The 72,089-nt window shown below is 48.9% G+C and overlaps 1 protein-coding gene across 1 annotated transcript; it reads left to right on the plus strand.

The window, feature by feature from the left end:
• Positions 1–13,490: 13,490 nt before the first annotated feature.
• Positions 13,491–55,515, plus strand: ALPK1 (alpha kinase 1; the record flags this gene model as incomplete). The annotated part of the gene is given in 19 exon segments (XM_081076478.1): positions 13,491–13,564; positions 14,950–15,077; positions 15,137–15,282; positions 35,149–35,347; positions 42,932–42,991; positions 44,255–44,264; positions 44,266–44,377; positions 46,059–46,103; positions 46,106–46,165; positions 46,846–46,926; positions 46,929–47,004; positions 47,100–47,432; positions 48,893–48,942; positions 48,944–49,047; positions 52,715–52,728; positions 52,731–52,876; positions 54,030–54,205; positions 54,207–54,214; positions 55,316–55,515. Coding segments are annotated over 19 exon segments (2,022 nt in total).
• Between the last annotated feature and the right edge of the window lie 16,574 nt (positions 55,516–72,089).

The raw sequence follows: 72,089 nt of genomic DNA on the forward strand, positions 1-72,089 counted from the left end.
GTTTATTTACGTAAAATTTTTAATCATTTTGTGAGTTACACACACGCACAGAGCTGTTGAGATTTTGCTTGGTATTGCATTAAAGATAGAGATTAATTTGGTGAAAATTGATACCTTAATAATATTGACTTTTCCAGACCATTAACATGGGAAATCTCCTCATGTATTTAGATTTTCGTTATTATCTTTCGATCAAGTTTTATAATTTCTCTCTAAAAGTCTTGCATATTTATTATTAGAATAATTCTTAGGTGCTTGACATATATATATATATATATACACATATACTTTTATTATAATGTATTTTATGCCATTGTAAATGATATATTTTTATTATTTTTTTCTAGCCATTTCTTGCTGATTTAAAGGTATTTTTTATAAGTTTGGATTTATTGGCTTAACTATTTGGTAAAAATTTTGCTGGTAAACTATATGTTCTGATTTTTTGGTAGGAAGATTTTTCAACTGCTGATTGAATTTCTTTAAAATTATAGGACCATACAGGTTTTCTATTTTTTTTATTTAAATTTTATTTTTAGAGGAATTTTATCTAAGCTTTCAAATTTATTGGTATAAAATGTTTTCAATATTCTCTTATTAGCTTAAAAAAAAAATCTCTGTAGCATCTGTAATGCCCTCTTCCAAGTTTTCATTCCTTTATTTTTCTGTATTTCTTAATCAAGTTTGCCAGTAGTTTGTCAATTTCATTGGTCTTTTGAAATAATTTTATTTTGTTGATCCTCCTACTGAATATTTGTTTGTTATTTCATTAATTTCTGCTCTTATCTTTGTTTCCTGTCTTCTACTTCCCTTTGGTTTATTTTTTCTATTCGTTTACTTTTGATTACAAGAGGTTAACTCAAGAATTTTCCATAATTCTTTTTTCTCTATTGTAAGGATTGAGTCTATAAATTACCTGCATTCCACTTCGACTGAATTCCACACATTTTGATATGTAGCATTTATCATCCCATTACAATATTTTTGAACTTCTATAGTGACTTCTTTGATCTGCAAGTTATTTTGGAGAGTATTTCTTAATTTTTTTGGATTACAAATTTTTTTCTTTTACTTTCTACCAGTTTCAAAGTTATATGTTTTATTTCAGTTTTTTAAGGATTAGCTTAATATTTTTATCACAGTCTAAAGTTAATGTTTCCCTTCCTTCATATCAGTCCAAAGTCTCACAACCTTTAATGTCAATCACTTTCTTCTTGACATATATGCTGTTTGTGTTTTAGTATTTTTTTTCTATTTTTTCAATCTCACGAGACATTATTATAGCTTTACATAATCAATGTTTGTTTATATTTAGCCAATAACTTATCATTTTTGTTGCTTTGCATTTCTCCTTGAATATTAGGCCCTTCCTCTATGATCACTTTCCTTCTATCTAAAGTATATGCTTTAGGGCCGGCCTGGTGGCTCAGGCGGTTGGAGCTCCGTGCTCCTAACTCGGAAGGCTGCCGGTTGGATTTCCCATATGGGCCAGTGGGGTCTCAACCACAAGGTTGCCGGTTCAACTCCTCAAGTCCCGCAAGGGATGGTGGGCTGCGCCCCCTGCAACTAGCAACGGCAACTGGACCTGGAGCTGAGCTGCGCCCTCCACAACTAAGACTGAAAGGACAACTTGAAGCTGAACGGCACCCTCCACAACTAAGATTGAAAGGAAAACAACTTAAAAAAAAATAAAGTATATACTTTAGAGATTTATAAAGTAAGGAATGAATAGATGCTTCTTTTTAGATACGTATTTTTATTTTACAGAGTCTGTCCCCCAACATATTGGAGATATCCTTTCACTCTAGTTTCCATCATTGTTTTTAAGTAGCCAGCTATAAATCCACTGTTTCTTTGATGGTAATCTGTCCTTTCTCTGGCTATTGTAAAGATCTATGCTATGTCTCTGGTGTTCCCTATTTTTGCTGTGATATTTTAAGGTATAGATTTTATTTATTCATTCATTCATTCATTCATTCATTCATTCTACTTGATGTTATTTTGATTATTGTCTTTCTCTTGTTCTAAAGGTTTTTAGCCATTATCTCTCCAAACACTCCTTCTGCTTCCTTCTCTTCTTCCCATCTAGGACTCTGATTAGATATATGTTCGACCTTTTTCATCAATCATTCCTGTTTTTTAACTTTCTTTTGTATTTTCTATCCTTTTTCTGTTTCATTTTAGGTGATATGTTCTGACTTATCATCCAGTTCAAAAATTCTATCTTTAGCCAGAGCTAGTATTTTATCAAATATATCCAATTCTTTGAATTTACAGTATTTAATTATTATATTTTTATTTGTAGAAATTTTGTTTGACTCTTTTTCAATCTATTTATAACTTTTTTGGTTCTTTGCTCTTTATTCATACACTCAACATGCTCTTTCAGTTCTTCAAATATGTGTATTTTGTAGTTTATACCTGGTAATTCTATTGTCTGAATTATTTATGGGCCTGATTTTAGTAGGTGTTACTGCTTTCATTCGTTGTTTCTTCTTACCTCATGCTTTTTGTGAGGTTGACCAGGAGCTCATATTTTTTGGCATTTTATAGCTGGGAATTCTTTGAGGCTTGGATTGAAGTCAGATTCCTTTAGAGAAGATTATGCTTCATTCCACCAGTTGCCTGAGAAAACTACCAATCTAGGGTCGCTTCTAAATAACTTATTTTAAAATAATTATCAGCTAGAGGATTTTGTGGACCTGACGGTTTCAAACTCTCATGAAGCAGTGTGTTTTGCCACAGGCATTTTTCCTTAAAGTTTGGGGGAGAAAAAGGGACGTTATTTTTAGCTCAGCCTTACCCTAAATGTGTAACATTATAGGATCTCCGGTTTACACAGGGGGGCAGTCTCCTCTTTTACGTCCCACCTGGGTAGGCCTTTGGTTTTATATCCTACCCTCCCACACTCCAGAATGGTGAAAACCAAGGTTTCAGCTCGCAGTGTTGGGCAAACCCTCTCAAGGCCAACGCCAGCTTCTGGGCTGGTTCACTTCCTGGGCTCCAGCTCTTACTTGGTCTTGTCTTCCTGTCCTGGCATCTCACTGATACTTTTTAGAGATTTTAAAATGCTTTTCCAGCATTAGCTGTTTTCAGCAGGAGTGTTGTTCAGGACATATAGTCTTCCATACTGCTGGAAACAGAAGTCTACTCTTTAGGTTTCTTGTAGCTTAGAAACTTCCTCTCCTTCTCCCATTTTATGCAGTTTTAAGATGCTAACAAATGGCTGTTACCCAAACTATCTGTCCAAGCCCCATAGTTGTATGCTTTCCAGTCAGATTTCTCTTTCACCTTTTGTTTCCCCACCTGCACCACCAATCAGTAAAAGAGGCGATGTAGTCAGGGTCTGTGTGGAGGTGGCAGAGAGGAGGGTGGAGGGGTGGCCAAGGCTGGGCTGTGACTGACTGGAGAAATGTATTCTTAATGTTCTACAGTGGAGACCAGAATACATTTTCTCAAAAAGCAACACAGTAAATGATTTTGAATGTAGATGAAAAGTATTTTTACTATAATTATTCATGTATTAGTTTGGTGAAAAAGTAATTGTGGTTTCTGCAATTATTTTTAACCTCTTAAACTGCAATTATTTTTGCACCAACCTAATACATATGAATTAAATGAGCTCTGCAAACTTACATATGATTTAACCAAGAATTAACTGAATTGCAACAAAGATAATTTAAACTGAGCTTTTGGAATGTAATTGTGTGTAATAGCCTCATAGAGTTCATTTTTACATATTTATGTCTTATTCCCCTAATTATATTGTAAACTTCTGAACAGAACAGACCATCTGTTATACTTATTGATAGCTGAGGGATTCTGAGCGATTGGCTGGTGGATTATTACAGAGGTGGCAGCCAGGAGACTGTGGAATACGTTTGGAATTCTCTTACTTTCCCTGATTCATCCACTAATACTGGTACTATTTGTCCAACAGAAAAGACTCACATATAAATGCCAAAAGAAATGGAGCTTTGAAAAATACACTGATTTGCGAATTTTTAATGATGGCTGATTTGTCAGTTATCCTATAACTCAACCACTCAGCTTAATTCTAGGTCATTAATGAAGACTAATGCAGGCATGTGTCAAAATCAAACACAGAACGTATGAAATGTGACCGTTGGCTATGGGGGTACAACATACTGTGCCTTAGCGTGAATGATTCTTTCTTGGGTATCAGTGTTATTATAGAGTTATCTGTTGTATGTTTGATTGCTTTTTCTGGCAATTTCTATTTGACTTTTAAGAAAAAATATATGGGGGGGGGCAAGAAAATAGAAAAAATAATCCAGAGATTACAAAAAATATTGGGAAACTTTCATTATTCAATTCCGAAACCATTCAGTTTAGAGTGCCACAGTTCCGGAGGACAAAAACTGATACATGTTGAAATAAAAAATGATTCTTTTATAAACAAAGCTGACCAAAATTTTCAGCAGGACTGCTGCCTGAAGGGAAAATGTCCTGGGCTCCAGCCTCTTTCAGGTCTAACAAGTCTGCACAGATGGGTGGATTCCGGACTGTTTCTCATGTTACAGTATTTTCTTCCTATTTTCTCTCCTGACTTTTACAAAGAAAGGGAAGTGCTGTAACTCAAAAGGTACAAAGAATATCTTTGGTACATTTTGGGAAGTCAAAAGTACTAAACGTAATGTTGGAAATGTCTTCTTCTTTCTTGGAAATGCTTTCTTGGTTAAAATCTGATCGCTTATTTTGGACAGTCTGACTTACCTTCCTTACTATCTTTATGGGTAGAAATACCAAACAGATGATGCACTTATGTCTTTTCCTGGAAGCTCTCTTCTGTGTCCTCTGTCTCAAGTACGGTGACATCACCCATTCTGTTCTGAGCTCTGATGGGCGGCACTTTGCCCCTCATCCTTAGAACCATTCACACCTACCAACAGCAGCACCCAGCTGCTTCCTGAGCACCTCTCACATCTCTCCAGTTGTCTCCATTGCCAACACCACCAACCTGCTCCATGGTCCTGAAAGATCTCACCTACGTTACTGCAATAAGTACCTACCTGACCTCTTCCTCCCCATCCCCAATACACACAACAGAATGACCTTCTCCAGATGCAGGTTTGGTCATGGCCCAACTGCTACCAGTAGTTCCCTATCAGTCTTGGGGTCGACACAAGGTTACTTAGCCGTCATGCCAGGCCCTGCATGGCCCCTGCTCACCTCTCTGGCCTCGCCCCAATTACCCTTCTCCTTGTACCTCTACTCGGCCAACCTGGCCTTCTTCCATTCCCTCTGTGTCTCCTTCCATGTGAGGGCTGTTCCCCACCGTTTTAACTTCATTAAGCATTGTGCCTCCTTTTAGAGCTGAATTCAGGCATCACACCCTCAGGGAGGCCCCCCTTGACCTGCCCAAATGATTAGGTCAAGTCCTGTTGTTTGCCCTCATAGTACCACATATCTTATCTCTCTTGTACAGCACTTAGACAAAAGGAGAAGATTTATGATCTGTGTACCAGGAATTGGTGTTTCAAGTGAGGAAACAAAAGCAACAACATATATTTATCTAGTAATCAGCCTCTAAGACTCAAGCCGACATTTCTAAAGCACAGAGAAAAGTATACATAAAAATATTATACTTAGGGGTTACCAAAAGAGCCAGAAATTCTTCAATAAATAAATATCAGACATTGTTCACCAATAGACAAACTGGTTTATCTAAATTGCCGCTGATTATGTAATTTAAGATCTGGAAGGATCTTAACGATTATTCCAACCAACACCCTCAAAATACAGATGAGAAAAGTGAACCTCAAAAGTGAATCTCAGAGGTGTCATAATTAATGCCACAGAAGGAATTAGTCAACAAATGTCTATGGAGCACCATTACGTGTTTTATATTACTATTTCTAGGTTCTCTTTTCATTAGTACATGCTGTCTCTGCTTAAAACATTGACAGAAACAGAGCAATTAAAATTTATTTTAATTTGCCAGTATAATAGAAGACTACTTCCTACCTTAAGCAGATGACAGCACACCAATAAAACACAAGTATAAGACTTTACATGATGGGGTGATGTGCTATTAAAATTATATTATAGTACAGTTCTATTTCTTTGTGCATGAATTCATATTTCCTTTTTACACCTCTCTTTCTTTATGAAGCCCTAAAGAGGGTCCTAAGAAAGAGAACCCCACTTTCCTAGGACCCTTCCTTGCTGTGATTTAGGACTTGGAGAATAGTGAATGTCCTATTTGCCCATAGAACAGACCAAGCAAACTTGGAGGTTTGTTCTTAACCTTCTTGACCTCCTGCTTTATTTCTCAGTCTCCATGCTAAACTCCTGTTACAGCCACCGGCTTCCCTTTTCAGGGACTGGTGGGGATGGAATGTCATGGCTAATGGCGTTTTGCTCACTCCGGTCCACTAATTAGCTCTCTGACCAGCCATAACCACTCGGTTCTTTTCATCAAAAGTCAGGCTAATGGCCAGCTTGTACCACAAAACACTGACTTATAAACACTTGGGCTTAAAGGGCCACTGAAAACCATTTAGTCTAATAACTCAATGCATGCAGGAACACTTTCTGAAACATCCTAAACAGAAGAGATTCAATTTATACTCGTGCTTAAATGCTTCCATTGCCTGCCTCATGCCTCACGCCCTCACTTATGGGAATGCTCTTTCAAATGTCAGTATATTGTATTCAGGGTCTCTGCTTGTGTGCTTCCCCAAGAAATACACGATTCGTTTAATGAAACAAGTGTGTGTGTGTGGTGAGTTTGACGTACACCACTCAGGTTAGAATGGAAAAAGCAAAATTTAGATTGCAGTTAGTTCATCCTTCACTTTCTGCTCCTATTAAGCCACAGAAAAGAAAAAAAAGAAAAATGCTTGTTTTCTATTTCAAATTTAAATCCAGCTTCTTAAAGTGAGGTCACTGGCTAGTAGACCACATTTCATCCCAAAGCAACACAGTAATTCCGTGCTTTATGTTTTCAGTGGTTCCCTCACTGCCTGGATGAGCTGGGAGACCGGGCCCAGCACCCACACAGCTCTCACTCTTCCCTTCCAGATGCTGTGCTTCCTGATGAGGCTCTGGTGCCCTGCGAGGTGTCTCAAGCAGAGAGCAGCTCCACTCTAGCCTGGCAAACTCAGAAAGGGAGTAACTTCTTTGGTTTTGGTTACAATGCACATTCTTTCATAAAGGGAAGACAGACAAGAAGATTAGTTAATCAAACTTTTTGGTATTTACTTGTCAGGCATTATTGTACTGTCAGGAAGTTTTTGTTCTTGAAATTTCCTTGACTGCAGTAGCTCATTACACTACAGTCATGTTTACATAAGAAATCCCTCAATTCTGTATGTTACATTGCAATAGAAGTAGACCCATCCATCCATACGGTAGAGCCAGGAAATTGGGTTTTCTGAGACAGCATTTCCCCCACTTCATTTGGCAGTGTGCCTGGCTACGAAGAGTTTTAAACTTGGCGTCTGTCATCGCCTGTCGGTCCCCACTATATGATGCTAAATGCTGGGAAGACCACGGCACGTGGAAATCGGCCTTGGTTGCCTGACCGCTAACCTTTGTCCCGGCCCGCTTGTGTCTGAAGATTAGGGCTGTTTGACGATCAGGCAGGTAGAGTTTGGTGCCGCCTGCATCCAGGGGCGCTGATGGCACGTGCGTGGAAGACACAAATGGGGTGGCTCAGGTCGCTGGGCTCCGTGGGCTTCCTGGGGCTTCCCCGTGGGGGCCGCGGTTTTCACCGCTGCTGCCGTGGCCCTCGGGAGCCGCCGGCCGGTGGAGACCAGGCCCTAACGCCGTGCTGGGCCGTCCTGTCCTGCGGAGGGATGGCCCTGTTCTCTTTCCCTGCTTGAGTCCTACGGAGAATTGACATGCTTCAGTTAATCATCCGTCCCCCTCTTTTGTTCACCAGGTACCTTGGCCTTGGGGGGCCTCTTTGATGGAGAACCGATGTCTTCTGCTGGGTTGAGCCGGACACGCGGGGCTGCTCGCGGAGGAGGGTCCGTCACGGCCAGGGGGACGCGCCGCAGGGCCGGGGCGCAGGTGAGGGCGGGGAGCAGCCCCGGGAGGCCGTGCTGGGCCGGCCTGCGCGTCCCTGTCCTCCGTCCGCCCTGCTTCCTCCTCCTGGCAGGTGACCGCCGGGGACCAGCGGCTTCTGGGCCATGAATGGGACGGGGCTGCGGGCCGGCGGGCGGGCACGACCCACTTTGTCGCAGTGAATTGCTGTCAGTTCTAATTTTAGGCTTCGGCGAACATGAGGCTGCAAGAAACAGTTCAGTTCAAGAAGAACAAAGGCTCCGAGTGGGCGGGTGCACGCGCGTTTCAGTTTTTAAAACGGAAGCATCTCCCGGATGGCGGCGCACGCTTGATTCACACCCGGCCTTGGAGCCCCCGCCGTCCCCATCCACGCCTCCGCTTTCCACGAACGCGTCCCGCCTCCGCAGCGGCTCGCGCCGTGTCCACACGCCCCGGTCACGCCACGGCTCTCGCGGTGCGCACGCATCGCGTGGTCCTCGCGGGTTGAGAACTCGGCCTTCGCTCGTTTCACGGCTGGTGCGGTCGTGGGTGGAGCCGCCTCGTCGCGTGGGCCGTGCCGCCGCCGAGTCCAGACAGTGGGAGCCCGTTTCTTCAGCCAGTTTCACAGACGCGCTCTGCCAGCTCTCAGAATACGTCCCTCCGTTTCCTTCAGCGGTTCCTTCATGTGCTTTGCATGCTGTTCTTTGTAGTTTAGTGGTTCTGTGCCACCGCACTGCACACGCCCCAGCTCTTGCTGCTGCTGCTGACACGCGGGAGAAGCTGCGGGAGGGAGCGCGTTGTCCCCACGGCCCCGCGGAGGCGCACGCCTTCCCACAGGGGCGCTTTTGGGGCCTGCAGCAGCCTGACATTTCGTTGCCTGTCGCGTGTGCTCCTTCGCAGAGGAAACACCGCGTGTCCAGTCGTTTCGCACCGAGGCGCAGGCGTTCCTGCACCGGCCACACACGCCCAGGCCGCACGCGCGGGCCATCTCCGCAGGGCCATCTCCGCAGTGGGCCATCTCTGCAGGGCCATCTCTGCAGGGCCATCTCCGCAGGGCCATCTCCGCAGTGGGCCATCTCCGCAGCGGGCCATCTCCGCAGGGCCATCTCCGCAGTGGGCCATCTCCGCAGCGGGCCATCTCCGCAGGGCCATCTCCGCAGCGGGCCATCTCCGCAGCGGGCCATCTCTGCAGGGCCATCTCTGCAGGGCCATCTCCGCAGGGCCATCTCCGCAGTGGGCCATCTCCGCAGCGGGCCATCTCCGCAGGGCCATCTCCGCAGTGGGCCATCTCCGCAGCGGGCCATCTCCGCAGGGCCATCTCCGCAGCGGGCCATCTCCGCAGCGGGCCATCTCCGCAGCGGGCCATCTCCGCAGCGGGCCATCTCTGCAGGGCCATCTCCGCAGTGGGCCATCTCCGCAGGGCCATCTCCGCAGTGGGCCATCTCCGCAGGGCCATCTCCGCAGTGGGCCATCTCCGCAGGGCCATCTCCGCAGTGGGCCATCTCTGCAGGGCCATCTCCGCAGGGCCATCTCCGCAGTGGGCCATCTCCGCAGGGCCATCTCCGCAGTGGGCCATCTCTGCAGGGCCATCTCCGCAGGGCCATCTCCGCAGTGGGCCATCTCTGCAGGGCCATCTCCGCAGGGCCATCTCCGCAGTGGGCCATCTCCGCAGGGCCATCTCCGCAGTGGGCCATCTCCGCAGGGCCATCTCCGCAGTGGGCCATCTCCGCAGGGCCATCTCCGCAGTGGGCCATCTCTGCAGGGCCATCTCCGCAGGGCCATCTCCGCAGTGGGCCATCTCCGCAGGGCCATCTCCGCAGTGGGCCATCTCTGCAGGGCCATCTCCGCAGGGCCATCTCCGCAGTGGGCCATCTCCGCAGGGCCATCTCCGCAGTGGGCCATCTCCGCAGGGCCATCTCCGCAGTGGGCCATCTCCGCAGGGCCATCTCCGCAGTGGGCCATCTCTGCAGGGCCATCTCCGCAGGGCCATCTCCGCAGTGGGCCATCTCCGCAGGGCCATCTCCGCAGTGGGCCATCTCTGCAGGGCCATCTCCGCAGGGCCATCTCCGCAGTGGGCCATCTCCGCAGGGCCATCTCCGCAGTGGGCCATCTCCGCAGGGCCATCTCCGCAGTGGGCCATCTCTGCAGGGCCATCTCCGCAGCGGGCCATCTCCGCAGCGGGCCATCTCCGCAGCGGGCCATCTCCGCAGTGGGCCATCTCCGCAGGGCCATCTCCGCAGTGGGCCATCTCTGCAGGGCCATCTCCGCAGGGCCATCTCCGCAGTGGGCCATCTCTGCAGGGCCATCTCCGCAGGGCCATCTCCGCAGTGGGCCATCTCCGCAGGGCCATCTCCGCAGTGGGCCATCTCTGCAGGGCCATCTCCGCAGGGCCATCTCCGCAGTGGGCCATCTCTGCAGGGCCATCTCCGCAGGGCCATCTCCGCAGTGGGCCATCTCCGCAGGGCCATCTCCGCAGTGGGCCATCTCCGCAGCGGGCCATCTCCGCAGGGCCATCTCCGCAGCGGGCCATCTCCGCAGCGGGCCATCTCCGCAGCGGGCCATCTCCGCAGCGGGCCATCTCTGCAGGGCCATCTCCGCAGTGGGCCATCTCCGCAGGGCCATCTCCGCAGTGGGCCATCTCCGCAGGGCCATCTCCGCAGTGGGCCATCTCCGCAGGGCCATCTCCGCAGTGGGCCATCTCTGCAGGGCCATCTCCGCAGGGCCATCTCCGCAGTGGGCCATCTCCGCAGGGCCATCTCCGCAGTGGGCCATCTCTGCAGGGCCATCTCCGCAGGGCCATCTCCGCAGTGGGCCATCTCTGCAGGGCCATCTCCGCAGGGCCATCTCCGCAGTGGGCCATCTCCGCAGGGCCATCTCCGCAGTGGGCCATCTCCGCAGGGCCATCTCCGCAGTGGGCCATCTCCGCAGGGCCATCTCCGCAGTGGGCCATCTCTGCAGGGCCATCTCCGCAGGGCCATCTCCGCAGTGGGCCATCTCCGCAGGGCCATCTCCGCAGTGGGCCATCTCTGCAGGGCCATCTCCGCAGGGCCATCTCCGCAGTGGGCCATCTCCGCAGGGCCATCTCCGCAGTGGGCCATCTCCGCAGGGCCATCTCCGCAGTGGGCCATCTCTGCAGGGCCATCTCCGCAGGGCCATCTCCGCAGTGGGCCATCTCCGCAGGGCCATCTCCGCAGTGGGCCATCTCTGCAGGGCCATCTCCGCAGGGCCATCTCCGCAGTGGGCCATCTCTGCAGGGCCATCTCCGCAGGGCCATCTCCGCAGTGGGCCATCTCCGCAGGGCCATCTCCGCAGTGGGCCATCTCCGCAGGGCCATCTCCGCAGTGGGCCATCTCCGCAGGGCCATCTCCGCAGTGGGCCATCTCTGCAGGGCCATCTCCGCAGGGCCATCTCCGCAGTGGGCCATCTCCGCAGGGCCATCTCCGCAGTGGGCCATCTCTGCAGGGCCATCTCCGCAGGGCCATCTCCGCAGTGGGCCATCTCCGCAGGGCCATCTCCGCAGTGGGCCATCTCCGCAGGGCCATCTCCGCAGTGGGCCATCTCCGCAGGGCCATCTCCGCAGTGGGCCATCTCTGCAGGGCCATCTCCGCAGGGCCATCTCCGCAGTGGGCCATCTCCGCAGGGCCATCTCCGCAGTGGGCCATCTCTGCAGGGCCATCTCCGCAGGGCCATCTCCGCAGTGGGCCATCTCCGCAGGGCCATCTCCGCAGTGGGCCATCTCCGCAGGGCCATCTCCGCAGTGGGCCATCTCTGCAGGGCCATCTCCGCAGCGGGCCATCTCCGCAGCGGGCCATCTCCGCAGCGGGCCATCTCCGCAGTGGGCCATCTCTGCAGGGCCATCTCCGCAGTGGGCCATCTCCGCAGGGCCATCTCCGCAGTGGGCCATCTCCGCAGGGCCATCTCCGCAGTGGGCCATCTCCGCAGGGCCATCTCCGCAGTGGGCCATCTCTGCAGGGCCATCTCCGCAGGGCCATCTCCGCAGGGCCATCTCCGCAGGGCCATCTCCGCAGCGGGCCATCTCCGCAGCGGGCCATCTCCGCAGTGGGCCATCTCTGCAGGGCCATCTCCGCAGTGGGCCATCTCCGCAGGGCCATCTCCGCAGGGCCATCTCCGCAGTGGGCCATCTCCGCAGTGGGCCATCTCCGCAGCGGGCCATCTCCGCAGGGCCATCTCCGCAGGGCCATCTCCGCTCCGGCCCATCTCCGCGGCGGGCCATCTCCGCAGGGCCATCTCCGCAGCGGGCCAGGGCCGGCAGGCCTCGACACCCCCGGGCCGCGCGCCAGGGCGGGCGCTCTGCTCCCCAGGCAGGTGCTCGGCCCTGCGCTGAAGCCTTCTGTCTTCAGCCCAAATCCCTTTAGCTTTTGGGGGGCTGAGCCCCCAGTGGGGGAGCACTTTCTTCTTCCTCTTGCCAAGTACCACAGGACAGGGGCGTCAGGTCAGCTCCAGGTGAGGCAGGTCACTCACGGAGCCGCAGCCTCCAGCCAGCTGCTTGGGGACAAGGTCTGACAGGCCGAGGAGAGCGTGCTGAGCTGCTGAGACTCAGCACCCACCAACTCCTTGGCGATGTGTACTGGAGTCGGACCCACAGTCCTTCCCTGACACGTCGTTTCTGAGCAGCTCTGAGGGGCACGTCGTGGTGCCACCACAGTGTCACCTGCAGCTGCTCCAGGACAAGGTATTAGGAGAGGCTTTGTGGTGACAGGCGAGCCAGTAGACTCAACACTGTGGCTCTTACTCTTCCTTCCTCCTCGCCACCCTGTCCTTTCCCTCAGAAGGTGTCCTTGTCAGCGTGGGAGATGCCAGCAACTTCCCCCAAGATGGGCAGGGAGCTGGAACCCATGCACACATATATTTAAAAACATATTTTATTTCAGTGTGCCCCACTGGACTGTCCTCGTCTGGACGGCATGACTTGTAGGGAAAAGGTGGTATGGAGGAGTCAGAAGTGAATTGTAAAGAATTGATTTTCTCCTTATCATGAGGAAATTTGGAAATGTTTGAACTTTCCAGTACAGAGTATGGTGAAATTCTTTGAATCCAGAAGTCACATTTCTGGTGTCATTGGACTAGTCACCTTGCTCCCGAGCTTTCTGCTCAAGGCCAGGATGTGCACACAGTTTGTCAGGCTAACGTCCCAAGGAACCGCATCAGGAAGTACACTCGGGCCGCAGGCCCACCCTGAGCCAACAGGGCAGAGTGGCCGCCTGATTCCTGAGGGTTCAGACACATCACTCAGGAAGCTTGCTCCACATGCATATTGGGGATATTCGGAGGCTGAAATCACGTCAGCAGTGGTTAGAGGGCCGGGATTCCCAGCAGACGGCGACCATTCTGCCCCGTCCTGTGGACGCTTGTCGAAGGAGTGCCTCCACACACAGGTGCTTCAGCTCTCAGAGCTGACTGGGGGGACTTCAGTGTGACACGTGTGAGACACTCTCAGGCATCAATGCAGAGCGCTCATGGGCATGGCCCATACCATGTCTCCTCCATGTTGGTTGGTGCAGGACGCAAAAGGCACCGTGCCCAAGGCAGGGTTAGGCCCCCTTCCTTCTACCTTTTTGTTTTTCACTCTCTCTGTCATGGCTCCTTTCTCCTATTTAGCATGTGTCCTATAGACAGAAGATTAATCCTTCTTTCAACCTCAGGGTATGATTTACCAAAGTGACAAGAGGTGACGCCTGCCTTCAGGAAGTTTGCAGTCCAGTGAGAGGACAGGTGTGGCACAAAGCAGTGACATGAATACTGAAGGGCATAGGTGCCTGTGGGTTTGGGAGCCCTGAGTGGGGGGTGGGGGACATCTCAGGGCCGCTGGGCGGTCTAGCAGGCCGAATGCTGGTCAGGGGACCTGAGCTTGACCGCACAGGGATTGGGAGAGGCAGTCCAAGCCCAACAGCAGAAGTTAAGGCAGCCAGCGGTCAGGTCTGCCTTGTTTGCAGACTGACAAACACTATGGACAATATGAAGACGGGGCGAGATGGGAGGAGGGACGCAGGCGAGAATCATGCATGAAGAGGACGGAAGGGATCTGGGGATCCACGGGATCTGATAAACAGTTTGAGTCAGAGAGGAAGGGAGAGCCTGGCATCTGGGTGTCAGGCCAGGGTGGCCCAGGGACTGCTGGGAGCATTCGTGACAACAGAGAGGAAAGGGGGAATCACAGATCTAGGAAAGGAGAGGGCTCAGTGTGAGATGTGCTGAGGCTGGAGGTGTATGGCTGGCAGTTGTGTGTCACCGTCCTCTGCCCTTTGACCAGAACCCTGGAAGTCAGGTGCACCTCAGAACTTTTCAAATGTTAGGAAGGTGGCAGGGTCCATGGACCATCTGTTACCTTCGTACCCCAGTGGCAGCTGGGGCGGCATCTCTAGGCAAACATCAAAAGTTTTGCAGCAAAACTTTTGACCAAGCTCACTAGGTAGGATAAACACAGCTACAAACAACCTCTAGTCATTTCAAGTCGGTTTTGGGTGTCAAACTTCAGAAAAAACTTTCCAGTTTCCGGAGGCTTTGGGGTGTGTCAGATTTGGGCTTGGTGTGCAAGCAGGTTTGGTGCCCATTAAGAACCTAAACATATCTAGTACTGTGAAACAAGGCCATTTCACAGTAAACTGAAAACATTTCAATGTCATTTGGGTTTTTCATATTCATTTTTTATATTCAAATGTAGCCCACAGTGAAAGGGTGAGGTGAGGTGAGGTCTTGGAGAAGAAAAGCGGGCACACACACTGACACTGCATTTCCACTTCCCAGCTGTCATAAGCCCCAGACACCATCCGGAGGTGTCAGTTGCCTTCTCATCTTACAGGGAAAATAATATTTCCTTCTTGCTTTTGTCTGGCTCTGCACACAGACGTGCCGCAGGAACGCTTCACTTCCTGCTGGAAGCCCTCTGACCGCCCGACTGCCCCAGCTTACCTGCAGGGCACAGGGCGGTCACCCTGACGGACAGCCCCTGGTTGCTGTCCTGCGAGCCACAGCGGCAGCGCAGCCCAGCCAGCAAGAGGCAGGAGGGGGCTTTGTGGGCACCAAGGCGCTTCATCATGACACTGGTAACTCAACCGCCTTTTCTTTGCCTGCAATTTCCTTAATTGAACTCTGACCTTTTCAGCTCCACTCCCCAGCGAGTTAAGGACCCTCATCCAGGAAATGAAGTGGCCCTTCGTGCCTGAGAAGTGGCAACACAAACAAGCTGCGGGCCCCGAGGACAAAACTAACCTGCAGGACGTGATTGGTGCCGCTCTGCAGCAGCTACTGGTAGGAAGAGTCACCCCACCTGTGCCCCGACATCCCAAGTGAGGTATCAACCTCTAAGTGGTCTCAGATCAAGTTTCTCTGAAGCACAGGACAGCCCCCACCCTTGTAGTCACCTCTGCCAGGCTGACTGATGTGGGGGAGGTTGCTTTCAGAAGTGTGCACGCTCGCCTGCCTGTGGGACCTGTACTGAAGGGCAGACCAAGCGAGGGTGTGCTTGGGTCTCACGCCCTGGGACGGTTACATGTCGCGGGGTGGGGGGGGGGGGCACAAGCAGTCGTTAAGATCCCACCGTGCCTCGCAGCACTGCTGTTTTGAAATATTACTTCCTAAAAGTTGGGTAGCTTCAAAAAACAAAACCACCACTATCGCATCAGTGTGACTTGCAGCCTGAGCTGGACGGGTGGCACTTACCTTCCCAGGCCTGGGATCCCGGTTCAGGCTGGGCAGGACGCATGGCGTCAAGGACAGCCACACACTTCCTCCCCGAATCACTTTGTGGGTATTAAGCCACCTGGAGCCTTCGCCCTGGAATGTCAGGCCTTGGCCAGCTTCTGGCTCAGGGTCTGACGAGCTGCAGGAGTGCAGCTTGCCTGCTGGGAAGCCCTCCTTCACCCACATTCCCTTAGACGCATGCCAGAGAAGACAGCCTACTCGCATACACGCATTTTTTTCTCATATAAAATTATGCTCATCTGGACCAGGAGTTACAAGTGATGACAATACCCTAAAATTGTTATTTTATAAGTTTACCTGGGAATGTGTTTTTAAGTCATTTCCACATAAATTTGTAGATTTTGCCCTCAGAGCAAAAGTCTAGGAAAGAGCCCCAATCTGTGTACACAGAACAGTATCTTTGGAGATTTAATAGGAGCAGTAAAACCCCCATCTTTCCCACCCTCCAAAAAACAAACACACAGACTGGGTTAAGCAGGCAAAGGAAAGTGGACAGATGGAAGGTGCCATGGTGGGCCAGGGGCTTTAAATGAGTGTGGCTGGTGTTTGCGGAGAAGAGGGATGGGAAAAGAACTATATTTACATGTCGCTGTGGTGCTTACAAAGGGCTTGCCCTGCGTCTTCCCACTGGCTTCTTGACATAACCCTGCAGTGACTATTACCATCCTCCTCCTACTTGCAGATGAGGAGACTGGGGTGCAGGGGCCCCGGGAGCAGCCAGCAGTGTGGAGCTGTGACTCACAGCCCTTCCCCGTCCCACTGCAGCTGTCCCTCAGAGGACCGTGCAGAGCCCAAGAGCGCAGGCCGACACTGCAACGAGGGACCTGCCTGCATGACTGTCTCCCCGCGTGCTAGGCCCTCGAAACATGGCGAGTACTGCTGCAGGACTAACGTTTTTAGTTTTATGTAACCGTTTGTCAGTTCCTACATAAATAGCCACATGTGCCTAAGACAACCGTTGCACGAGACAGTGCAGCCTGGAGGCCTTCCAACAGCGACGAGCAGCACCTGCAATGCAGTGGCAATCACTGCTGGGCCCCCCATGCCCTCTCCCCAGTTTGAGTGCACCTAAGACCCCACCAGTCAGCCTCAGATGAGGCCCCCAGGGACTAGGATGCCAGGGTCCTACAGAGAAGGGTGGGGGTGAAGGTCTGGACAGGGAGGGACATGAGCGGAGAGGGGCACTGAGGGAAGGCAGCCTCGCTCGTGTAGAGGTCACAGGAGACCAGTCAGAAGGGAAATCTCTTTCCCCTCAATTTAGGAACTATCGTTCTGGAAGAGAGGGAAAGCTGTGTGATTCGGCGGGGTGGTGGCACACAGGAATCTCAAGTCTTCCCAGGAAGTGCTAGCAGGCCAGTCTCCCAGGGGGGAGGTCTGCTTTAACCTTGGGCCCAGGAAGATCCTCTGAATTTAACCGACTGAGACCCAACAGGCTGCACGAGGCAGCACCAGGGTTTTCTCCTGCCCCACCTTGCCATCGCCAGACCCCTGAGTGCATTCAAAGCTGGACGTGAAATTAGCAAAAAACTGGATATGCTGTTTTAAAAACTTCAAGTCACCTGCTTTTAGGGTTCCTGTCTGCTGGAAGACACGCTGCTCAGCATGGTTATGTGCTGTTTTAAGATTCCATTCATCACCCCTCCTGCCTCTCTTCCCTTTGTCGCACCGATGTCACAACTGGGGAGACCGAGGCACACAGAATTTAAGATGCTTGTGCCCAGCTCACAGGCTTCCTCAGTGGCAACTGTAGGAAGCTGTCCACTGGTATTCTCCAGCCTCTCCTCTGTTTGACAGGGGCGGCCTGAACTCAGAGTTTCTCTTCCTCAGCTTACCCTACAAGCTGCAAATGGAGCGCCCACACCTGCTAAGACCCTCAGGACATTCTCCTACTGTGTGAGAGCCCAGGCACAGTGGCCAACTCTGTTTTGTAAACACAGAGAACTCTAGCACCATGTGAACTCAGCTACTTTGATACCCCAGCTAGTTACAGTAACTGGAGTGCATTCCATGTTCTGTGTGTCTCCCTGAGCCATCAGTTTCAATAGCAGACTTTACCGAAGCTGGACGGCCAGTCTTAATAATCAATTCATTGTGGGATTCTGTTCTCACATAAAAAAATAGCGAAAGGCTGCTGAGTTTGTCTTTCCAGTTATCTTTTCTTAGTTTGTTTTCGTAAATCTAAGCTTTCCACGATTTTTCCCCTAGAATGAATCCTTCCCATAAAATATTTTCCCTCCATGTTTAAAATTATCATTACACTTAGAATGGAAACACTGTGTCTTTAAGTTAATTCCACAAATAACAGATTAAAGTTAAGCATAGAATGCTTAAGAAGAAAGCAAGTTATAAACTATTTTCCATAGGTCTGAGTTTGTGAAATCTAGGCTCACTTACAATGTTACTGTCTTAGGCGGAACTCAGTCAAGAAAAAGTACATGTTCTGGGCTTTGCTCTCTGTCCTGCACGGCCCCACCCCCACCCCCACCCCACCCCCAGCCTTTGGTGTGTGGTCACAGACAGAAATTTATGGCCGGGGCCAGACTCCCTCACACGCCACACAAAGCTGGCTGACTTGAGAGAGTCTGTTCGCTCTCCCAGAGAAAGCACCTGTGGAACGCGCCCCGAGAAGCCAGGGTGATCGGAGATTAATGGGACTGTAATAGGCGGGCAGACTCTCGGTATCGTGCCCTCTCCCCATGTAAGTGGGTCCTTTCCGAGATGGTACCCGTTCTTTATTGCTGAAACATCTGTTGATAACTGCAGCTGCCCTCGTGACACAAAGCATATGACGGGGTCACAGGCAGTAGGGACTGAAAATCCCACCTCACGCTAGTTTCAGACTATTCAGCAACGCCCCGAAGCCCATGGGTCACCGACATCCTCAGTGTCTCGTCGTGCCACAGAAATGCCCGATGGGCTTTGAAGTGTTATTTCATCTTGTGGGTGATTTACACTCCAGTGCCATTGTGCTGTGGGAAAAAGGGGGACCTTTTTTGTTTTCTATTTAATTGTATATCGCCTGACACTTTGACCTGTATTATTAGTATTAGTCAGAACAAGGATTTTCTCCCTCTCTTATTTAAAAATAAAATTTCAAGGGAAAGTAAGCTCTCCTTCAGCTCTTTTCACTCAAAACAATGTTTACACTCTGAGAAGGAAAGATGAAAAGCACGAGCAGTTTTTTTCAAGTGTGGGAGAAGGGCATTTCAGTTTTGAAAGAGAACAGTGAGGCTCTTATAAATATCATTCAGCAGAACCTTTGATGGATTTCTGAGTATTGAAGGCATTTAGCTTCTGTTCAGCCGGGTTTCAGGCCGCCCTGCAGCAGGCCCAACGGGGGACGCCCTGCAGCTCCAGGGCTGCAGGCGGCAGGCCCAATGCGCATGTCTCCGATTGTTTCAGACACTTTCACTTCTCCAGAAAGAACAATTTCTAGACAATTCAAAGAAAATATGAAAATGAAGCTTTTAGAAGGGAGAGAAAGGGCAAGTTTGGACTTGCGTGTCTGTGGCAGTTGGGAGCACACTGAACTGCGAGGCCGAGAATCGTTTGCTAGACCCTGTTGTGAGCTCTCGCTGCAGCCCTGGGTCCTGGGGCCGGGTCCTGGGCCACCCCCGGCCACCTCTGTAGAGGCTTCGTCCTCCAGGACACAAAGGGCTACTTTTGTAGGTTGGCCGAAGTGCAGTCCAAGGAGATGAAGCTCAAATGGGGGTCCTTTTCCCATTTTCTTTTCAACTTTACAACCATGGACATGGGTAATCTGACAGCCGCTACGCCACACACGTTTCTGGAAATGTCTGCACTTCCTTGCAGTTTTTGGCAGACAGACAAAAAAACAACAACAAAAAAACAAAAACAGAAAACTGTTTAGTGTTTCCTCAAGCTATCATGGGTAAAAAATCTTTGTGGATGAATAAAGTTAGATACTTTTAGTTTTCAGAATAGTTTTTTCTAATATGTCTCTTCAGGTAATATCAATGCCTTTAACGTGTTGATGTTTTTATTTTTGAACTACTTAAAATATTAAAGAACCAAGAATTAAAATAAATAAACATGAGTGAATATAAGAGTTGGTCATTACAAGACTGCAGGAAAATGTTTTAAAAATGTGTACTGTGAGTTTAGCAAAAGATAACTGAAGTACGAATTTATTAGGAAGTGAAATGTCAAGTTGGAGAAAGATACATGGTGTGACGACCAGGTAAAGGGTCAAATGCTCTCAGTGGAAACAATGGAATTCCCTCGATGAATAAGCCCTGGGTTAAAAGATGCTCTTAAAACTAAATAAGAAGCCACATATCCCAGGCTCCAGTTTTCATACTAATAATAGAGGATTCAAAAGTGGTGGTCGTGTCATTTAGATTATGAATTCTTTCAGCCACTGAGTTTCTCAAATCAGGTTTTCATCTTCAGCTTCATCCTCTGGGGTTTTAAAGGCTTAGGTGTTTTTCATTAGGGGGCTAAAAGAGAAGTGCATGCAGACTGCATATTCACTCCTTCATTCAGTGAAACTTCACTGAGCGTTAGCATGTTCTGGATGTTGGACAGAGCTCTGAGAGAAATGAGAAAGAAACAGAAGGCTCAGACTTGCAAAGGTCTGCTTGTGCGGCAGCCTCCATTTCCTGACCACCTAACCTGTGGCAGGTGCTCCAGATGTATGCCAAGTCCTCCCAGCCTTGGTCATGTGACCTGCTTAAGCAATTAAATTTGATTAGAAGTCACACATGCTAGTCCCATGCAGTTACAAGTTGTTGTGTTGTTCAGCGTGGGGACTTTTCCTCTGCCTCATGGACGAGTAGCGCCACTCCCTCAGCGGGATGTGGAAAGAGCAAGATCCATGGAGCCAAAAGCAGCCAGTGGGAAATATGGACGCTCGTTATTTAAGAATATTACAGTGAAGCATGACGACTGTTGTGACATGAAAACCACTTCTTAAGTTTGCACTTCATAGTTTATTTGTCTGGGACTTTTTTAGCAGGTTTCATTACAGCAAGGTTAACCCTTATTGATTAAACATTTATTTCTGCTGTGTTTATGAGTGTGATTCTCGTGCATTGGAAAACTGTAAAGTGACAAATCAGTTCCATTGGTTTCTCTAAGTATGCACAGCTGTTAAAATGGCCACAGGTACAATTAAGCTCTTAATCCTTTCAGTGATTATTAAATTACTTTAAGAATAAGTGAAAAAGCCATAGGGACAATGATGTCCAAACAGTTCTCCTAGAACGATATATTTGCCACTAAACTGGCATGTGGTGTTGGTGACAAAGACCATCACAATAGAACTCAGGCAGTAGAGGCAGAGGTTAAGGAAGCTGACTTGGGAGCTGCACTGCCAGGGTCTGAGTCTCATGGCTGTGCCTTATCAGCTTTGTCATCTGGGACAACTTACCATTTTCCTACCTCATCTGCTAATAATGACAATACCTATTTCACAGATTACTTGGAGGATAGAGTGAGTGGGTGCTTAGAATAGTGCCTGGCATTTAATAAACGGTAGCTGTTATTATCATATGAGCTAACTGACAAAAGGACGTGGCAAAGGGCCAGGTGGAATACAGTTATATAGATAGAATATAATATAATTATAGTTATGGGGCAAGGCGGACAGAAGCTAACATCAAATAGTTATCAAGCCTCTATCTGAATTTTGCTATCAGGACATCAAAAACTGACTGGGATATATTTTCAGAATTACCCATTAACACATCTGGGCAACGTTTCAAACAATGCAAACAACTTAGTGAACCTGGCAGTTTGAATTTCCCCATAAGCGTCCCTCTCCCAACACCACTGGACATATTCCATACCACTATTTTAAAAAAAGGAGATGGAAGAGGAATCAATAATGTAGCAGTGGGAGATGCCAGACAACAAGACTCTGGCTAGTGTGGCCACTTCCTCTGCGACCATTGACTGCCGTTGAGCTAGAAGCTGCGGGCAGTGGTGACCCAGGACTCCGGGATGCCTCTGGGGTGAAGCCTGAGATGTCTCTGCCTCAATTCCTGACAGAACCCACTGGTCATTAAGAGAAGTGACATCACATGGGACAGACTTAGTCCCCAGGAAACAAGGGGACACCCCACCATCAGTCACAAGGGCCTTCCAACCCCATGTTAGACAAGAAGGACTTTTGTCCTTGACCTGACCTGGGTTCTTTGGGGAGGAGGGACACCTCCCCAGGAACCCAGGTGGTTGGGATATGGGAGAAAAATGAGTCCTCTTCTTATCAGATAACTCTTCCTCTGAGGACCCGTCTTTTTGAACTTGCAGTCAATGCACTGACTTAGATTAGAATCCTAAACTTGTAGTCTAAATGTTAAATTTTATTCCCAACTCTGACATTCACCGGTTGTACATTTTCTATAAGCCACCCAATCTACTTAGGTGAGAATTTGCTTCTTCAAAATGTTTGCAGATCAGGATAACACTGTGTCAGTCTTTGTTATTATTGTATCTCCAGTGTCTCTCAGATGCATCTAGAAAATGCTCAATAAATATTTTGTTGAATTAACACCTATTCTCCTCAAACTATTCCAAGAGAAGGGAAGGCTCCCAAGATCATTTTATGAGGCCATCATTACCCTGAAACCAGACAAAGACATTATAAAAAAAAGAAAACAATAGGCCTATATCCCTAATGAACATAGATGCAAAAATCATCAACAAATATATTAGCAAACTGAATTCAGCAATACATTAAAAAGATCATACACCACAATCAAGTGGGATTCATTCCTGGTATGCAAATCAATATCCTCAAATCAATCAATGGGATACACCACATTAACAAAATGAAAAATAAAAACCATATGGTCACATCAATAGATGCATAAAAAGCATTTGACAAAATCCAGAAGCCATTTATGATAAAAACTCTTAGCGAAGTGGGAATAGAGGGACCGTATCTCAACATAATAAAGGCCACATATGACTAACATCATACTCAATGGGGAAAAGCTAACAGCATTCCCCTTAAGATCAGGAACAAGGCAAGGTTGCCCACTTTTTCCACTTCTATTCAACGTAGTGCTGGAAGTTCGAGCCACAGCAATCAGACAAGAAAAAGAAATAAAAGGCATCCAAATTGGAAAGAAGGAAGTAAAATTGTCCTTATATGCAGATGACCTGATACTATACATAGAGAAACCTAAAGACTCCATCAAAAATTATCAGAACTGCTAAATAAATTTATTAAAGTGGCAGGATACAAACAATATTCACAAATCAGTTGTATTTTATATACCAATAACAAACTATCAGAAAGAAAAGTTAAGAAAACAATCCCACTTATAAGTGCATCAAAAATAAAATACTTAGGAATAAATTTAACAAAGGAAGAAGACATATATTCAAAATTATAAGACATTGAAGAGAGAAATGAAAGAAGATACAAATAAATGGAAACATGTATCATACCCATGGATAGGAAGAATTAATATAGTTAAAATGTCCATACTACGTAAGGCAATATATAGATTCAACACAATCCCTATCAAATTACCAATGACATTTTTCACAAAACTAGAACAAATAATCCTAAAATTTACATGAAACCATAAAGACCCCAAATAACAACAGCAATCCTGAAAACGAAGAACAAAGCTGGAGGTATCATGCTACCTAATATCATCTTATACTACAAGCCTCTAGTCATCAAAACAGCATGGTACTGGCACAAAAGCAGACACATAGATCAATGGAAAAGAATAGAGAACCCAGAAATAAATCCATGCCTATATGGTCATTTAATCTATGACAATGGAAGCAAGAATTTACATTGGGGTAAAGACAGTCTATTCAATAAATGGTGCTGGGAAAACTGGGCAGATACATGCAAAGAAAATGAAACTGGAGCACCTTCTTATGCCATATACAAGAATAAACTCAAAATGGATTAAAGACTTAAGTGTAAGACACAAAACCATAAACCTCCTAGAAGAAAATATAGGAAATATTTCATTTCCTCAGACATTACCCTTAGTAATACTTTTACTGATATATCCCCATGAGCAAGGGAAATAAAAGAAACAATAAAAAAAAGGGACATCAAGCTAAAAAGTTTTTTTTCACAGCAAAGGAAACCATCAAAAAATAACAACAAAATACATCCTGCTGAATGGGAGAAAATATTTGCCAATGATACATCTGATAAGGACTTAATATCCAAAATTTATTTAAAAAACTCATACAACTCAACACCAATAAAACAAACAACCCAATAAAATAATGGGCAGAGGACCTGAATAGACACTTCTCCAAAGAAGGCATACAGATGGACAATAGACACATGAAAAGATGCTCAATGTCACTAACCATTAGAGAAATGCAAATCAAAACCACAATGAGACACCACCTCACCCCAGTCAGAATGGCTAACATCAATAAATCAACAAACAACAAGTGTTGGCGTGGATGTGGAGAAAAGGGAACCCTTGTGCACTGTTGGTGGGACTGCAGATTGGTGCAGCCTCTATGGAAAACAGTATGGAGGGAGGGTCCTCAGAAAATTAAAAATACAATGACCTTATGACCCAGCAATTCCACTCCTGGGTATCTATCTAAAGAAAACCAGAACACTAATTTGAAAAAAATCTATGCACTCCTATATTTACTGTAGCACTATTCACAATAGCCAAGCGATGGAAACAACAGAAATGCCCATCGATATACGATTGGATAAAGAAATTGTGGTACATTTATACAATGGAGTATATACTCTGCCATAAAAAAAATGAAAGCTTAGCATTTGCAACAAGCTGGATGTTCCTAGAGGATGTTAAGTGAAATAAGAGAAAAGACAAATACCATATGATCTCACTTATATGTGGACTCTAAAGAACAGATAAACAAGGAACAAAATAGAAATGGACTCAGAGATACAGAGAAAAAACTGATGGTTACTAGATGGGAGGGGATTTAGAGGCTGGGAGAAAAAGTGAAGGGATTAGAAAGTACAAATTAGTAGACACAATAGAGTCATGGGGATATGAAATATAGTATGGGGAATATAATCAATAATGTTTAAAGATCATGTAGGGTGTCAGATGGGCACTGGATTTATCAGGGGGATCACTCCATAGACTGTGTACATGCCTGACCACTGTGTTGTACACATGAAGCTAACATAAAATAATATTGAATGTCCACTCTCATTTAAAAACGTATATAGTCATGGGATATAAAGCATAGCATAGGAAGGACAGCCAGTGATTCTGGAACAGCTGTGTACGGTGTCAGAGGGGTAGTAGTTTGGGAGGGTCATCACTTTGTGAGGGCGTAAATCTCTAATCATGTTGTTTTGTACACCTGGAACTGATTAAACATAAATAAATAAATATTTGGTCGACTGAAGGACTGAATTCTCGCTAAACCACATGGCAAGGGCCGTTTGCCACACCACAAAGCTTCAGGTGCCGTTTCCTCCTGCTAATGCGGGGTGTGGCCGGGACGCATCCTCTTGCTGCCGGGGTTGAGCTCATGGGCCGCAGGTCAGTTCGTTCTGGACACAGTGAGGTGTCACACCCACGAACACAAACTCCGCCGTCGCTTTTCGTTTTATGGTTATTTCCAGTGGAGAAACCATCGAGGAGAATACAGTTTTGCTGGGTTTTGGTAGGCATTTTTACAGTTACAAAGGACAGAATAAGAATCTTGATTTCTCAGGCTTCTCTAAAAGATTTGTCACTGCAAATAATCATGGCATTGCCATCACTAATAAATACTTTTGTGAAAGTATGAACTTTACACTCAGTGATAAAAGTCTGTATTTCTAGAACAAGCTAGCTAAACAAAATACCTTCTGTCTTCCTTATTGTCTGCTTTGACCTTCTTTAATTACTTGGTGTTTCACTCTTTGAAAAAAATATTGGTCTATCAATATTTTCACTTATGCCTCATGTAATAAATAGATCACAGTCGGAGGCAGAATGAAGGCGGCTGTGTGTGCCTCTGTGAGAACAAACGCATCAGGCTCCGTGAACTGACCCAATTATTCAAAGTGACTTACTGGGCCGCTGTGAAGGCGCTGAGGTCGCAGCAGCAAACAGGATACAATGGTGGGCGAGGACATTGGATAGGAACGCCAAGCTTCTATGTTGGTGGGGAGGCAGGAAATGACGAGATCAACATGAAAGTACATATAAGGTAGCAGTGGAAGGTGGGATGTGCTGAGTCAGGCGTAGCAGGTGATTGGAGACATTGTCCTTTTAGAGGAAGGCTCAGAGACGGCCTGTCTGAGGGGGGCTGCAGCCAGGTGTGGATGGGGGCGCCTGCAGATAGCTGAGGGAAGAGCAGAGCGGGGGCCAGAGGCGCAGGCCCGAAGTGGGTTTGAGCAGGGAGGCTGGAGAGCAGGGAGCAGTCCTGAGAGGGAGAGGACATGGGTCCTGGCCTCGCTGGCCTGGACGATACACGTGAATTTCGTTTTGGATGTGACGGGAAGCGTGTTGACGTAGAGAGCAGGGAATCAACATGATTACTTCATGTACATTTTAAACCCACTGCGACGGCTGAGTGAGAAGTGTGGGCGGAAGGGGAGAGGCCTTGGGGGGCAAAGGGAGGTTCCAGCTTGGACGCTGTCACTTGTGTCCAAGGAGTTTACACTAAGGGCTGGGACGAGAGAAGACAAAAGTGTCAGAACTTTCCGTGCTTTCAGGGCGGAGCCGACAGCATCTGCTGATGGAACGGACGTTGGGTATGAGAGCAGAAGTCCGGTGCTGTCCTAAGCAGGTGAATGGACGGGTTGTCATTACTGAGGGGAGGACACTGAGAGAAGCAGGTGTAGAGGAGAAAATACAGCGCTCCATCTAAACATGCCAAGTCTGAGATGCTGACGTCCAGGTCGGGCTATAGTCTGGGCAGCTTCATATACAGGCTGCATTTTAGCAAAGAGACTTGGGGTGGTGTTTAAATTTGGGATCCATCACAAAAGTGACGTTTGAGGCCATGGGACAGTGTACGTGTGGACCAGAGAAGAGGAGCGTTCTCAGGACAGCCTGAGGCCTTGGAAGCTCAGAGGCAGGGAAAGCGGAGCACTCCCACAAAGTGGGGGCAGGAAGTACAGCAGTGAAATGGAAAGAAAACCTGGGGGGTAGGAAGTACAGAAGTCACGGAATAAAAAGGGAAGGAGGGCTGCTTGTCACCACCAAATGCTCTTAGGAGCTTGAATAGGATGAGGCATGATAGTAGGTCTGCGGTGTGGAGGTTGTTGGAGAGAAGGGTGCGGTGGCATATGGGACGAGAGCGGCAGATTTCAGTAAGAGTCGGAGACGACGCACTGAGGACAGGGAGCTTCCACAGCTGCTGAGATGACCGCAAAGGGACAGAAATGGGACTGGAGCTGCAGGGAGGTGGGGCTTTGGGAGGTGACTAGGCCATGAGGGTGGAGCCCTCATGAGTGGGATTAGTGTCCTTAGACAGGCCCCAGAAAAACACAGAGAAAGGACATGGCCCTCAGCAGACACCCAATCCGTGGGCGCCTTGATCTCGGACGTCCAGCCCCCAGAGCTGTGAGAATAAGTTCCTGCTGTTTGGAAGCCGCCTATCTGCGGTATTCGTTACAGCAGCTGGCAAGGACTAAGAAGACATGTATGGTTAAAGGAGTACTGTTTTGGATGGAAGGTATTACAGTAGGTTTGTATGCTGATGAGAATGGTCCTGTAGAGATGAGGAATCACTGAAGCAGAAGAGAACGAGGGTGCCTGCAGGCTGCATGTCTGTCACAAAGGGCGGCCTGCAGGGTCTCAGCTCCCGCTCCCCACACAAGAATGCAGGACATGGTGGGGACAAAAAGGAACACCCACGGAGCCATAAGTAGGGGAGTCATACCACTATATTCTTGCTGCCGGCTGGGTTGGAGACACAGGAAACAGGAGCCATATGGCCCGCAACCCTCACTCCGCCACTTGCTAGCTCAGCCACCATCTTCTTGCTAGCCCCCCATTTTTCGTAGCCACAGCAGTTATATTAGTGGCCAGTGGCTCACTGGTTACAGCTAACGGCCGTCTACTACCTGAGCCAGCATCTTTCCACGTGAGGCTGAGAGCCAGGAAACTGCACTCCTGGCTCTGTCCCCGAAATGTCCTAAAGATGAAGAGGCAGAACTGAGTGTGAATGAGGGTGGGCCATAAGCCTGCCATTGGGAAGATAGGTGGGACACACGGGTGACAGTGAAAGAAGGCTGATAAATTGCGATAGGAGAATAAGGAAGAGTTCTTGTCACTGACTTGATTTTCATAGTGAAATGAGAAGCAAGCTTGTGTGTCGAGAGTGAGGAGGTCACAGCTGTGACAGCTCGAGAAGAGAAGGCGTACATGTAGCTGGACAGTCAGGCTGTGAGGATGGCCAGCTTCACACTGTGGCCACAAAGCCCGTGCCACGGTGGTGTGTTTCTCCAGCCACATTCACTTGCTTGGATAGAAGCTCATGTCAGGCAGATAATTAGATGTGATTTGGGAATTTTCAGTGCCAATAAATAACACTCATTTTCCCCTCCTGTGTTCAGAGCCAACTGAAGGAGAGGTACAAACAGCATCCTTTCTTCCTCTAAAGTTTGCAGGAGGTTGGAGCTGTGCGTAGGTATCTGGACAGTGGGCTGGAAACACCCTCCAGACTCAGCTTGTTGCCGGCAGGCCCCTGCCCTCACTGCCGACGGGAGAGGGGGGCTGGAGGAGAGAGAGGGGCTGTGGGCCAGGGTGTCACTTGCCCGCAGAAGTCACTTCAGCTCCCGCAGGGAGGCAGGAGCGGGGGTGGGGGAGAGGGTGAAGGTCAGGCTAGCACCCACGTTCGCACATCTGGGTACACTTCCAGAGGTCCTGGCTTAGCTGTCTGGGGTGCTGTCTGGGCGTGTTGAGTTTTAAAAGCCCCCCAGGTGATTCTAATAGGAAGCCAGCATTCTCTCTTCACCATAAACATGGTTGGAATTGCCAGACAAATGTGGAAAGAGTCAAGAATGGCCGTGAAGTCCTTCCAGCCATGCAGCGTGGGTGTAAGGAGCAGGGGAGGACCCAGGGGATTGCCACGTGGCACAAAGCAGCAGGGCCGGGGGAGAGTGTGGATGTGGCCAAAGGGCTGCAGGGCTGTTGGGCCTGCGCTGGGGGGCTGGGGGGCTGGGGGGCTGGGAGAACAGGAGACCACGGCCGGAGCCCAATGACCGGACTGGGCTTCCGCCTGCCCGAAATGGCAGGTTCCAACGTCCGGCTGCGCGTGGCGCCGGGTGGCAGGTGGCTGCGGGACGAGGTCACTGGAGACAAGGGGGCCGCACGGACCGTGAGCTGCGCGAGCTGCGCGTGGACGCTGCAAGCACCAGCCGGGGGCAGCGGGCCAGCGGGGAGCCCGGACACGGCGTGGCTGCTGCTCCGACGCTGCTTGCTTTCTCTTGGACCGAAGCCGAGGCCATTTACAGTAGGTTTGAGGGAGGGACGGTGGGAAGGCAGGGCCAGACGCCCCAAGGTGTTGTCGTCCTCAGGCGCCCAGGTGGACAACAGACTGCCACCGCTGCCCAGACGTACTGAGTCTGCAGCGCGTGTCGCCAACGCGAACGAAGGACAGAAGAGGCGCTGAGTCCAGGGCCCCGGGCGTGGCCACGGGACCCCAGGGCCTCGTCCCCTCAGCTGCGGGCCGCCGGGCACGCGCCCCTCCGCTGACCGGGGCGTCCAGGGGGGCCCGCGGGCTCGCGCTGCTTCCGCGGCGGGCGCATCGCTCCGCGGCCTCAGGCCCTTCCTCCCGTCTATCCTCACACTAGTTCCTCGCGTGGGGACTGGGCCCCTGCCCCTGCCGTCTCCATCTCCGGATTTGCTAGGCAGTGGTTCCCTGCGCGCTGCGCCTGCCACTCGCCGCCAGGCGGTCCTTTCCTGAGGCCCCTTGAGAACAGCCCCCACCGTGATTGCCGTGGACACAGCACGGCCTTGGACCCGCAGTGGACCCAGACTCGCCGCTCGGACCCCTGGAACCAGCACACGCTTTTCTGTGCTGCTGCTCGGCCCTTAGAAAACGTTCTCTGGCACTTTTCCCATCGCGGGTGTTGAAATCTCCCTGTGACTTGAAGTCCCTTACCGCCCGGCTCAGCATCCTCGCGGCCGTGAAGGCCCGTTTGTGCCATAAACTCTGTCAGAACCCAGATCTTCCGCCCTGAGAGCAGATGTGGAAACCAGCTGTGGGCCTGTGTGCATTGGCAGCTGTCGCTCTGGAAACGCAGCCATATATTTATTTACACGTGACTGACTGCTCAACAGGAAAACATGGCTTGGTGGCCATTTGGACAACCTCCGCCTTAGTCAGCTGCGGGCAGGTAAAGGGACCAAATTCCTGTTCATTTTTATCTCAAGCTGTCCTGTGTTGCTCCAAAACTGTTCTGTTACTGTGACATTTGCTATAAAGATAATATTTTGAGTCCCCTGTGATGGCAGGTCAGTCACTGGCCTAGTACCCCAAACAAAAAGAACCGTGAACACAGTTCCGCTGCCCAGGACTGCAGTGCAGCAAGGGGCTGGCGGTGCTGTGCGGTTCCTTCTTCTGTCCCCTGGGGGGTGAGGACCCCTCCATGTTAATCATAACCGCACATTTTCCCCCGCAGGGACACTCCTAACATCCCTCCTGCGACACTCTGGCCTCTCTCCTTGCTGTCCTGAAGTCACAGCCCCGGCCTCGGCCTTGCTTGGGGACACTCCACTGGTGGTGGCAGTGGTGGTGGTGGTGGTGGTGGCGGATTCTTGCTGCTGAGGAATTTACTCGCCCTTCACTTGGCAGCAAATGAAAGTGGGTATTAATTTCTCAGAGAGAGGGGCTGCGAGAATGGAGGCTACCAAATCTGCGTGTGGAGCACAGCAGGCTGCCGGTTCCCAGGATGGGACCCAGACAATGGGAAGGGAGAGAGGGCCCCGAGCTGACTTCCCTGCACGTCGCCTGTTGGGCTTGGAGAGAGATGCAGGGCGCGGGCCTGGCCGGCTCACATTATGCAGCTGTGGGGACCGTCCCCCAGGACGGGGGCTGCCTTTAGAGTCTCCACAAAGCTATTGAAGTGCTTATTTTCCTCCTGAAGAGACACAAACAGATGCAAACTTCTGTAAACACTTTAGACATGAATTCAGTGAGTTTGGCCTCTCAGCAGTGCTCAATAGCTGACAGAAAAATGTCTAATTAGTGCAAGTGGGAATAATAGGGCCACTCGGACCCCTTCCATCGTCCTCCAGGCCTACTTTCCAAGGAACTCAAAGGGCCTTTGTCTGGCAGGTCACCCTCTCTCAGGCTTTTGTGCTCCAATCTATTAAGAATGGAAGGGGGAAAAATAGATTAGGCAACGTTCTCTGCTCGCATGGATGGTGTGTTCATGGGACGTGGAATGGGGTGTTTGCAGCATCAGTCCCCAAGCGGGGGGAGGGCTCCCCTCAGGAACAGCTTCACCTCCGCTCTAAGCATTTCCCTTCCCCTTTCTCATTTCCAGTACCGTCACTCCTCAGAGTTGGTGGGGAGAAGGAAGCTGTTTTTAAAAATTGGAGATGTTGCCAATTTCTGAGCTGAGCTTTATAGATGTTATATGCACGGTCTATTATTTGCTACCTGCTCTACTGAGAATTCCACTTACAGTAATATTGGCGCCTGTCTCTGCTTGTCACTTTGTCGCACAAGAGCATGAGAATGTGTGAATTGACTCTTTTCCCCATTTTTCACCGTGGTGTTCCCTGTCACTTATGAAGCACCCACAATGCACCAGGCCTTGTGATGAGCGTTTGCCCTGCATTTCCTCTATCCATCTGGCAAATAGGTGTGGTCATATTTCACAGCTGAGGTCACTGAGACTCAGCTTAAGTACCTCATCCTTGAAGGAAATGGTGGCTCTAGGACCCAAACTCACACACCTATGGTTTCAGCTCACACATGGTATATTTTATTTCTAGAAGTTTGATTTGGATCATTTTTTTATATATCTCATGTCCCCACTTCCACCTAAATTTTACTCTACCTTCTCATAAAATACAGTTTGGGGTCGGTTTCCATTGATTTCTTTTCCTCTGCAATATGGGCTTCTTTCATGGCTGGTAATTTTTGACTGGATGCCAGACATTGTAAATCTCATCTTGCAGGATGGTGGGTAATTTGTGTGCCTGTAGATATTCTTGAGCTTTGTTCTAGGGTCCAGTCAAGTTAGGAAATAGTTTGGTCCTGTCCAAGTTTGCATCTAAACGTGCAGTCGGCCTAGAGCCATTGCCCTGTGGTTAATTCTGTGTCGCTCCTGGAAACACTGTTCCCCACCCCCATGGAGATGAGACTTCCTGCCCTGGCTGCTGGAGACACAGCTGTTCAAGGCCTGGAGACGTCTCCACTGCTCCTGTCAGGTGGTCCTTCCCTGGCCTTGGGAGCTGTCCTGTCTGCACGAGCTGATGAGAAGTGTCTGGGGACTCCAGGGGACCTTCTGCTGATCTCTGGACTTGCCACTTTGTGCCGCTCCCCAGGTTCCCAGAAGCTCCACCTCGTTCACTCAGGATGACCCCCTCAGAGGTTCCAGTGGACTTGCCAGGTGTCCTTGTAGCTCTGTGGAGGGGTGCCTGGGTAGAGTAACCTCCTGCTGATCACAAAGTCATCTTTTGCCCTCATGGCACCAGTTCTCACTAGAGAATTTCAAGACACTGAAATTAAAGACCATCTCCTGAAAAGTTTTCTTTACTTTCTCTTGTTTTTAGTTACATAAGAAGAATACTCTTTTCAGTTGGGATTTGTTGAGGGGCTTTTTTGTTTTTGGTTCTTTTTTTCCCCCTTAGAATTTTCTCATCACAATGAAGGATATGGGTTCCTTACAGCCACTGTTTGGACTCAGTGAGCGGTACTCAGCCCTAGCTCCAAAGAGCCAGCTTCCTGTGTCCAGATGAGGCAGTGCTCCAAATCTCCTTGATCAGACCATAAGGGGAAAGCAGAAGAAACTGACCCTCAGGAGACTTGAGGTCCTCAAGTGTTGACTAAGGACATGGAGAAGCTACAACGATGTGCGTTGATGGTGGGGATGTAAAATGGTGCACTTCTGTGGAAAACAGTGTGGAGGACCCTCAAAAAATTAAAAATAGAGGCTACCTTATGACTCAGCAATCCCCCTGCTGGGTATTTATCCAAAAGAATTGAAAGCAAAGTCTCCAAGAGAGATTTTCACACCTGTATTCACAGCAGCATCATTCACAAGAGCCAAGACGGGGAAGCGACCAAGGGTCCATCCATCAAGGACAGGTAAACAAAGCGTGGTCCATACAACAATGGAACATTATTCAGCCTAAAAAGAAGGAAATCCTGACATCTGCTACAACGCGAATGGACCTCGGGGACAGTGTGCAAAGTGAAGTAAACCAGTCACAAAAAGACAAACACTGTCTGATTCTACATATACGAGGCTCTGAATAGTCAAATTCAGAGAAACAGGAAGTAAAACAGTGGCCCAGGGTCTGGGGGAGGGGAAAAGAGGAGTTGTGCTTAATGGTTCAGAGTTTCATACTTGCAGGATGTGATTCACAACTAGGTGAATGTACTTCATGCTACCGAACTGTACACTTAAAAACGGGTAAGATGGTAAATTCCATGTTCTGTGTTTTTGACCACAATGAAAAGAAGAAGGAAAAAGAGAGACTTGAGTTCCTTCCTGAACCTTGTGACTTTGTAACTTGGGAATGTCACTTAACCTCTCAGCCTCAGTTGCCTTACCTGTCTTACCTCTTTTAGTTACTATCAAATTAAAGGAGATAATGTATGTGAACATTTTTCATAATCTAGATGTTGCTACAAAGATGGAAAGCACCGTTATCAGGGAGGAGAGGTAGCAGAGCCGCCTCCAGAGAGCAGCCTGCCTGTCCAAGCTCATCCCTCTAAGTCCAGCCGCAGCCTGGAAAGGGTAGCGAGCTCCTCTGAGGACCGGAGCAGAACACAGCAAGCCCGCCCCAAGCGCAGCCTGGAGGAGAGCAGACGGACTGCGGGTTTTGGGCGCCAGCGCCTCCCATTAGCTCCCCCCCCCAGCCCCGACCCCCCCCCAGACCCATGTGTGCAGCCAGGAGCCTGGCAGTGCCAGGAGTCGAGGCCGCAAAGCGAAAGGCGGCGGTTTCTGTGCGTCATGCAGGCACAGATGGGTGTATCCATAGAGCTGGGCACCCAGGAAACGGGCATTCTTCTTTTCCATCTTTGAATTTACATTTTGTGAGTGTCAAACGAATGAACTGTTCTCATTTAAAACGTGTGCTTTTCAGGTGGATGGTTTATCGACATACCTCGATAGAAATTTTGAGGTTTTCAGTTTTAGTTAGTTTTTTTAGTTGGAAGGAACAGAGGCTTACTGACGCACACCTAAAATGGGGGACACGTGTTATGAAGACCATAGGGGACAGGAAGGAGGCCTGCACTCTGACAGCAGCACTCATGAAAAGGGGATTTGGACTCAGTCATCGTTCTTCGGTCGTCGGTCTGGTGTTGCCCACGTGTGTGGCTCAGCTACACTCCACTTTCTGCTTCTTTCCATCTTGCAACAACTGGCAAATTCTTTGTTTTTCTAAGTTTATTTTTTTCAAGCCAGGCTCGATAGTCATGGAATCGGGTAGCAGGTGGGTACTTGTCGCTTGTCTTTGAGCTGGTGCTGGGGTGTGGGAAGGGGTCAAAGCCAAGTGGCAAAATACACGGCTGCTTCGAGGGCAGGATCAGTGGGCAGGGCTGGTGTGTGAGGGTTATGGTGTGTGGGGCAATGGCAGTGGGGGGGTCTATGCGAGGATCCACTAAGTAACACTTCCTGGATTGTGGGGGAAAGACAATATTTAGCCAAAGGCATTGGCAGACGAGAGAGTAAAAGCTTCTTTAATTATGGTACAGGCTAAGTTGGAAGATGTGACTGGACTAGAGTATACAGGCCTGCTACACAAACCCCAGAATCATGGTGACTTTCCCATTCAGTCAGAGGGATTCCTAGGCTGAGCAGAATGCCTCAAATTGGGTGGCTTTCTAGGTGACACGTGGGACATAGACGAGCAGAGTCCTTGTTCCCAAGAGAAGGGAGGGCCGCCGAGCCCTGCGTGCCCACTTTCTTCTGCCCCAATTTGCCACCTGGATGAGTCCCCACCTGCCCTGGGACAGAGGCCAAGAAGCAGAGAGAGGAATCGGGGGAGGAGTGTGGAGCAAAGGGATACTCGGCATATTTAAGGACAGGAAATATGTATTATCACTTGTATAACTTTAGAAGCGTAATGTGGAAAACAGAGTGAGGGAAATGGTGCTTCATCGCACAGCTGAACTGCATGGTTTCCTTTTCTCCTAATAAAGTGCCTCTTCTCCTGCTCTGGCTTTTTTTGTTGCTCATTTTGATAAAAACACCTGAGGACTCGTCTGGTCCCAAGACCGCCTTCCTCTCTGAGGATGGCACTATTTCTGTGGGCTCACTGTGCCTCTGCATGTCCCCAGGTGTCCCTAAAGGCCTCCATCCTCACCTGCGACAGTGCCACCGCAGCTGCCATCCTGTTCCTCAGTGACCGGCTCCTGTACGGACTCGACCTGTCCAGCCAGTTGCTGCAGATCGCCAAGGGGCTGCACAGGCTGTGGCCAGCCACACCTATGGCCCCGCAGTTGCTAATTCGCCAGGCCCGGCTATCGGTCAACTCAGGTAGGCACACTCCTGCCCTCCTGTCCCACCCGCGTCGCCGAGCGCCTTGACCGGGCAGCCACTGCCTTCCATCACCAGCACAGAGGCCTTTGGCCAGAGCCATAGAGAAAACCGAAAAGCTGTGGGAACACTAACTGGAGCCTTTGTCTTCTGATGAGTCTGTCCTGCTACTTTCCGATGGATATCGCTATACTTCTGACCAAGAGCCTTAAAAAGCACAGTAGAATTCTCCCACTTTCTCTTTGCCATCCTGCCGCCTTTCTGCTACTTAACTATGCTGACAATAGAGCTGACGAACCCACCGGAGGAAGGTGAGGGTTTTCCGTACCGCCCCTGACCAGGCCCCAAGGTACCCTTTCTTTCCTCCTGTCACTTTGAAGGAAATGAAAGCTGAGGCTGACATTCTGCCTTAGGATGTGATGGAGAGGGGTGGGGCAGAGGATCTGCTCCTCTTAAAGCAAAGTCCACTTCCACAGAACTTCCGAATTATTTAAATTACCGATAACCACGGGGTTTAGGAATGTGTGGCCTGCTGCTCTCATTTCCACAAGTGAGAGGATAAAGGGTGAGAAGGGAACCACGTTGCCCTTCCCAGAAACAGGACTGGCTACTTTTTAAACTGGTTTCAGCCATTGTTATTGTTTTGGTAACTCTGGTCTTCCAGAGGTTAAAATATCTCTACTTCATTTCCTATGAAAAGGAACGGTACCAAGTGCTGCATATACACAGGGACAGACAGTGGGACACGGACGCACCTGGGCTCATTCGCTTGCCAGTTCTCACACCTGAGCCCAAATCAGGCCTGCGTCTCATTATTTATTTTTCTAGAGTAATTGAGGGACAGAATTGAACTTAGGATACATGTCTTGTTTCAAATGTCCCTGATTCAGGACATTTTATAATGTGTGGGGTATGAGGGAACCCTACGGACCAGTAGTCCTCCTGATGGCATCAGGTGGCAATGCTAAGTGAGCAGAGCTCTGTGGGGACACCAAAGGGCGAGGCCAGGGTACTCCTGGAGCTGCTGTGGCCTGGCTGCCGAGGCTGTAGGAAGCAGGCGTGTCACAGCACTGCTTGACACAGCTACACCGGTTTCCATTTTTCTGTCTGTCTGTTTCTCTTCTCATCTCCATGGAGACGTGGAGTCCTGGGAACCAGTGAGCTCGATGGCATCATGACCATCATGTGTCCGTCTCTGCTCACACATCACGCCTCTGAGATAAAAGTCTCAGAGCAGCTGGGGTTGTCATTTACTCAGAGACTGTCACAGGTGCCAGAGGAGACACACAGCCTCTGAGCTAAGTGCTTGCTTGTAAACTTCCACCCCCATCATCTCTTGAGCCTCTACCTGCACCAGATGTTTCAGGGACAGAGGGACTGACGGGAGATACCCTGGAAAAAGCTGTCACCTTCAGCATTTAGGGACCCTGACACAGAGAAGTGACAGGGATGCGTGGTGTGACAAAGGGTAAAGAAAGGAACAAAGGCAATATGAGGGGATAGCACACCTCCTGGCGCCCCCTTGACCCAGCCCCTCCCGGTGTCCTCCCAGAATGCATTCCAAAGGCCACACATTCAACACAGTGGGGTGTCAGGGCAACAGGCATCCTGGGCCTGCTCACCTCACTGCCACCTGAAATCAGGAGACGAGACCTTGGAAGCCACAGTCAGAGATGAAGGCTCAGACTCCCAGTCCCACCAATAAGTGAGCAAGTGCAGCATCTTCTCCCACTGCAGAGTGCGGTCAGTTAAATGCATCAGTGCCTGGAGAGTTGCACAGGGTCATCCAATCCTCGTGCAGGGACAGGAGACAGAGCCGTGGGCCTACGTGGAGTGAGATATTTGCACGAGGCTCGAACTCTGAAGGGGGATGGAACAGCCTCCCCACCCCCCCAGAGAGGGGCCCAGGGCTTGCTGTGTGCCCAAGCTGCAGGTGGAGGCCAAGAAAATCTCCCAAAGAATAATCACCCAAGTCCCTGCCAAACGTGTGTGTGAACCTGAATTTACCCCCAGAAATCCCCCCACGGAATAAGAAAAAACCTTGTTCAGGACTGAAATGTCCAGATCCCAGCAGATCTCGCACCACCTGTGCTGCAGAGATGCCCGGGGCTGGGCTTGGACCCACACAGGCCACTCCTTGCTGAGGATGCTGGAGAAGAATGGTCATAAGCAGCAGAAGGAAATGAAGCACGAGACAACAACATATACAACAAACAAGAAAACTGGCAGTCCAAAAATACCCCAAATATAAAAATAGAACAACCTGAGAGACTCATACAGTTTAAAAAACAGTATGTTTAACAACACAGAGCATAGCAGAGAAAGAAAATGAATTTACTAATTTTCAAAAGCACTAAATACAACTTTCAGAAATTAAAGAACAAAACAATTGAAAGTACAGATCAATGTGTTGTCAGAAAGTTGTAGTAACTGATGGGGTAGCGCCCACAAAGCAGGCAGAGCACACGGGACCCTTTTCTGCAGACACTGGTGACGGGACTGGCTACGTGGTGATGGCTGCAGAGGGCAGAGCGGCCAGTTGGTGGCCAAACTCTCACCTTTCAGTGCTGATAAGGGCGCCCAACTGCCAAACAAACTGCTTAATTGGGATGAATGCAATAAAATAGATGTTTAGAAAAATGAAATTTAAAAGGTACATAAACTACAAGCCCAAGGCATTTATTACTAGATTCAAATGTTGTACACTTACTTTGGCAAAAGATAGTAAGTTTCTAAATTCCTCACTCTTCTTTTTTTGGCTTATCTCATCTCAGACCAGTAACAAATGTCACAGATGGCAGCGTTCCCGGACAGTGCTTGCCAAACATCAGTGGCCAGTGAAGCACCTGGAGACCTGACCAAAATGCAGGTTTGAGTGGTCAGATTCTGAGTGGTCAGATTCTGTGTTTCTGACCGTCTCCCAGAAAACACTGAGGCTGCAGGTGTGTGGACCTCTTTACCAGCAAGGGACTATCTACAGATTCCCAACAGGTGCCTGTCTGCCACCTGTGGTTGGCGACTGGTAACGACCTTATAGTAAACACAAATGTCCCATCGCCCATTACTCACGAGTCCCAAACCCCTAACCGCCTGAATATATTCCTGCAGCAGGAGGAACAATTACGGAACTGGAGATTGTATTTAGAGAAAAAACTAGAATGAAGCACAGAATGTTAAGTGGACCAAAATATGAAAGAGAAGTTTTTAAAACTCATGAATGAAAAAAGCACTGAGCATAATGGGACTTCCAGAAGCACTGACCAGAACTGGAGAAAAACAATGTCTTTTTGCTAAAGGAATACATCCAGCCTCGAGCAAAATTTTTCTTTAAAAAATCACCTAGACACAGTGTGGTACACCATAAAAAAAAAATCAAACAATGAGAAAATCTTAAAGGAAACAGAGAAGACAGGTTATTTATATAGAGACGATATTTAGACTTAAAAAACACATCTCATCAACAATAAGAGTCCAGAAAACAAGGGAATCTGCAAGAAAATTTAAGAGGAATAGTTTTCAATCTAGAATTTTATGTCCAGCAAAAGTAATCATCCAAAAGTGAGGACAAAATAGACATTTTCAGACAAAGACTGAAAATGCTTATTACTCTTACTACACTTCTCTCTCACACACAAATACACATGCATGTCCATACATGCACACACAGCACACACATGCATACACATGCACACACACGTGTGCACACACACTAAAGCATGTATCTTGCTAAGGAGGGAATTGACCCGACAAAGATGGAGTGGCTAATACAAAAGAGAGTGGTGAGTAGAATATTTAATAAATATACAAGTTAGTCTAAAAAGCAGGCAATTAGGGTGATTTTGGAGCTGAAAGGCATTAAGTTGATAACTGACAAGATGGAGCTTTCTTAACCTGATGAAAGGAAGCAACCAAAAACCTTTGGCAAAACTAATGATGAAAAATTAGAAATATTCTTTTTAAAATCAAGTCAAGAAAAAATGCATCCTATTACCACTTCTACTCAGTACTGACCTGGGAGTCTTCTCAATGCAATAAGAAAAGAAAAAGAAGTATAAACATTAGAAATGAACAAACAAATTTATCAAATGCCACATAGAAAACTTCAAAAAATTAACAAATTATTAGAATTAAGAGATTCAGCAAGGTTGGTGAATACAAGATCAACATATTTTTTAAATGCCCATTCTTATATATCAGCAAAACTAATTAGAAAACACAACTTTTAAGAACAGAAATAGCTTATATAAAACTTATTCAAATAGGTATTACGTGTTATTTCTCTCCTTTTAGACACTGGTATGAATGAATTTTATCAGCCCCTAACCCATGATTTCAGATACTGTTTTCCTCTTTTCCTTTTATTTCCTTCTCTTTCTATCTTTTCTCTCTCTTTTCTTTTTTGTTTGTTTTGTTTTAGCAATGGAAGTTGAAAGCTGCTACTGTGATTCCCCAAAACTAAGACCTAGCCAGACAATCAGCTCTAATGCATCTTAAATTGTCCAGCTAGGTCTTATTTTTGGGGAAACATGGTAGTTGTAAAGATGACCAAGATGTGGCTCATGACCTTCAAGAGACTCAAGTTGGGGAAGGATACAGACCAATGAATTTTTAAAAATAGTAAAACAGTGAGGTTTAAGATGAGAGAAAGAAAGGAAAGAGATAGGAAGAAGAGGAGGCGAGAGGGGGTGAAAGGGGGAAAGAGCACAGCAACTTTAACCAATTGGGAAGAAGAGAAGCCAGGACACTAGAAAATGTTGGGGGTACAGCTTTGTGCTGCACATTTGTTCCTCCGTCTGAGGACAGAAAGATTGTGAGCAAAGTGTATCCTGCATGGCCACAAATAGGCTGTCACAAAACCACCATGTCGGATGCTAATCTGAAGTCCTGTCTCTCTGGGAGGAACTCAGTACATATGAGAGCTCAGAGCCTTGATTCTTATATTTTGGTCCTATTACCAGCCTCTCTATGGCCCGTTTCCTCATCTGTGAAATGAAGGTAATAATGTACCATATATAATTTGAACAGTGCCCAGCACATGGTGTACACTTAAATGGTAGCTTTTACTATCATGACCTTGAAGGAAGGGGCTCTGTCTTGTTCATCATTGGCTCTGGTACCCAGGGAGATGGCACCACTGAGCCCCACAGCACACCTACTACGTAATTCTACTCCACTAAGACTGGGAGACATAGGAGTCCTACCTAATACATGGAAACTATCACAGGGAGGTAGCCAAAATGGGAGAAAAAGAAACATGCCCAAATAAAAGAACAGAACAAAGCTCTAGAAAAACAACTAAACAAAATGGAGACAAGCAATCTACCAGACACAGAGTTCAAAACACTGGTTATGAGGATGCTCAATGATCTCAGGGAGAACTTCAACAAAGAGATAGGAAACATAAAAATGGAGATAGAAAACATAAAAAGGAACCAGTCAAAAATAAAGAATACAATAAATGAAATGAAGAATGCACTAGCAGACTAGATGAAGTAGAGAATCAAATCAGCAATTTGGAAGACAAGGTAGAAGAGAACACCCAATCACCCAATCAGAACAGCAAAAAGAAAAAAAAGTCCAGAAAAATGAAGAGAGTTTAAGGGGTCTCTGGGACAACATCAAGTGTACAACATTCACATTATAGGGGTAACAGAAGGAGGAGAGAGAGCACAAGGGATTGAAAACCTATTTGAAGAAATAATGACTGAAAACTTCCCTAACCTGGTGAAGGAAACAGACATACAAGCCCAGGAAGTGCAGAGAGTTCTAACCAGGATAAACCCAAACAGGCCCACACCAAGACACATTATAATTAAAATGGCAAAGGGTAAAGACAAAGAGAGAGTCCTAAAAGCAGCAAGAGAAAGACAGTTAGTTACCTACAAGGGAGCTCCCATAAGACTGTCAGCTGATTTCTGAACATAAACTTTGCAGTGTGGAAGGGATTGGTATGAAATATTCAAAGTGATGAAAAGCAACGACATACAACTAAGATTGCTCTACCCAGCAAAGATATTATTTAGAATTAAAGGACAGATAAAGAGCTTCCCAGACAAGGAAAAGCTAAAGGAGTTCATCACCAGCAAACCAGTATTACAAGGAATCTTAGAGGAACTTCTTTATGAAGAAGAAAGCAAAAACAAAAAGATAAAAAAATATGAATAATAAAATGGCAACAACTACGTTATCTATCAACAATTACTTTCAATGTAAATGGATTAAATGCTCCAATCAAAAGATAGGGTGGCTGAATCGATAAGAAAACAAGACTCTTACACATGTTGCCTACAGGAGACTCACTTCAGATCGAAAAATACACAGACTTAAAGTAAAAGGATAGAAAAAGATATTTCATAAAATGCAAACAAACAAAAAGCTGCGGTAGTAGTACTTGTATCAGACAAAGTAGACTTTAAAACAAAGGCTACCACAAGAGACAATGAAGGACCCAGTAATCCCACTTCTGGGTATTTATCTGAAGAAACCCAAAGTGCTACTTCAAGGAAACCTGGGCATCCATATGTTCATTGCAGCGTTGATTACCACAGTCAGAATGTGGAGGCGGCCTGGGCGTCCATCCTGGACGGATGAATGGACAAAGAGGAGGTGGTACATATACACAAGGGCATATTGCTCGGCCAGGGAAGGGAATGGGTCCTTGCCATCTGTGCTGACATGGATGGACCGGGAGGGTAGTATGCTGAGTGGAATACGTCAGACAGAGAAAGATGAAATGAGATCTCACTTACATGTGGAATCTAAGAACAAAATTAACAAACAAAACAGGAACAAACTCATAGATACAGAGAACATTTTGATGATTGCCAGATGGGAGTGGGGCTGGGGTGCTGGTGAAAAAGGGGAAGGGATTAAGAAGTACAAATTGGCGGTTACAAATAGTCATAGGATGTAAAATACAGCGCAGGAAATATAGTCAATAATATAGTAACAACTATATTATTCCTGGTGCCTGGTGCCAGCTGGGGACTAGACTTATTGGGGGATCACTTTGGAAGTTATGCATTGTCTAACCACTATGCTGTACACCTGAGACTAATGTAATATTGTGTGTCAAGTATAAAGGGGGGAGGGAAGAGGCCGCTGTAAGCAAGGGGGATAGAGTAGGGAGTGACAGAGGATGCTGGGCATGAGGTCCCAGTCGCCTGCGGTTTAGGGGCACCTGGCAGGAAGGGTGGAGGGGAGAGTTAGTGACTGTTTCCTACTTATGGAAACAAACAGCGCCCTGCCTGTAGGTGAGGCTACTCCTGTGTGCGGGAACCACATGAGTGAGAGTTTAGGAGGAACCTCTGTACCCTCTAGGAACCCCCTTCCTGACTACAAGGCATAAATAGTCCTGCTTGTGGGCAGCTCTGCCCACGGAAAGCTTTGCCTGGGTCTGGGCCCTCTGAGTGAGCAGTCAGCCCTCCCACGCCCAGGTCCTGAGAGCCCGTGTTTCTGCTCCGTCTTCCTACCACTTGCTGTTTAGAGCAGCTGCTTCCAGGACAGGCCGGGTCCTGCTGCAACGTGCCCGAGGGTCACAGCGATGCCCCGGCCTGAGCTGTGGCCTTGGCTGCTTCTTTTTAGGGAGACTCCTGAAAGCCGAGTACATCCTGAGTAGTCTGGTCAGCAGGCGCGGGGCAGCAGGTAAGGGGCCCACAGCCGACTCCACCTGAGAACAACCAGGTGCTGACATCACTGTACTGGTGACCCAGCACCACCTGGGACCGCCCTGCCACGCAGGAGGTGGCCTGGGCCTGCTCCTTTCTTTCTGGCTCCACTTTCTCTGATTAAAAACAAAACGGGCTTCTGACAGTCCCCTGTGTGTTACATGATGAACGACAGTCGTGAAAGCAGGTGACGGGGCTCAGAAGCAGCCTTTAAAAGAACGGTGAGGGGAATAGAGCCTGTGGCCTTATTATTTAAACAGTTTAGAAAATAAATCGTGCTACCTGCTAACTTTCATAAAAACTTATTTTGAAATAGATTTCTTTTGCTATTTAATCCTACATGAAAGGAAACAAGTCCTACGTAATAACTGGGTAACAAATCACTCAGGCCTGCAGACATCTTGTTTGAATTTCCAGACATTTAAGTCAATAGCTTTCCCAGTGAGTGGAATATAATTTCCAGGAGACTTTTAAGGTCCGTTCGCTTGGGTACAAGGTTCCGAGCTCCTTAAAACACTTCCAGGGGGTGGACACTGGAGCACACAGCCCTCAGTTGTGGCCACATCACTACGTACAATACGCACACGTCCCATCTTCTACACACACACACACACACACACACACACACACACACACACACACAGGGATCAAAAGCCAGGGCAAAAATAAAGAGTGCCGAGACCGAACAGTGAGGAGACTGGAACGCTGCGTCAGACTGGTGTTGACCACAGGCAGTCTTCAGGCAGCCCCTCCCAGCCCTTTTGCCCCAGGTCTGGACAGGCTGACATTTACAAAAGAACACACTCATCAAAACCCCCGCCCGGCTTGTGGGAACGCGTACCTGGTCCACCCCCGAAGCACAGCCACACACTGCCCTGCTCTCCCCAGAAAGTCTGTGTGTGAGAGCCAGACCTTCCCGCACTCCCTGGTGTGTGCATGCAGCCAGCAGCGGTCACGTCCAAACTCATCTGGGTGGATGGGATGTGTCCCCTTCCTAGAGACAACCCCACGAAACCAGGAAACTTCCCTGGGGCCTTTGGCAACAGCACTGAGGCTGGGACCCACAGGTGTGGCGCTAGGCCCTAAGAGAAGGGTGTGGGGCTCACATGGAAGAAACAGCCTCTCCCATCTGCACCACGTGACTCACGAAGGCAGCTGTGAAAATAGCTTTATTTCACCACGCTATTCCCGTAATAATTCAAGGCAAAATGTGCTTCTCTTTTCCCCTCTTTTATCTCAGGTACCTGGCTGTAGAGAAACGAGTGACAAGCTCCTGGTGCAGGCGGTCTGCATACAGAGCAGAGGGCAAATTCTGCAAAAGCTAGGTGCACCCCTCATGCCCCCCCCCCGAAAAGAGGATGATGTTTAAGGTCCCAGGTGTGCTGTGGACATTAACAAAACACTTTTCTGGGAGCCAAAGAAACAGGCGTGTGTGTGTGGTGACCGTCAGCCACGGCTCGCGGCACTACTTCTGGCCGCCTCCCGATTCAGCAGGACTCCATGTGCCTGCCGTGCTGACACCTTATCTAAACCCCCCACACCTTACCGGCTCTTCTGCGGAGGTAGTTGTGGGTTTTTCACACAAAGTTTACAGGACCCCAATTATATTTCAAATGCAAATCAAAGTGTTTGAAAATTTAACAGAAGGTGGTAATTATAAATAATGGAGTTCTTGTAAATAATGGAGGTGATGATTTCTGTATTGATGGGAATTAAATATAAAATACATACTAATTCTCAAGGTTCCCCTGTGAAGGGGATCACCCGTGGTGAACCGTGGTGACGCCTGATGGTTGCTGCCAGGCTAATGCCAGTGTCCTGGGGACAGTTCCTACATGTCCTACTTGCTTTATTATTCCAACACCCAGCACAGTACTGGACATACTGAGGGTACTCAAACAGCAGCAGATGAAGGAATAAATGATATCATCGGAGTGATGAATGCTTTGAACCCCACTTATTTCCTTTCAAATTACCACAAAATTCAATTTCCTCACTTGGGACAACTCAATGACAAACTAATGGGGCAACAATTTTAAAAATGAATTCTCATCCATTCAGATGAGAGCGTTCATCCCTTGTCTAGGCTCTTGCCCTTAACAGGAACAGACACTGATACTTCCCGACGGCTTCACCACTCACAGAGTACGTGTGTACATTACGGTCACACAAAATCCTTCGAGGCAGGTAGAGTGAAATGAGAGAAAAATAAGCTGCACCCAGAGAAATGAAGTGACCTCTGCAGTTTGCACGGCCAGTAAGGCAGGGCCTGGGGCAGAAGCAGGTCCTGCCAGCCCAGTGCCCGGCACCTCTGCACCGAAATCCAGATTCTAATATAATTGTCGATATTGCCATTTTTATTCAATACCGAAGGGACGACAGGACCACAGTCAGTCCATGAGTGTGGCAGAAGGACGCACAGCTCTGAGTCTTACCAAAGGCCTTGCTTTTGCTGCTAGACAAACCCAGGAAGGGATTATGTCCCTGGTGTGTGGCCGTTGTCTCCTGCAACTGTATAAAACTGCCATCTCCCTTCCTGCCCTGGACCTCGTGACCCCTTCCCCACAGCATCTCCTCAGGGAGGGACACTTACCGCAGCTCCAATACAATGCCTCTTACTCTGTGTTGCCTGAGCACCTCCTGTGAACAGACACAGGTCCAGGGTGGGCTCCCGGGTCCTGAACCGTGCCTGGCATGCGGAGGCACTCAGTACACGACTTCAGAACGAATGAATGAATGAGTCTTAACTGCTGTGAAATCATATATGAAAGGGCTCTTTGCCAAGAACAATTCAGAAATCATCAGTTAACCTGGCTGCAAAATGTGTGCAGTTCCTGTGAACAAAGGAATCCGTGAGACCCCTTTGCGTGGGCAGGCGCGTCCTCACCGGTGTGGCCTCCCTGACATGGCGAGGGGCCTGTGACCCTCGCTCCTTCCCTTACTGCCCTGAACCGGTCACGAGGAGGGGCAGGCCTTTCAGAGCCCGTCTCTCGCTGGAGGGTGAACAGTGGCCGGCAGCTCACGTGGCCTCTGCTTCCTCGCAGGGACTGCTGAGTGAGTCTGAGCACCGTTTGCTGTCGGCTGCGGAGCTGCCTGCAAGCTAGCAGCTGCCTGCAGCCCATACGCACCCCTCTTCGTGCTCACAGCCATGGTAAGCGCAGGGGGACATTAGACCCTCGGGTGGACGCAGGGGAGGACCTCAGGCAGCAGGCGTCACGTCAAGCATCCAGATCTGGTGGGGGCTGCCTGCCGTCAGCCTGGGGACACGAACGTCTGCTCTCCATATGCGAGTCACCAGGAGCTGTTTCAAACTGCGTGCTCCTGGGCTCTTAACCCTGGGACTGGCTCCCAGAAGCCTTGAATTTGGAAACAATGCGCAATTTGGAAATAACGTGCCTGTGGCTCAGAGGCAGGGACAGGTTGGGAACCCTTGCTCTGCATTCCTACCACTGATAAATGCACACTGTTTACGTGGAGCAGCCTTATGTGCACAGAGAAATCGCTGTGCCATCACTGTTCACTGTTTGCTCAAACTAACAACAGTAACAAATGTATCCTCTCGGATGAAACAGTGTCAAGGCGACAGCAGGATGGCAGTTAAAGCTAATTTCTTACGCGGCCCGCCAGCCAGTCACACACCCGAAAGACCTCAGGTTCTTAAGTCCACGTTTGTATATTTTTCTCAGAACATTTGTGGCACATACCCGCTGTCACATAGTGTTTATTTTTCTATACTATTTCTAATGACTGTCCTCTAGGCACTAGAAACTTGTCCTGTTTCACCTCCAGTTTTCAGTTCAATGCTAGTTTTGTGTTTGGTGTTTTCTCCAGAATATCCGTGGCACATGCCTGCTGTCACATGGAAGTTCTAATGACTGTCCTCCAGGAAGAAAAAGTGTGTGTGTGTGTGTGACGCCAAAGAGGCCTTTGAAATTGGCCTCCTCACCAAGAGACACGACGAGCCAGTTGCTGGAAAACAGGAGCTCCGCAGTTTTCTCACAGCTGCGCACCGAAGGCTCCATGGGGACATGGGGGCCGCCCGCAGGGGGCTGTGGGGAAGCTGACCGCGGTCAGCGCTCCGGCAGGACGGCCGAGCCGCGCGCGCTGCAGCCTGATGACCTGGGCAGCTGCTGGCCACGGGCTGCCCCGGAGGCGGAGGACGCGGCGTCTTTCCGTCCAGCCGCCTCCCGGCCCACGGTCAGTACAGGCCCCGCTCCGCTTTGCGCTGCGCAGAGCAATGCGCGCCTCCCTCCGTCGCGCGTGTCCTGGGACGCGCCGTAAGGACCCACAAGGCCGTCAGGGAGGCAGGAACCTTGGAGGGCCATCGGAGGTCGGGAAGCCACGCGGCCGGGCGGCTGCCCGGGAACCAGCCGACCTCCTGCACCCGCGGCCCAAGGGCGTCACGTCAGCCGGGGATGGTCAGGCGCCCCTCTCCGCACAATGAGCCACTACGTCCTGCGCAGGACGGCCCAGGTCACCTCCTGCAGCAGTCACTGCGTCCGAGTCAGCTTAGAAATGATACAGAAGCTACAAAGAAAACAAAAGGCGGCCCCTCAGCCCAGAGGACCACTTATTAATGGCCCGCAAGGGACTAAAGAAGTGTCTGAATGAAAAACACCACTGCAAACTGCTTTTCAGCAGAAACTAACTAGGTGGTTTGCGAGGCCGGCTCCTGAAGTAGTAGTTCTCAGTCTTGGCGCCAGATGGAACCCGGGGGCTCTTTTAGACCTCCAGTGCCCCACCCCAGAGATTCGGTCTGGCCGGAGGTTGAGAACTGCTGCTTCACAGCATCCTAATGCTTTGCCTGCCATCTTGAATGCAGACTGAAATACGGATCAGGTTACCCAGAGAAGCACAATTTTTACTCGAGGGTTTCCCTATTTCCCGAGGGATTCTGCAGGCTGAGAAGCGCATTTCTCAGGCTGCTGCTGCGTCTGAGTGCTGATGTGTGGACGGCCACGAGGGAGACGGGAAGTCTCATGCTGATGGGTCTGAACGAGCTACACTGTCTCCTTGCCTCTTCCTCCATCCTGCCATCCCTGTCACTGAACCTCTGCTCCCCGCTTCTCTGACTGGGCCTCCCAACCCCAGACCTGTGGGCTTATCTTAGTTTAATTATTTCCTCTCTCAGTCTCTCATTCACCCAGGGCCCTGGTCACGTCATTGTAACTGTGTCCCAAAATGCTGCATTACTTCCTCAGTGTTCACGTTGGTTTTTCTCCTTAGAGATGCTTTCTTGCCAGCACTGTTCTCCCTTCTTTAAGGTGGAGACAGTCCTTACTTTTCCAGTAATCTTTTCCTTTTCCAGCTGAGTTTGCAGTTTTGTACAGTAGCTATGTTTTCTCAAGTAATTCCTGGACTTTCTGAACTTACACAAATGAGACAAAATTAGAGTGTCTTTACATGTGGAATCTGGGCCCTGGACTTACCGGGAACCTCTGAGGTGAAATTATTGGATGTGTTTCTGTCTGCGTGACACAGCGTGGGTGTAGCCTCTGTCCCCTGCAGCCCCAGATAATTGGAAGAAGATGCAAGCAGGTAGCCACTGTCCAAGATGGTCTCTGGGCTCTGCTGTTTAAAAAGTTTTCTGCCCCACTGCTTTCAGACAGAAACCCTGGCCTTATCTTAATCCCTTGCCATTACAAATAAGAGGTTCTGTCAATCAAAGGCTATTCTTCATTATATTGGTAAAAATCCACTTTCTTATTGTACTTCACTAACTTCCCATTAGTAGCCATAGAAGGGGCTAAAATTTGAGAAATGCATAAAAAAATTGAAGGTTTTAGATAAACTGGATTAGGACCTGTGTTACTTCAACTTTATTCATGAATTGTGACAGCCTTTAGAAAATGGAATCCATTTTTATCTTTTTTTCCAGATGCTCTTTTGTTGAAATATTCTAAGAAATCTGAATTGTGGACAGTTCAGTAAACTGCTGTTATATTTGGGGGGCTACCTGAACGTGAAGAAGAAAGGCAGACAAAGAAATGCGATGTGGGTTCATTATCTTCACCAAGAAGAGACTCTGGGCGGGTGTTGCTTGGAAACATCGAGGTCACTAATGCAAAACAGGCTGATTTCCTTTCTGCTGACACAGCCTAACCCCCATCCACGGTTCTGCTCTCTGTGGTTTCAGTTGCCCCTGGTCAACCGTCGTCAGAAAATTCCAGAGAGAAATAATTCATATGTTTTAAATTGCATGCCATTCTGAGCGGCGTGATGAAACCTCACGCTACCCCACTCTGTCCCCCCGAGACGTGATTCAGCTCTTTGCCCAGCGTGTCCCTTCCCGCCTTCTGGACACGTTGTAGCCATCTCGGTGATCAGATAGACGGTCATGTTTATGTTCAGGTCGCCCGTATTTTCTCAGTAATGCCACATTCACATACCTTCCATTACAGTGTATTGCTATTATTCTATTTTACTGTTAGTTATTGTTGTTAGCCTTTTACTGTGCCTAACTTATTAATTAAACTTCATCACAGGTGTGTGCATGTAGGAAAAATCACAGTATATACAGGGTTTGATGCTGTTCCTGGTTTCAGGAGTCCACTGGGGTTCTTGGAACATGTGCCCCCCCCCAAAAGAGACGACCTTAATTATATATGAGATTTTGAAAAGGCTGAAAAAATTGGCCAAAATGTATGTGTTTGGATTTCTACTCCTCCCTCTTCCTCATTACTTAATTGGTGACAGTTACCACATATTGACCAACGTTGCCAGCGGTTTGGCATATATGCATAACCCCAAACCCATTAGGAAAACATTAGTACCCCAATCGAAAGATCAGAAAAATGGACTTTCTGCCACATGGCAGGACAGAGAACATTATATTCTAACTAAAATGCTAGAAAAAGTCAGTGAAACTATATTAAACTATGAAAGCCACACTTTGAAGTGAGTGAATGAGCTTGTACAAAAGGCAGAAAGACCTCTGCGGCCAGAGATGACACATATCAAGGTAGATAAGCGAATGTGACCCCTAAGATGCCCCCACCACAGCTGTGGGTAAAGTAGGATGAGGGAGAAGCTGGTGACAAAAGTTCTGGTGGGTGTGCACAAGTTAGGGACCAGTCCCATGAACGAGGACCCAGGAATGGCTGCATATTTTACAAATCCCACCCCACTGAGGCAAAAGCCTGGAAAAGATTCCTTTGGCCCTTCATGACAACTTTAAGCAAAAATTTGCCCCAAGAAATCAGTGATCACAGATAGTCCTTGTTGGGCTTGAAGCCTAACTTTACACCATTTGTGTATTTTTAAAGACCTGTATGTCAAGACTTTTAAGTAAGCCCTGTTCTTACCCAAATCCAAATAATATAAAAGATAAATAGGAAGAGAGAGAGAATGGGTGACTCTTAGACAGTAGAGAGAATTTATGGATGGGAAATATTAAGAAATTTGCCCTAATCACATGTTTACGTGGTGCAGCCACGTGCTGTGGGGGGAACTGTGTCCCCTGAAGTTCCCATGTTGAGTCCTAATCCCCAGGATTTCAGATGTGACCTTGTTTGGAAATAGAGCGGTTGCAGATGTAACTGGTTAGGACGAGGTCACACGGGAGCAGGTGGCCCCAATCTACGACAGCGTCCTTGTAAGAGGGGATCCTGGACACAGACATGCCCGGGGAGAGGGTCAGGCAGAGACTGAAGCCCGGCTGCCCCCGCGCCTCAGAGGGAGCTGGCCCACGGACACCGGGGCCGTGGACTTCCAGGCCCCAGAGCTGGGAGACAGTCACTTCGGGGTGTTTAAGACAATGGGTGGCACTTGCTTACGGCAGCCCTAGGGAATGAAGACACCGCGCAGAGCGATCTAGATGGGAGATAAACGAGGGTCAGACACACAGAAGATGACGGCGGCCCAACACGCGTCTGACCAGCAGCAGCAAATAGAGAAGAATTACTCTTTGAGGAGATCATTTCTGATAACTTTCCAAAATTGCCAAAATACATTGCTTTTTAGATACAGACGGCCCCTGACGGATGATTAGACCGCCGTTTCCCCCTTCCCGACGGCGGGGACCAGCGGGGCCAGCTCCGCCGGCTGATGGGGGCCGTGGGCCCTGGAAGTCCCGGAGCGTCTGTGGGTCTCGGTGGGATGGGAAAGGGAGGCGGGAAGGCCCGGGAGGGCGGGCGGAGGGGGCAGTCAGGCCCCCTGCACAGAGGAAGCGCACAGCGCCAGGGACGAGCCACAATCTTAAAAGCAGCGACCTCACCGCTGACAACTGGCTGCGAAACACCGACCCCGAACAACCGCACGAGCGCCCCCGGCTGCAGGCCCCGGACCCCGGGGACCCGGTGCCAGCCCCGGGGGACTCGCCGCCCGTTCTCAAGCGGCTCGGCCTCTGCCACCCAGACGCGTCCCCGGGACAGCGGCGCGGGAGGGGCGCCGGCGACAGCCCCACAGGCCTGGTCCCGCGCGGTGCTCACGGCCCTTCTGACCCTCAGGAGCCCGAAGGCCAAGCTGCCGCCGACCCGGTTCCGTTCGTGGACTCAGAAGTGTCTGGAGAGCGCCCACACTGGCTGCGGTCTGCGCCTCTGCCGGGTCCCCGTGGTCGCTGGAGGTCACTCTGGACCCGTGAATTACCGTAAGCGGCAGGCGCTTATGACGAGTGGAACCGGGTCAGAACGCGGGGGCAGGGCTCCGGTTGTTCCTCGGCCCCCTCCCCGCCGCTGTGACCTCATTGCCCACAGTGCCCATCAGTGCCCACAGTGCCCATCAGTGCCCATCAGTGCCCATCAGTGCCAACAGTGCCCATCAGTGCCCATCAGTGCCCACAGTGCCCATCAGTGCCCATCAGTGCCCACAGTGCCCATCAGTGCCCACAGTGCCCATCAGTGCCCACAGTGCCCACAGTGCCCATCAGTGCCCATCAGTGCCCATCAGTGCCCATCAGTGCCCATCAGTGCCCACAGTGCCCACTGAGCCTCGCGCCCCCGGCCCCAGGACCCGCACAGTGTGCGCGCAGCAGGCGCCGCGGGACGACAGGAGTTTGCAGAGAGGAAGTGACGGCGACAGGAGCGGGCTGCAGATGGCTTAGCCCCGCCGCCCGCCCTCTCCGTCCAAGCCAAGGAGCCGCCGAACCGCCAGTTAGCCGGTTTGACAGTCAGGTGGCTCTGGGTCAGGTCAGTCGGGACTCTCCAGAACCAACGGGACGTGCACGCAGAGCCCACGCTGATGATCCGAGAGGCCTCAGGTCCGCCCTGGGCAGGCTGGAGCCCGACCGGGAAGCCCCAGGGCTGCAGTGCCAGTCGGAGGCAGGGAAAGACCTCATCCCAGCTCCGCCACAGGCGGATGAGACGGTCAGACGTCTGGTTCTGTTCGGGCCGGCAAGTGACTGGATGAGGCCCCCACACTGCGAGGGTCTCTGCTCTACTCAGCCACCGATTCCAATGCTAAACGCACCAAAGAGCGTGCCCACAGAACACCCAGCGTACTTGACCAAATGTCTGGGTCCCGTGGTCCACTCAAGATGACACTAAATCAACCCTCAGTCGGCTGGCCTGCATGGTGTCCCACTGTTCAGGTGGCTCTAACAAAATTATTTGAGCTAAATCAGGATAGTTAACATTGATGGTCTAGGGCAGAGACTGACCACCATCTTTCAAACTTTCTTGCGTCCCTGTGGTCTCGCCCTTCTCCCTGTGCTGTACGTACGGTCACCATCGTGTTTCTCTGTGTGGTTGTCCTCTGTCTGCAGATATGTTGGGAAAGACTGCAGGAACTGAAGGGGCTCCGGTGCCACTCGGCCGACGTGCAGCGGCGCGTGACCGCACAGCGCTGCGTCTCAGAATTCAACAAGAGGCTGCATGAGCAGCAGACCCCAACACAGATATTCTACATCCCCTCTGTGGTGCTGCTGGTAAGAGGGAGCACGCCTATACATGTGAGGCAGCTGAGATTTCCGTCGCCAACCTGCCTCCCAGCTTGCACCATCATTCTGGGAAAATTCAGTCCACTCAGGCCCGGTCTCCTATCACCCTATCCACCTGCGGCACCCGCTTAGACAGACGTGGGGGCTGTGACCCTCTGTGCCCTGAGTGCCTGCTGACATTCAGGCCCCACAGGCCATGTTAGCACTTGGAGTCTTGTCTGCGTACTTTCAGAGAGAGAAAAAGGACTGCAGCGATCATATCTAATACACCTTATCTCCTCAACATGACACGAGTCCCATGTCACATCTGTCAACCCCCAAGCCTGCCAACAAGCTATTACGAGCCATACCTTGAAAACACCTGTAATGAGGAAAAATAATCATTACATTTTTACTTTCTAATAAATCTGTTAGGAACTTCTTAGATTTAGCCCAAAACTGTTTTCCTCTAATTTCTATCCATGAATTAAGCTCTGTCTGCCAGAACCACTGAGGCTAATCTCTTCACGAAGATATGTCTTTACATATAGGAAGGCAACCATCCCCACCTACTTTTGTCTTCTCTGGATAGGAAAACCTTGCTTCCCCAAAGACCCTTAGCTCATTCACACTTCCAGGGTTGTTTTTCACTTTGGCCAGAGATATTTTTAGACCCATATTTTCCTCACAATAATAGCTATCAGTAGTTCGCACTTTCCTTAGGCCAAGCACCATACCAGACATTTGACATCAACTCGGACCTTTGAAAGGACTTGACACAGTAGGTCACACACAGAAGGCTGGTGCTGAGACCCCCCCACAGCCCCAGGGCACGATGTGCCCACCCACCCTGGCAAGCTCGCCCTGAGGACGGGTCACAACCCAGCTTCAGATTGATGTGAGCATTTTCACAAAAGAAGAATAACTTCAGATTCTCTTATAAGGCCATACAATGCTAAGCACATCCCATGCATTTTCTCATGGAATCCTTACAAGAATCCTCTAAGGTCGCCCTTCTACCTGCTTTACAAAGAAGGGAACCAAACTCTAGAGAAGTACCAGAACTCCCACGTGGCAAAGCTGGGGTTCAGAGCAAGATCTACCTGAGCCACAAGGCCCTGCCGTCCCCTTAGGTTCCACGGCCTCCGCTTCTATTGTTCAGACTTTAGAGGGCAAAACAATAAAGGGTTGCATCAGTGTGGAACCTTACATACTGGGAGAATTTGTAAAACTGTCAAATAACACGAAAGTGGTGGAAACAGAATACAAAGCCACAGACTATGGCCTGGCCTACGGCCATTTTTCTTACGAGGTCTCCGGTCACAGAGGTGTCGTGGTCGTTACAAGGTACGTGGCACTGGGGCTGCTTCTGGTTTTATTTAGATGTGAGTGTGAGGTTTGCAACGAGCTCTACCAACCCCTCCTCACTGGACTGTCCAGTGCCATGGCCACTATTTGGAATTAGTCGATTTTATTCTATAGCCATGTAGATACCTGAAAAAAACTAAAGCTCCTGTCAAATAATCAATGAAAAGATGGGCTCACAATTGCTGGCTCAATTCTGGAGCAAATCCACACCAGCTCTTGAGTGTCACACAGGTGGACTTGAGTGACGCAGGTCCCTTAACATGGAATGTTTCAGTGCAAGGACACCCCCACGTCCTTTGCTCCAGCCTCTGCCTTTATTCCCAGGGCAATACTGGGGCCATGACTGGGGTTGCTGGGGGACAGACGGCTGCGTGCATGTGACTCTGACTCCTCCATTTCCTGCATTTGTATCCGAATCTTGTTTCAGTTTATCTGGTATATTGTGTATTAGAATTGTTAGCCAACACTCTGCACCTCCTTTAAATAATAACTAAGGTTATTATCATTATTTCTACTAATGATTCTATAATCATCCGCCAGCATCTTGTCTGACCCCTCCCCCAGCCGTTACTGTCACTCTGTCACGTCATGTTTTACAGTTGTCTTGTTTATTAATCCACCCCACTTTAGAAGAATGTCAGCTCCAGGAGTACAGGTTTTTGACAAACTTGTCCATTTCCGCAACCCCAGTGCCCAAAACAGTGTTTTATGCACTTTGTGCCCTTGGTAAATATTTGTTAAACCTACAAATACACAAATTAATGAAGAAGGCACTAAAGAAACTTCTGGATCATGAGCGTTCACTCCTGTGAGTAATTACACGAAGTGCTTTTGATTGCTCTCAAATTCCTTGAAAACTGGTGGTTTGGGTAAGTCACAGATGACAAATTATCCAATATTTCATTGTCCTTCTGAGAAACAATAATTGGAATACACAGCACCACGTCCCTTAGCGGAAATTTTAAACACAAAACATGGGATGACCGAGATTTGAGTGTCTCTAAACCAATGCATTTTTTCTGAAACTCCTTGCTGACTTTCTGGAGGATTTCGTTCTCAGACCATCTGTTTCTCTCCTAGGTTGGGTGACTGGTAACGGAAAAGGGCTCATCTACCTCACAGATCCCCAGATTCACTCTGTTGATCAGAAAGATGTCACCTCCAATTTTGGAAAAAGGGGAATTTTCCACTTCTTCAATAACCATCACAAGGAATGTAATGAAATATGCCGTCGTCTTTCTCTGACAAGACCTTCAATTGAGAAACTAAATAACCCATAGACTGTACTGTGGCTGCGACAGTAGTGGGGGGTCTGTGACAGCAGTGGGGGGCTGTGACACTGTAATGGGGGGGCTGTCACAGTAATGGGGGGCTGTGACAGTAGTGGGGGGGTGGTGACAGTAGTGGGGGTCTGTGACAGCAGTGGGGGGCTGTGACACTGTAATGGGGGGGCTGTCACAGTAATGGGTGGCTGTGACAGTAGTGGGGGGGTGGTGACAGTAGTGGGGGTCTGTGACAGCAGTGGGGGGCTGTGACAGTGTAGTGGGGGGCTATAGTGTAAAGGGGCTTTAGTGTAGGGCGGGCTGTAGTGTATGGGGGTGGTGACAGCCTATGCTGCTCTCCAGTGTTACATTGTCCTTCCAGACACATGCACGACACAGCCTAGTCCCTACGGGCTTAGGTGGGTGTGGCTGATTCTGGCCAGTGATTTCTCAGAGTGCTGACCAGTATCACTTCCAGGCCCATGTTCAAATGCTGGGGCAAGACCCCAGCATCTCTGTCCCTTTGCCACAATTACTAAGAGCACCAGTGCTGCCATGAGGACAACTGGGGAAAAACCCCTGACCTGTGATGGGCGAAAGGTGACAAACTTCCGTGGCTCAAGTCACCGAGATTTGTGGGCTTTCTCTCCATCTATCAAGACTGATACTATTGGTGTTTTGCTTACTGATTTAGAAGTTCTTTGTATATATTTAAGAATTTGGGATTTGTGATACAAGTTCCAGTTTTTTCTGTTTATCTTTTCACACCTGACTTTGTGTGAAATGTTCTTCCATACAGATTTGTTTTGCATAGTTGAATTCATCAGTTTTTATTTTATGGCTTCTAGGTTCGTGTCTTCTGTGCATGTCCCCTGCTCTGGGCTTCTGGGTTGTGAACTCCTCCCCCCACCACACACACACACTCACTCCCAGTGCGCTCACATCTGGGAGAGTGTGGGGACACGTTTCAGTGGCCACCACAGTCCGCGCCTGACCACAGACATCTGCTGTCTGGGTTTGGGGCAGCCCCTCTGTGATGTAACGTACTAGCAACCCAAGGGGGGCCATGGGAACCCCGATTTATGGCCTTTCAGACAGAAGTACAGGTGTCAAGCTGGGACTTAGGAGCTGTGTTGTGGGCCTGTGGGCTCTGATGCTGACCCCAGGTAGAGGGGTCAGCCCTGAGGTGAGCTGTGGGACTTCCCGCTGGTGTCAGCTGTGCTGAGGGCAGTAGAGGCATCTGTGAGCACAGAAGGGATGACAGAATTAGCAGCCACCACATCGCACGCACCCTTCAGTGAAATAATGGACCTGGGCAAAAATCACCCATAGTTGCTCAGCAGGGAGGACAGCATTGCATGGGGCCCTTTCGAATGGACAGGCCCTGTCGGCTGGTGCTGCTTGTACCTTAACAGCCCTGAGAATGGGGCAGTGAGCCAGTGACAAAACCACATTTGGGGGATGATTAGGGATTTTTAGTGTGAACTAGCTGTTAGATAAAATTAGTGAAGTGCTATGTTAAACTTTTCTGATTTCCTCCCCATTCTTTAATGTTTATTTCTCACAGTAAAATGGATACTGGAAAATTTTCAAGTAATTTTTAGCAGACTCATTATCATTTTTATACATTGAACTAAGTAATTGATCGTAATTTTAATTTTTTGCATGTTGTGTTGTAAAATGACAATATTTAAAAAGGTGAGTGTCGGGAGTCGAGTCCAGTTTAAGGAGACAATTCTTGGCCCTTCAGACATCAGAAATCCCAGGCTTCTGTTACCGTCTCTCAGCAACGCTGTTGCTGTGAAGATGATATGTGCCCTCCGTGGTTTGGAGGCACACGTCCTCGGCCTGAACAGCTCCATACAAACTAGGTGTAAAGTGTAAGGAGCAAGAGAGAGTGGGAGAAACAAACAGATCTCTCTGTTATGGGGCCCAGTCCTCCAGTGAGGGAGCTCTGCAGCTGCAGGACGGGAAAAATGCTTCCGGAGCACTAATGCCAGTGCGAATAATCCTTTCTCGAACGCCCCAGCTTTGTCAGGTGAATGCAGGCCGGGCCCTCAGACTTGCCGTCCCCACTGCACACTCTGTCTGTCCCCTCAGGGTACGCAGCATCTTGACTGTTGAAAGAGAACAAGTAATCCATCATTGAACCAGGGAGTGCCTCTCTATAGAAAACTGAAATCAGCTGTGACACTGCTCAGCCCTCCTGTTTCGCAGATTAAAATGATACATGGCAGCTCACGTGTCATGTGGAAGATTAACTCGGTCATCTTGTTCTGTGGCCCAGACAAAAGAACTCCCCTCAAGCAGTAAAGTGGGAACTCTACAGAAGCCGGAAAAGTTGGACTCAACTGTCCAGTGTAAAACAGAGAATTTAACAAGAAAACAGAAAAAGACTGTTACTCTCCATCGTCGCCGCCTCAGAGCTGGGACGCACAGAGAGCCGCCCTGAAGTCTGTACAAGACACTGCCCCTGGAGGTGCCATTTCGTCACCAGAGATGGGCACGGAGCTATTGTGACCGCCTTCGCGACTGATTTGAACGTGGCACAGTCACCAGGCAGCTGCACCCCAGGGGCTCGCAACAGGATGGGGATGGTGGCCGTGTGTCCTGCAGCCCCAGCACGGTTGTTCCATTGTGAGGCATGCACAGCAGTCATGAGCCCTGAACGAGTCTCTGGTACAGAAAGGAGCTCACAACAGCAGGCCTGTAAGGCCCAAGCCGAGGCAAAGTGTCAGATGACAGAAACTCGTCCTTTGTGAATAAATGAATCTGTGACTATGCTGTATTTGTTTTTAAAAGTGATTTTCAAAAGGAAGAAGAAAAATGAGTATCATAGTGTTTGATTTTAGATTAAATAAGTGCATTCATTAAAATTAATGTAAGAAAAATCTTTCTAATTAAACAGTTTTTAAAATTTACAAAATTGTAAAGTTTCCTTTGCGTTCTGCAGTTTAGACCTTACACTGGAAGTGACACAGGCCAGAAAGAGAATCCTGTGATTCTCTCGGCTTCTTAGGCACTCTCGGCAGCTCCGTTACTGAAAGTGCCTGTGCTGTGTACACTGTGTGTGTCCTTCATCACACCAAATCCTTTCTAGAAGAACAGACCATTACTCTAGTCTAAGACAAATGTTTCTACTCCGTTACTTTTCAGTAAATTTTTGGTTGTTGCTTATCAATAGCTGCCTATCTGCTGTGCAAGAATGGATGAGGGCTCTGGAGCCTGTTTTCTCTGCCAAGGCCTGACACCAGCTTTCACCTTATTTTCCTACACAAATCACTGAAAAGGAGAGGGGCTATTTCAATACGTTTGTCACCCATTTGCCATGGTCTCTTCCCAATGACAGGACCCATGGCTACGGGCTATCCAGGCCACGTGCCCGACATGTTTTCAATGGGGGCATTCTGTCTGAACTGGGCACCTGGTCCTGTGCGGGGTTCCCTTGGGTCGGACGGGACGGCTCTCTCTGAGCCAGCTGCATCACGGAGGGTCTGGATGGGGACAGAGCCTCTGGCCAGCTGTACCTTCCCCAGCCGCCAGGCCCAGCCAGGCCAGCACACAGGCACCCATCTGAGTGGCTGGCCTCACTGCCTACCACAGACGGGTTGGCAAGACCCTTCCGTGGGTGCAGATAGAGGCTAAAAGCATGAGTCCAGGATCTCTGAGGACTGCCTTCTGCAGAGACTCAAAGTCATAAATTGTTCTGACAAAAGCAATTTAAAACAGCAAAGTCCTAGGGCTTTCAGACAAATGTCAACGAAAAAAACCTGAGACTGGGTTGGGTGTTAGAGCCCTGCAATGCAGCTTGACCTCACCCCCCCCAACAAACAGGCCCGGCTCGTCCCCCCGCCACTTGTGGCCCTCGTCCCCCTGAATGTCCCCGGAACTGTCTGAGCTGAGCCAGGACACACACAACAAACAAAGCGTGTTCCTGAGCATCTTGACTTGGCATGTCACGTACCGAGCCAAATCACACGTTGCATCTCCCAATTACATTGCCAAGTGTCAGCGTTTATGACAGTCAGCCCTTGGTGGCCAGAGGGGGACGCCCAGAGCAATACTGAGGACTGCTGTTTACGACCCACCCTGACGAGGCCTGTCAGGCTGCTCGCAGCTGACAGTCAGGACGCAGACAGCTCCAAAGGCCTCGTGTCAGGACAGTGCCGGTTTTGTCACCAAGAACTTTAAAAACTCAATTACAACACAGACCAAGAGGAATGAAGTGCATTCCAAGCGTGTGACGTCCTGCCTGTGCTGGCAAACATGCCCAAACGCCGTGCTGAGGATATCTGCCCGCTGGAGAGGGTCTCAACCACCAGGAGGCAGACTGAGCAAATTAGGGTTTTATACACATCAATAGTCAGTCCAGTTAGCAAGAAAATCTCATTTCAGGAAGCCTCTCACTGTTCGGAACAGCAGACACGCAACCGTTGGAGGCCACAGCCCTCCCTGCCAGGTTTGCACACTCACTGGAGGATCTTCCCTCGGGAAGACTAAGTACACATTCCCTCTTTGAAATGGCTTCCCTTTGCCCCTGCAAAGGAACCCGAGTTATTTTCTCTTTCCACCCTCAAAAAAATTGTATGTTTCTTATGAAAAGAGGAAAGATTCAGAGGCACGGGCACCTGACTGTACATTCACAAGTGGGACCTTTAAGGAGATACACCCACCACCTTTGGTTTTTTTGAGAAAACTTTTGAAAAATCCAGACTGTGGATGGCTGCTTCTCAACTGGAAAGGTCCTTCTGAATGCACCGTCCATGACATTAGCTAGAAATGACCCTTGTCGTGGCTGTCAGCATGTAGGACAGAAGAAACATATGAAAGAACACGCCCGAAAGATGGTTCCCTGAATAGGCCAGTTTCCCCGCTAAGAACACCGGCAAGGTGACCTGCCTCAAATGTAACTGTTGTAGACTCTTGATTACATACTCCTTTCTATACACGTTTTTAGGGGAATAAACTGAGGAAAAGGTTCTCATTATACACTGTCCCCATGATTTCCCTGCTGTGTAGCTCTTTCGGAAAGGACTTTGCTAAGCAGAGTGGGCTCTGTTCTTGCAGAAGAAACAGTTAAATTACAGAGCCGGCTGGCGGCTTGCCTGGAGATTAGGGAGGAAAGTGTGCCTTCCCCTGTCTTCCCGTGTCACCACCAAACTTCTTCTTACACCCCCCATCCTACGCCCTTCCTCCCTTCCCCCCCACCCTAAGCCACAAAGGTTAAAATGAAACAGCACGGACTTCTGACACTGAGGTCCCGCCTGCGACTACACCCACTTTCTGGCCTTTCCACCTCTGGGTAATAGCTTTGAAACATCAGCTTGGGGTCAGGGCCTCCTGGTTCTACCTGCGGTCACTCTGCTTGGGTCCTGGAAGGGCCTGGGGCAACCACAGAGCCCCCCAGCTCTCTGCTTAAGAAAGAGTGGCGCCCAGCCCCTCAGGGCCTTGGGGTTCCCACACATCAGTGGGTAGACGACGACCCCCTTGGGTGGAGCTGTGAGGATCAGAGCTGACACCATGAAGGACCTGGCGTGCCGGCTGGCACCCTCCGGCGTTCAGCAAAGGATAGGGTTTCAAGCCATTATTTCCCAAGCTCTTCCCCCCAAGGTAGTCATGTGGAATTCATTTTCCGGCTCTCACTGTCGCTAGCTTTGGTGGCCAAGACCACTTATCTGCATGTAAGCTCAGAATCTCCCCAGACACGGGGGACAGGCGTGGTCACAGGAGAAGTGATTTGTGACTAGGGTGGGGAAGGGAAACTCAGAGTGCCATCACCAGTAGTCACAGGTCCAGTTCACATAGCTCGTTCGTTACTGACCTACATCATTGTCATGTCACCTGGAAATATTATTTCAACCATATCAGTTTGCGTTTTTGTTTTGTTTTTGTTTTGTTTTGTTTTGTTTTGTTAGTCAAAATAGTCTATTACTGGCAAGTTCATAGGGTGCAACCTAAATGACACTCAGACGGGGTCCTCTCATTATTAGGTAGTCCCACAGCCTCCCTGCCTCTCCTGGGAAACTCTTACTTGTCCTTCAAGACTCAGCTCCGGTGTTACCTCCCCTGACCTTCTCCTCCTGCCCTCCAGTAACACACACACACACACATGCACACACACTCGCACGCATGCTCATGCACTCACGCAGAGATGTCATTGCGCCATAAGAGACTTTCATGGAAAAACCTCAGTTGCACAGTAATCACTTGTTTACGTATCTGCCTCCCCATTCGATTATGGGCACGTGAAAGCAGAGACTATGAGTTGGATTTGTAAGCCCCAGTGCCCTGCCCGGCACTTGGCTGGTAATAAGGCCCTGCTGAATGAAAGAATTAAATCATTAAAAATCACAAGATTAATTAAGAGTGTAGTTTCATGGTTGGCCCACTGTGGCACAACTCCTGCTGTAACACAGTGTTTAACACAGTGCCAGAGCACGTGTTCCAAAGGTTTGTGAGCTGAATGGATGCATGATGGCAGGTGAAAAATCTCTTAATTAGATGAGAGGGTCCTCTTTATTTGTAGGACCCAAATAAGAAAGGCCTTCTCAGACACTGAAAGAAGCTATGCCGACATCTTTGTTTTACAAAAGACTCATCTGAATGATAATGGCTGTGGAAAATGGATTAGCTCCTGGGCGGACAGGGGTTTTTGTTTGTTTGTTATTTGTTTTTGTTTTTTTGTCTGAGGAAAGAAGTGAAAAAGCTTGAGTGCTTCATTGCTTACGGAGATTCAGTCCCCTCTTATTTTCCATCATTTTGATTTTAGTGCTTATTTAATAAAAAAAAAAACTATTTGCGGTGCACAAGTTAAAATTGGTAAAAAATAAAAATTGTTCTTAGTATTGTATTAATGTTGATTTTTATCGTGTTTTTTTTTGTATCTGCAAATCAGATAATCTGGAGAAAGTGATTACAATCTGTTTTTGGCCTCCAGTCATGAGCATAATTATCTGTAGGAGTACCTTACTTCAGTGGCCAAAATGTGTTAGTGATCTAATTTTTTAAAGATGATGGATAAATGCTGCTAACCTACATCATATATAATTATTTAATATGCTTCAGATAAAGCATGAACTATTTTAAACATAAGTGATAAAAAAAGGCCTAATTTATTGGTCTTGGCTCAGAAGCCAGGTGTTTTTAAGTGGAATACAAAGGGTATTTTTCAAGTTTCATGTATTAAAGAGTGCGGCTCCTCCTTTAGACAGACAAGCATTGCTGAGACTGAGGGCCCGTCCATAAAAAGGCAACACAGGTACGTAACTTTCCCGTAACCAAACCTCTGCCCTCATTTACTATTTCTTCCCTCAATCTCAAGGTTATTCTTTATTACTACCACCCCAGGGTTACGAGAAGATTGACAGAATCGCCCTAAAGAATTAGAAAGAGACTGGGGAGGAAGCTGCAGAAAGAAAGTTTGAAGCTAGCAGAAGTTTGTTCACAAGGTTTAAGGAGAGACATAGTCTCCATAACATAAAAGTACAAAGTGAAGCAGCCGGTTCTCCAGACGTTTAGTAAGATAATTCACGAAGGTGGCTGCACTAAACAACAGGTTTCCAATGAGATGAAGCAGCCTCATATTGGAAGAAGATGCCATCTGAGACTTTCATAGCTTAGAGAGAAGTCAATGTGTGACTTCAAAGCTTCAAAGGACAGGCTGACTCTCTGTGAGGGGCTCATGCAGCTGGTGACTTGAAGTTGAAACCAGTGCTCATTTACCATTGAGAAAATCCCAGGGCCCTTGGGAATTATGCTCAGTGTACTCTGTCTGTGCTCTGTCAATGGAACAAAAGCCACGTCTGCTTACAACATGGCTTATTGAATATTTTGAGCCCACTGTATAATTTGGCAAACATATATAGAGACCTACTGCTCAGAAAAAAAGGATTCCTTTCAAAATATGACTGCTCAGTGACAATGCACCTCATCACCCAAGAGCTCTGACGGAGACGGACAATAAGATTAATGCTATTTTCATGATGCTAACACAACATCTATTCTGCAGGCCAAGGACCAATGAGTACTTTTGACTTTTAAGTCATTTTATTTAAGAAATACATTTCGTTAGGCCACAGCGGCCGTGGACAGTGATTCCTCTGATGGATCTGGGCAAAGTGAATCAAACGCCTTTGGGAAAGGACTCACCGTTCTAGGTGCCATTAAGAACATGTGTGATTCATGGGAAGAGATCACAATATCAACATTACAGGAGTTTAGAAGTCACCCAACCCTCATGGATGACTTTGAGGGATCACAACTTCAGTGGAGGAAGTAACTGCAGACATGGTGGCAACAGCAAGAAAACTAGAATTAGAGCCTGAAGATGTGAGTGAACTGCTGCAATCTCAGGATAAATCTTTAACTGATGAAGAGTTGCTTCTTATGGATGAGCAAACAAAGTGATTTTTTGAGATGGACTCTATTCCTGGTGAAGATACTGTGAAGACTGTTGAAATGACAACAAAGGATTGAGAACATTACACCAACTTAGTTGATAAAGCAGAGGCAGGGTTTGAGAGGACTGACTCCAATTTTGACAGAAGCTCTACTGTGGGTAAAATGCTGTGAACCATCATCGCATACTACAGAGAAGTATTTGAAGAAAGGAAAAGTCCGTCAATGCGACAAACTACATAGTTGTCTTATTTTAAGAAATTGCCACAGCCACCCAGCCTTCAACAGCCACCAGCCTTACCAAGGACCACAGGCATCCTGAAAGAAGTCATGGTGTCACCCGCAGCTAAGCTCTCAAGCAGGGTAGTGAGGGGCTGGCTGGCAACGCTCGACATCAGAAACATTTCAGTGACCAGGTGCATAAAGGAAGAAGCCGACTCATCCTCCTCCCGAGGCACACATCTGAAGTCAGGCCAAACGGCTGCTGGCCAGGGGGAGAGGGCTTGAAGTGTATCAGCTACAGTTCTTAACTGTAGAAACGCCACTCTGAAGTCAATGGTCGTTACGATTATTCTGATTTCTAGTGATCTGTATTTTTCTTTGATACTTCAATAGAACTCCTGTTATTTTTGAAATAACTAAAAATATAAACCTATAAAATTCTTATACTTAACACACCCTGTACATTAGATACTCGTTTATTTCGAGAAACTAATAAATAGCAACCATTTATCGGGACTTACTCTACACCAAGCATATGACCTGTGTTAGCTCAGTTAACTCTGTTTAGATGGAACTAAGGCCAAAGTTGAGGTGCTTCAGCCCACCCAGCACGTAAACACTACAAGTGGCACTAGGACCCACACTGACGGATGCCCAGGCATGTAATCCTCAGTGTATTCAAGTGTAACTTTCCTCTTCTGTTGTGATAGAGCAATGCAAACCAAAGCTCAAGTCCATTTCAATACTTGTAAAAAGCAATTATTCTTGCCTCTTAATCTATTCAAGCAATTGTGTTTATATAGAATATATTCTGAACCCCTAACTCCTACCTCATCCACTACCTCACAGAATTATTAAAGTATGTTCTTCTCAGCGGTGGACACTTCTGGGTGCAGCTTGAAAAGATGAAGTACTGTATAAAGAAGAGAACTGGTTGTTTAGGCAGATCCGTCTATGACAAATTTGGGGGAAGGGCTAACACTTGAACAACCTTCTTTCTTCTTATCAAAGAAAAAAAGGGTCACTGAGATGTGTCTTAATTGGGTCTGCATATAAATAGGAATTGAGAACTGATTGTTCTGTGTCTATGAAAAATTCCTTCATTCATCAACATGAACTCAACAAGTATTTGCTGAGCTCTGACTGTGTGGGAGGCATGTCGGGTGTTGGAGACAGCAGTGTGGAACAAAGCTGGGGCTTCCCTTCTAAGGAGGGATCATGTGAACACGAGTGAGACATGAGGTGGTGAGTGTGGGAAAAGTGAGGATGGCCGTGTGTGTGCAAAGCAATGTACCTCACAACCGGACAACAGTACAGGAATCATGTGTGCGTCCCAGATTCTGTCTCTAACTAAAATAATACATACAAGTAAGCCATATGCTTATAAAGGAAAAAGGTCATTTGCTGACTTGGCTCTCCTAACGACTGTGTGTCATGTGCTCGCTGGAAGATCAATGCTTTCTACATGCTCTGGAGCTCAGTGACAGCAGGACAGTCCCCCCAGCCTTTGGGACGATTCTGAGGCCTGATTCTGAGTCGGTACCAGGAAAGCTCTGGTCTTGGTGTGGAGTGAAACACTGCTGCCTCCCCATGCTCTGAGCTCCCCACCCCCAGCAGCCAGACGTCATGTTAATAAGCCTCGATTTGTACATCGCAGCTCCCTCGCTCAGCCCAGCCCCCTTGGCCAGGCTCCTACTCTCTGCTCAATGGCACAGATGCGGCTTTGAGTCGCCTGGGAGCAGGCAGCTATTAGCAGCAAATCCAGTGAGGGAAATTAATGAAGGGGACAACTAATAAAAGACAGCTCAGGACGGCCGGACTAACTTGCTCCAAGCAGTAATTAACTTTTTTCTTTTTTTTTTAAGCTCATGAAGGTAAATATGCCATGGGCAGTGGTCCAGGCCAACTCTTCTTTATTAAGAAGGCGAGGGCAGAGCCATTCATGGGAGCTGAGGCTGAGGCTGTCCTCCCCTGAGAAGGACAATTTTCAGTCAGGGTATGATGTGTACACGGGGTCACGAGCCCAGAGCAGAGGCACCTGTAGTGTGAAGGGGGAAAGCGGAAGGTGGGGAGCCTGAGTCTGAATAAAGGGATGGTCAGCCAATGACTGAAAGCAGCTTCAAACGGCTTCTACAAGTTCTTAGTATCTTTCCTAAGGGTTGCTTTTCTTCCCCACCTAAAACAGTCCGTGCAAGTGCCAAATGAAAACCATGACTGGATTCGAGGTACACAGTAAGTCCTCGGTGCTACTGAGCCTGCGCCTGCTGTGACAGACAGGTCACCTGCCTTCCCCAACCCCAACTGCCATCTTTAAAGACACAGCTGTAAAAGGCAACTTACAAGTTTGTCTTTTTCCATCTGTTTTTTCCATCTATTTTTTGAGAATCAGTATGGCTCTTTTAAATCTTTCTGAAAATATAAGGTGTGATCAATAAATACAGTGAATGCTTAAATTAAACAAAATTACAGTAAAAGACACATTACCATTAACCCCCCTCAAAACACTCCCCCTCACTTAGAACACACCTATCCCATCGTTCTTGCCACTTTCTGGAGCAGTTCTGGAAGTCCTCTTTCATGAGTGTCTTTAGTTGTGCTGCCACCATGTCCTGAATCATTTTGACTTTAGGAAGAACCAGAAGTTGCACGGTGCCAGATCCAATAAATAAGGTGAATGAGGACACACTGTAATGTTTTTATTTGACAGAAGTTGCTGTACCAGAAGTGATGTGTAACACGAAGGCTTTCCATTGTGATCACAAAATACGGTGAACACTACAGCCGAGTGCCATCCCACAGAAAGGCAGGATCTTCAATACGGGAAGCAGCACATCAAACCTTAGTGACAGTGTGTGACAAATTTCTACTTGTTCACTGCAGTCAGTCGGGTGTGAGCTACAGTTGAGAGAAGGTGTGTTTTAAAGTGTGCCATAAATCATCCTCCATCGTGACAATGCTCTATGTCACACATTGCTTCCGGTATATGGCAATTTCTGTCAAATAAAAACATTACAGTGTGTCCTCATCCACCTTATTTACTGGATCTGGCACTGTGTGACTTCTGGCTCTTCCCCAAAGTCTAAATGACCATGAAAGGAAAACATTTTGAATTGATTCAGGACACTGAGGCAGCCATGACAGTGCAACTAATGACACTCATGAAAGAGGACTTCCAGAGCTGCTCCAGAAAGTGGCAGGAATGATGGGATAGGTGTGTTCGAAGTGAGGGGAGTATTTTTAGGGGGACTAATGGCAATGTGTCTTTTATTGTAATAAATTTTTTTAATTTAAATATTCACTGTATTGTTACATCACACCTCGTATATCAAGATAAAATGGTTAGGGTTTGTCCGAAAGTGTTTCCAAAAGCAAACTATCATATTTTATAAAAACTTTGAAAATGAGACCTAAAAGAGACTTTGGAAAGATCTAGTCTTAGGTCAGGCTTGTGAGTCATGGTCACACAGCTGGTCAGTAACAGGGGACTCTCACCGTAAACTAAGCCTCTTACTCAGTCCAGTGCTCTGGCCTCTCCAAAGTGACAAGGCCACCACTTAGCCTGAGTGGACAGGTCCTTATCGTACTTCAGGTAAATGGTACTTGAGTCACACTGTCCCCTTGTAGGCTTGGGCACAACCGGAGCAATTGACATTAATTATCACAGTGAGTTTGGTCCATGCTGTCTCAGGAATCAATCGACTCCAAACCAGCCTCCAGAACCGACTGACACAGCTCGCTCCCGTTCAGGAGAGAATCAGCTACCTGCAGGGCTCCCCCAAGAACAGGTGCCCGCGAGTCTGCCCCGAATCAGTGATGGTACAGGACAGGCAGCCACCTGACATTACTCCCACAGGACAGCAGCGAGGCTGTGTGACACGTGACAGAAGTTTATGTGTGCTTTCTTCCACATCTGCAGTGTGGAGAAATGCAATCAAGGTTTGTTACAGGGAGATAGAAGGAGACGGGGACAGGGGCACTATGAAAGATAAAACACCTTTTACTATATAAGGTATGCAAGGGAGTCAAATTCATAGATACAGAAAAATAGGGGTTTCTAAGGCCTGGGGAGGGGAAGGGGAGTTGTTTGATGGATAGAATTTCAGTTTTGCAGAATGAAAAAGTTCTGGAGATGGGGTGCAGGGCTGTGTGAATATACTTAACACGGCTGAACTCTGCACCTAACAATGGCTGCAATGATTTCTTTAAAAATCACTTTTAGGATAGTTATAGACTTGGACACATTAAAGCTTTATTGCATAGCCAAAAATAAAAATAGCTGTTTTAACAGAATCTTCAAATTCTTCAGATGTGAACCACTAAGCTATGGGCAATTATAAGCCTTTCTTTCCTGCTACAAATAAGTGATATGGTTCTCAAACAAACATGCATCCATGTTAATTCAAGTAGGGTATTACAATACATGACAATCACCAAATGTTTCTGGCTTTTAACTCACGAGATTTTTCTCCCTCAGTCAACACCCACTGTGATTTTTGGGGACTCGGAAGGACTGCTGCTCCTTAGATGGTCACTCAGAGCCGGACCATTTCAAGACAAGAGGACACGGAGATCCCACAAGGCACAAGCAGGCGCGGCCTGTGCATGCCCATTAGGGCTAGCCCGTCAGGTGGAGACGAGCTCCGTCCTCCACAGACAGCCGCGGGTTCTCTGTGTTGGAATGAATGAAATCGCAGGCTTTGGACACGAGCTGCAGAGGAGTGACAACGACATGTGTCTCCTGGAACATGCAGGAATAGTGCCTCGTGTCAGGATAAGACAGTCCTCCAACAGCCGTGCAGGGCTCAAGGGCAGCCCTCCACAGCCGCCAGGGTCATGGGCTGGGGAAGCACATGAAGATGGTGTGGAGTGCTCAGTGTGGTTTGTAGACGCCGACTCCCCTCGAATATGCCAGCAAAATGTCTAAAATTCAAGTGAGCCATGAACGCAAGAATCTGAAGCCTGATGTTTACCAACACCCATCTCAGATCTTGTAACAGCACTTATTTTCCAGGGGAGGAAAAGAGAGCTACGTATGAAGAAAGCAGATCTGTGGTCTCCTTTTGGGGGCAGTGATAGGCAGTCGCAGCTACCTGGGCAGGTGTGGCCACAGGGATTTGCTCCCCTGCTGCAGGTGCTGTGCGTTCCCACCTCACCCATGCTGGTATGGCAGGCCCGCTTGTTGGACAGCGACCACTGGAGAGCCACCGAGAGGCCGGGCGAGGACTGCTCAGCGCCCTCCCCCATCAGTGCAGCTTCAGCTTCTGTAGTTTAGAGCCATTTTGTGCAGGAAAATGCTAGGAAGTCTAGAACGCTCTCCCCAGTGCAGGAGAGCAGAATCTCCTGAAATTCCAGAACAGTTCTGCTCAAGTAGAACCAAAACCCTTTTTAAATTATTTGCTCGCAGAAAAATAAAAGTCACTTTTGACTATGCTCTTTCTGATGTCGACAAGCACGCCCCTGGAAGCCTGGCCTGAGCACATGCCCAGGGTCCTGCAGGTGTGGTCACCGCATTCCCTTGTAATTCAAGAGAAACCTAGACTTGCAACCCAAGACCTTTCTGTTGCTTTACTGCTCTACCAGCAAAACCATGTTTTCTTCCTTGTCTATTTCTAAGCTGCTGCTATGCAGTTTTGAGAGTTAAGAAAAATGTTTTAGTTTAAATAGCTTTGATTAAAAAAAATTTTTTTGACCATTCTAGACACTGTAATAAGAAAGAAGTATCAGTGCATTAATACAATACTTGTCTGAAGTTTATGGTTAGACTTTCATCCACATAGTTTCAAAGATATGCTTAAGGTTGACCTCATTTGATTTCCAAAATTACCTGGAAACTAGGGTAAGAAAATAAACTAACCATCACCTCACAATGAATCAACCCCGTTTTGTATGTGGTGTTTCAGTAGAAGAAAAAGAAAAGGTTGAAAAAACAAAAGCACGTTAAAGTTATCGTATGAGCCCTCATTTTAAAATTATTTCAACACATAGCAAGTTTACGTCTCGCAGGAAGAAAGCTCTGGCCGCTTTGGGCGCCTCCTCCTCGTACTAATCCCACACCGAGGAGGCAATAAAGCCCGAGAGCGCAGCCGGAGCCCTGACGGAGAGCTTTATGCCAAAACACAAAGCATGAAGGGATCATAAACACATCTGGAAAGGAAGAGGAGCTCTCTGTCACAGGAATTGGGCTTCATTGCAAGCCGCTGCCATGGGAACCAGTCCCAGTTCTCTGCTTATTTGGAAGGTTCCCGGTTCCATTTTACATGGACTTCAGTACTTTTGCTTAGTTGTTTCTCTTTAGATAAGTAGGTGAGAGGTTTGGGTTCTTTGCTCCATGGTTTGATGCCCCAGGTGGGGACGGGAAGGAGCGGGACAAAGAGAAGGCGACGGTGGGATCATTAGAACCGAAGGAGAAATGAAGGAAACGCGCGGCCTGCTCTGCCCTCAGAGGGGTCACACGAGGGACAGGCTGGCCACCGGCCTTCGGGGGCCAGCTGCAGCGGGGGACCCGCTTCCTGCCTGCTCCGCAGTGTCCTCCCCGCCCCACCATGTCGCGCGCTGCCCCCAACTCCAGCGGACGGGAAAAGCGAGAGGGCGCTTGGGTCGCGAGCGACCCCGGGTCGCTGGTCGTTCTACTGCTTAAGAAAGACGACTTTTCGAGAGACGTGACGCGAGGAACCCGAACGCTTACAGGGGTACAGCCCTCAGACGTGAAAGGGAAAGATGAGCGACAAGAGCGTCGCCATTGGGGACAGGACAGCGGCGAGACACCCGCAGTGACCCACGCTGACTGGTCCCCGCGCAGAACCGGGCGAGGGCTGCCGGCGCGCTCCCTCCTCCCGCGACCCCGGCACGCGCGGGCCCAGAGCCGGCGGGGTCCGGCCCCCGTCGGTCCCTCGGCTCGAACCACCTGTGGGGGACTCAGGCCCAGGCCGTTCCCAGGGGACCCAGGCCCCAGGACCAGGCCGCAGCTCACGTCGGAGCCCGTGACACGGATCCTGGGCGCGCGACGAACGCGCCCCGGAGGAGGGCGGGGCGAGGGGACCCCGGGGCTTTGGGGACGAACTGCGGGGACGGCGACCTCGCTCCGTGTCTCCCCCCCCTTTTGGGGAACATGCCTTAAGTTTAATCACTACCGTGGATCCTGGAGGGAAAGGAGGCGGCAGCTGACGGCACTCGGCCCGCGGGGGTCCGTCACACGGCGACCCCGCCGCGTGGGACGCTAGATGGCACCGCACGCCCCACGTTTCTCGGGGGAACCTGGCTGCACACGTCCCTTCGCGGACTCTGCGCCCGAGGGTGACAGCCGCCGCCTCTATCCCCCGGTGGCCCGCGGGCGGGCCTACTCCTAACCCGGGGGAGGGACGAGCGGTCCCCTGGCCCCGCCCGGCCCACGCGCCGAGCACGACCGACGCCGCACTGTCACCGCGAACACCCGCGCCGCCGGGTCGGAAACCTCCGGGAGGGCAGAGCCCGCGCGTCACCGGCGACGTGGGGCTGGGACGCGGGAGCGGCGACGACGGCCCGGCCCGCGTGGGGGAACGCGCGGCGCGAGGCAGGTCCCCGAGGGGCGACCCCCGCCCCGTGCGACGCGCGGCGGACACGCACGCGACCAGCGCGGAACCTACCTGCCAGCCCCGCGGAACCGGCCTCCATCCGCGAGCAGCCGCCGCGGGTTCTGCGTGGGGCGCGGCCGCCACACCTGTGCGCGCACCGTTTGGAAAGACGCTCCCGGCGTCGTGGTAGCAGCGGCCTGAGCCGAGCGCGGGGCTTTGACGTCCGAACTGCTGTTTTCAACGCTCCTGCTGCAACTGCTTTGCCCTCTAGCCGGGCTTTTGAAGCGCCAGTGACAGAGGTGACAAGGGGGGTCTCACTGCGCTCACCGGAAAATCGAGAGCCGAAGAATTAGTCTTTCCACTAGCAGGGGTTTCCAGCAGGTGTCTCCCACTCGAGCCGTGGAAACCTCACCGCGGCGGCTG

The sequence above is a fragment of the Rhinolophus hipposideros genome (assembly GCF_964194185.1).
Source record: "Rhinolophus hipposideros genome assembly, chromosome: 16".
Classification (NCBI taxonomy): Eukaryota; Metazoa; Chordata; class Mammalia; order Chiroptera; family Rhinolophidae; genus Rhinolophus; species Rhinolophus hipposideros.